The following is a 72,089-nucleotide window of genomic DNA, read 5'->3' as shown; positions in this document are numbered from 1 at the left end:
TGTGTTGATTGTCAAGGCTATTGTCATACATTAGGACCCAATCACCCTCTTCAATAGGCTTTGGTCGGAGCCTATGTCTTTCGTCAACTTTCCCTTCATAGCTAATTCCATCGCAGATGGCCAAACATCTTGACCATTCTCACTCACTTCTTCAATATATTTTGATCCTTTGTACATTACTTGATCAGCCTTTAAGCCAAATGCTGCTACTTTAACCATTGAGATAGCATGATTGTTTGTTATGTCCTCAACTAGCTTTTTCATCCCTCCTTTGCCAAAGTTGGTTGCCAAGGGCTTCCATGTTTCACTAAGATGTATCTTTCCCTCTTTGAAGAAGAAAAGATCTTTATCCAAGGCATCTTTGAAGCTTTCTCAAGCCCTTCTTTGATGGTGTGGGTTGTCACACCATATGCACCTATTTACAAACCCCTCTCTGTTTTGAGGTCTTTGACTTTACGAATGTCCATATGTTTGTCCCTTTTCTTCAAGCCTTGCTAGCTTTAATTTCAGCTTGCATATGCCCTTCACAAGTTCTTCAAGCATAGATCCATCATCCTTAGAAGCTACAATAGCAGGTTTTGGCTGCTTCTTAGTGATAGCAAAAATTGGAGGACCGTTGTTCACCACCATCTTGTCTCTTCTACGTTGTCTTTTTGTTAATAGGGAGACTGCATCTTGTACATCATTCCACCTTGTCTTCAAACCTTGCTCTTTATCTTTGTCTTCCAAGATAAGCTCTAACTTTTCTTTGATTTCTTTGCTCGCTGCTTGTAGGAAAAGCTATACATTCTCCCTATCCAAGGAAGTTTGTTCAGTTTGTGATAGTTGAGCATAGCGTCGCTCAAACTCTCTGGGAAGCTCTATAGCAAGATCCCCTTCTTTAGACTTTGAAACTCAATCTAAGAAAGTTGTTTTTGTCACCCTCTCAAAGTCCTCCATAAAGTAGTCTTCTTTTAGAGCAAGCTTGAATTCCTCCCAATTTCTTCCATGAGCATGTTGGATTTTCCTAATACTGTCTCTGATCTCTAGGACACAAACTAACACAAAACTTCTGACCATGTCTTGATCCCACACTTGATTGAACTCCATTTCCTTCATATAATCTCTTAAATACTTTGTGATATCTTTGCCATCAAACTGATCAATTCTCTTCACAAGAGATTGTATTGCTTTGGTGGTTGAAATCTGGCTTATTTCCACTGTGTGTTGTTGCTGCATATACATGGCAAATTCTTGAAACATCTACATGACTACAGGATCAAAGTGAATCCCATGTGTCTTTGTATTTTCATCCATGGCTAACAAAGTGTGTAGATCAATCTACAAACTCCCAACCCAATAGTTTTGCGTCGGGTTCACCAGAAATGTCAGAACATGTGCGATCTAGCTCAAAAGGTGCAGGACCTCTGGCTATGAGAGTTCGTGATGAGAGTCACAAACACTTCAACAAAAAGTGTTTATGTAAAATTACCAACCCTCTTTCTAAGGGTGACTAAAAATCTAAGAGCGTTCGTAACAGCAAAGCCACAAACCTTCTTTCTTTCCTATCGTGCTTGGAATTTACTTGTTTACGTAATTGAGGTTATGATGAGAGGATCACCAAATCACATTCAATTTCACTCAAAAAGACCATTTAAAAACACTAAAGTCTCATCCATGAAACCTCAATTCTCATATAAGCACAAATCTCAATCAAAACCCAAACCTCTTTCATGGTATCATGTAGTCTCGCTCCCAATTACATAGTTTGTAACATCAAACAATTGAAAGAAATGCTCGAGCTTCCACCCTCACGGCGATGATTTTATGATTTTTCAAAGATTTAAGGGCTTCTAAGTTGAAGACCACACACAATTTGATAAGAGGAAACCCTAATTCACTTCCTCACAAGCTCTGATACTAGATTGCGAAGGGGCGGGACTACAACACACAGATTTGGGCAACCATGGAAGCTATGCATAGTAGAAGAAAATTGCAGGTTTTCTCAGTAAAAAGAAGCCCTCCCTCTCTTCCTCACGGAAATATGAGCTGATGTGTCAATTTTTGGGCCATTTTGCCACTTTGGACCAAAATTAGGTCATTTTCAGCTCATATTTGGCCCAAAAAATATCATTTTTGATGCGAAAAATCCCAAACAGAATCAAAAAATTCCCAATTTTTTGAGATCACTTGCATAAGAATAAAAAGCATAGATATGCATTATTTTTCATCAATCTACCATTTTGGGTCACTTTCCATGCAATCCTGCAATGGCGCCTGTTAGCTGCTATTTTTGGTAGTTTTTTTCGCATTAGACTTTATAGGCGAGATGTGTGTGCCACCATGAAACACTTGGAATATGTACATTGTCAAACCAAATTAAGCATTTTATCAAGTAGGAAAGCATGCAAAGCTGCCACATCTAAGGCCACGATTACCCGCATAGGTACATACGATAGCGACCGCAGTAGTCGCTTTAGCATATATCACAATATGTACATTATTGCTTTTCTTTTCATGCATCGAGAAGTGTCAAAAGTGAGATGAATGTTTTTATTTCACACTATGTATGTGCCACAACACAACATCCACCCCCTCTAAACCTGGAGCACCGTTGTTCACCACCATCTTGTCTCTTCTACGCTGTCTTTTTGCCAATAGGGAGACTGCATCTTGTACATCATTCCACCTTGTCTTCAAACCTTGCTCTTTATCTTTGTCTTCCAAAATAAGCTCTAACTTTATTTCAATTTATTTGCCCGCTGCTTGTAGGAAAAGCTCTACATTCTCCCTATCCAAGGAAGCTTGTTCAATTTGTGATAGTCAAGATAGCACCGCTCAAACTCTCTGAGAAGCTTTGTAGCAGAAATCCCTTCATTAATCTTTGAAACCCAATCTAAGAAAGTTATTTTGGTCACCCTCTCAAAGTCCTCCATAAAGTAGTCTTCTTTTAGAGTAAGCTTGAATTCCTCCCAATTTCTTCCATGAGCATTTAGGATTGTCCAAATATGGTCTCTGATCTTTGGGACTCAAACTAATTCAAAACTTCGGACCATGTCTTCCTCGCACACTATTTTCAACTCCATTTCCTTCATGTCCTTTCTTGTGGCAATGATAACATTTAACATTGCGCAAGGAACCTCTAGATTTGCTTCAAGAATATCCATGATCCTTACTTTTGACGCAGTTATGAGTGCGACCTCTGGCCTTTGTCACTAGCAATATAAGCATCACCTTGCTTTGCAGGCTTCATAGACTTCTTGCATATCTCTTCACTGAGTAGACTTGAAACAAAAATATCACCTTGCTTTGCAAGCTCCATAGACTTCTTGCGTATCACTTCACTGAGTAGACTGGAAACTACAATATCATAGGCCATTTTCCCCTCAGGCACGGAGTTGCTAATCGATGTGCAAAATATGTCCCATGAAAAGGATAAAGAGCACAATAAGAGCCACAGTCTTAGGAAGGGTTCTTCCAATCTAAGTCTCAAAAACAGTCGAAAAACTACCAAAGAATGCCAAAAAATGGCTCCACATGATATACAATAGGCAAAGTCCGCAACTCAACATACATGAGTGAAAACGCACATAAACAAGCACCTAAAGTAATGCAAGTAGTGTGTCAAATACCAATGGGGATATCACTCTCAAAAGTACTCGACGACACCCTAGGTGCTAAAAAGAACATATTTATCAATTTATTTAACCTCCCACAGCAAAACCAAATTTTGATTCAAAACCATATCCACCAACAGTCTGTAATTCCTACCTCTATAGAAGCTAGCAATGCACAAACAATATCCATGCCAACGAGTGTTAAAATCTAGTTGTGATGTCAAGGAAAAAAAAATACGCTTTAATCAGAATAAAATCTTTGGGCGTAACTCCAACGAACCCACCTATGATGCTGATGCTGATGCTGATACTTAGGTTTTGACCAAACCCATGTTTTGACTATGTGCCAATGAGTTCATTTACTAAGTGCCAAACCATTTGAATCTCATATCATCCAAATACACCCAAATTCCGTTTTGAGAACCTCTGTAGAGCCAGCTCAACTCTGATTCAAATCTCAAACCAGGCACACCTCTAAGTAGTGTGTTCAAGAAATTGGTCTTTTGAGAGACCCTGAGGAGATTAAAAAAGTACGCTCTCTGACACTAAGAGGACTACCACATGCAAATTACCACTCAATCATGATCTATATAGGCCCTTGGCCTTGCTATTTCTAGGAACCCCTTTACTGCATGTCCGTCCTGGCCCTTGGCCTGCCCGGTCTTACCTTAGACTTGATAGTACTTCCCCCTTGGAGAATGATATCTTCATAAGAACTAATGTTGTCCGCAGTGGCATCCTTCATGAATCTAGTTGCCCATTTGATCGGAACGCGGTTCAATAGGAGGTTCAATGAAATCAAGAAGAACGTCTTGATTTTCCACATTATTGTCCCTTTGCAATTGTCTTACGAAACCGGTCCATATCCAACATAGCATATAGACTCTATTTAAAACTCACAAGAGTACTTTGAATGAGTTTCCATAGCTAAGGGGAGTCTTTAAAAAAAATACCTCTTCCCACTTTTCATGAAAGTAAAAAGCTGATATAACTCATCAGCCAAGATCAATTCCTTGACTTGTTATCATTTCTTATTATAAACAACCCTACCATATTGGTTTTTGAGGTTGAGAACCTGACCTCAACATGTCGCAACATGCTTTGCCTCATTGGTAAGAAAACTCCAAATAGAGAGATAACCTTCTCAATCGGATTGCTCGATTCTAACGTACACGCTTAGCATATCCTTTAGCATAATATTAACACTTGTAATCTGTATCCTCTCTAGAGGAGTGGCATTACTGAGGTTTGTTTCCCCATTGTTTATAGATAGTCTTCCAAAATGACTAGTAAACAAGGATCACAATTCCTTGCAGCATTGTTGATTAATCAACAATGTTAGGAACAACCATCTTGGTTAACTTTAGTGCACTGATCTACAAGCACCCAAACCAAGTCATGAACTCTATTGGTGATTGGTAGATCCACAACTAGTCTCATAGAAATATTGCACATATATTGCAAAATGCTAAATTAGATGTTACTAATGTCATGAATGTGCGTTCCGCTCCAAATCTGCCTTTGTTAAACACTAGGGCCCATAAGACCTAGTATGTATGCAATTAGCAAAAACAAATACAAATCTACATATCCATAACCATATTTGCCAATGCTTATGGCTAAATTATGCTCACAGCTCATGGGGAAAGGACTAGATACTTTCTATATGAAAGCCGTGCTAACATATTTGAACCATAATAAAATGTGAAAATTGATCACACCTAGGTACCAAATGAAACGTGATCATTAATAGAACATAGCTCTGCTACATGTGTAAACAACCATCCGTTAAAGTGGTTTAAGAATACTGGAACCTTAACAAATCTGACTAGGTATTCGACAATTTCTGGCCAGTAAAATTGTTCCTGATACGATGTGCTCAAAATGGTCTTAAAAAAATGGATCAACCAGCACCTAGGGACTTTGCCACGATACATAATTGAAAGAACGGGCGCCAGTATTAGTCTCAGAGACTCATATTCTCCACATGTGGAATATGTCTCATATAAGGATGTCCAAAAGATGAAATTTTTCAAGTACAAGATGTACTTTTTTTAGTCACATGAGTGAGAGGGACCCTCATAAACCTTGCTCCACACTTGCTAAACTGGACTCCATGAATTCCTAAACCATGTTGCTCCTCTTGTGACATGTGTCAAACTAAACCCTACCATGTAGGTCCATAATTGCATAAGGAAGAAATGTATCTAGGACACTATGGCCCCAAAATTATTTGCTCGTACATGACCTTGTCATGTTGCTGAAGAGAAAATTGGATGAAAGCATTCAAGCTTATACATCCTACTTAGAAAAGTCAATCAACTCTTATTAAAAAATGAAATAAAACCAAGTCATATGCATACCTAAAGGTTGAACATAGTGTTCATTTACTCGTAGTCACATGCACATGACCAAATCTCCTACCTAAAAAGGCCTAGTAGCACTAATTGAAAGATTAGTGAAAATTAAGTAGTATTGCACTGGTAACCCTGCGTGTTGCCTTTGCAATCAAAACCCCTTGGTTAAAATCTGTAATGTCAAACTTCTTGGTTAGACTCTGTATTGAAACTACTCAAGCTAGCAGTCAACAATGACTAACACAATCTAGTGTGTCTAATAGTGATTGGAAGCAACTTGGGAAGTTGAACTTGTCCAGTACCCCTTGGCAGATTGCAAACTTCTTTCCTTGAAAGGACAACTATGATGAGATTAAACCGTGATCCTCAACACCTATGGCGTGATTGTGTATTAGCTGGGTCGTGCCCGTGAAAATACCACTCCTAGAGACACAATCAGTGTTGCAACTAAGCAACTAATCATCTCAAGTTGGATACTTATTCAAAACTAGATCTTGAAATAATCATCTCTCTTTATGGACTTCTAGAGAAAGATGTCTAACACCCCCAAAGAAGGTAGTCCTACTAAATTTTCTTTGGTGTTCAAACAAGAGATCCCCTACTTGGAGGCTTTCTTAATCTATTCATGTCGCCCCATGAATTAATTGTGTGATAGCCAGTCCATGCCTACTTGCTACCCACAAAAAACATCATTTGTATTGGTTGGACCTTGTGCATAGAGCCAATGATGTAAAGTGAAGAGTGCATGATGCAGTGCAAAATGTGTGCGGTGCGGTGTGTGCGGGAAGGGGAAGAAGGAGGAAGAGTGCAAGGTGTGTGGGTGGAGCAAGACTCAAGATGAGTTGCCCATTATTCTTTGTATATATACAAAGTAATAAGGTGGTGAGTGGGCAGGCATCCATAGCCTGGGCAGTCGGGCAAGGCACAGAGGCCTTTACCCCAACAATCTCCCACTTAAAGGTAAATGTGATGATAAGTGGGCCTACTAGCTAAACTACTAGTATGTACAAGAAAATAGGTGAGAGACTCTCTCAACCTATGCCCACTGGCTTGCTCACTTGATCTACATGCAGCCGTATCGGCTCTAGGTATGGGTGAGTATTTGTACCCATGCTAGAGCCTGCATGTAAATCCTGCATACTACTTTAAACTCCACTATGCATCATGCTAGTATCAGTCACCGTACGATTGACAATACCTGTTGCAAAGGCTCCCACTATAGCTGCTAGGTTGGGCCTTGATCCTAGTAAATCATACAAGAGATACCCGAATGCTAATGAAATTTGCACAAACCTGGATGTACCCATCTCCCCTGCTTTTTTTTTATATACTGCATCATCAAGACTACCCATCGCATATGGATGTGTCAATGCCAACACTACGATGGCTACGTCCCTCTCACCCATAGGTAGAATAGTGTGTCCTAGCATCAACTCATCAGTCTCTAGCATGAACATATCAAAGAACTCCATGTCTATCATCTTTGCCTCTGTCTGTAGGGAGCAAACCCACTCTACTTCTACCTGCACAAACTCTAACAACACCTATTGTGTCTCACTAGAACTCTATGTCTATCATCTTTTCCTCTGTCTGCAGGGAGTAGACCCACTCTACTTCTACCTGCACAAACTCTAACAACACCTGTTGTGTCTCACTAGAGCACTGCCACTATATACTCTGTCTCTACAGAGTATATGAGCTATTTTCATATACGGCATCATCAGGACTACCCATCGCATATGGATGTGTCAATGCCGACACTGGGATGGCTACGTCCCTCTCACCCATAGGTAGAACGGTGTGTCCTAGCATCAACTCATTAGTCTCTAGCATGAAGCTATCAAAGAACTTCATGTCTATCATCTTTGCCTTTGTCTATAGGGAGCAAACCCACTCTACTTCTACTTGCACAAACTCTAACAACACCTGTTGTGTCTCACTAGAGCACTACCACTCTATCTCTATCTCTACAGAGTCTACTGGCACGTCCTACACAACAAAATGCTCTGTCTCGTGAGCATGGTGGAGTTCACCCGCGAAGGACACGTCTCAACTCTCGCTCAAAGCATGCCAACAACAAAAGTGAGACCATGTCGTTTTGAACCTCAGACACATGCATAGGATATACCAAGACACTGAGGGTTCTCTGGCAATCACTAATGAGCCAGAATGCATTTGAAAAGACTGCTCTCTAAGCAATGTCTGACACCCATAATTTACTAGTTGTCTCACTAAAAAGCTCTATCTCAGCTGAGGAACATAGTGCACATGTCAGCATATATGATGCACCACTGGGAAATGACAAGCAAACATCTTCTGCACCTACAGTGTCAAACGCCAAACCCTTGGCTAAGTGCACACAACCAAAGCTCCCACTAGAGAAGGTGCTAAATTAGTCACGATGTGGTGTGACGTGGAAGACTGCACCCTCATCTAGCAACCAACGTGGAGAAGCATCACCTCTTAGAGACATGTAAGCAGAAGGAATGCTAAAAGAAAATGTGGCATCACCATCATTGGCATATGAAGCACCATTCTAGCATGTTTCAAAACATCATTTGCACCATGCATAGATCTTTGTTGTTGCCTCATACATATGAAACAGCGACGCCTAATGTGCCCTATGTGACCACAATGCCAACATTGCATATATTGGCAACTACGAGACCATCGTCTCTCACGAGTCATCATTGTAGACTCTAAACTGTCACACATGTCTGCAACCATAACTTAATGTCAAGAAACCAAACTATGGCAAGAAAACCTGGGAGAAATCTGGTAGAGTCTCCCCTATAAACTGAGCAAAAAAACTCAAGTACAATCTCTACCATGCCAAATAGGCAAGAAAGTGGGAGATAACTCGACCACTACACAATCATGGAAACCATGATCAAATGCATCAAAACCGATGCTCAGACATGCATAAAATCAGCTCTACAATCTGCTATATTTGAAAGCTTACAATCTTGGACAAACAGCTCAGCTGAGCATAAAGCGCATAACCAAATATGCAAGTAGTAAGCAAACTAGATCAACGCATCCCACAAGAGAAACTGCCTCCAAAACTCTGCAAAAAAAATGTCAAAACCTGTGATTGGCAAAGTCTACATCCACACGAGCATATGCAACTCTCACTCTTATGAGAGTGTATACAAGGCTGACAAAACCTGACAAAGTGGGAGTAAGACTCGACCACTAAACCATTAGAGAGTATAATTGTAGATATGCATGAAACATGGCAAGAATCTGGTAAAAATTTGGTAGAGTTTTCCCTGAAAACTGCGTGAAAACTCAAAAAATCTCACCAATACGGCATAAAGCATAGACAAACACTCAGTGTTTCAATAAACAGATCCACAAATGGTATACAAAACCCTTGCAAACTGGCTCACTTCTAAATGAGTGGCTCTATAAACCTGTATTTGTCCAAAAACAATGCAAACCTATGAACCTGCTACCTATGAGCTATACCTAGCTCAAGCTGTATCCGAAAATGCATACATAGCATGAGACTGCACAAAAACGTGCTAAAAATTTCTATGTGGAATGCCCCACACAATCATACATACTCGGCACTACAAAAAAGCGCAAACTGTGAGCAAAATGGCTTGGAAATTGGCATACACTATCGCATCGATCGGAAACAAACATCAACCAAAAACCAAATTCATAAGGTATAACCAACCATCTATAGTTGTAGATGCCATTCGAGAGCCTCACTCGCAGGAATTCTCTCCGGAATGGTCCGTTCGAGCCGCTATGCGCCAATATGTGCCGTCAAAGCTGGAAAATTGGGGAACCGTCGAAGTCAAAGTGTTGTGGGGTGGGGGGGATTTCCTAGGAGACACTGCGGAGCCGAGCCGCTTTGGATGAGGGCTAGAGAAGAGCTGATTCCACTCTCGCTCGTCTATCTCCTGTTGTGTCAAGGTCGAAAAGCCAAGGGTGTCGAGGGATGTCCATCAAAGCAAACCCGCACTGGAATGGTTGAGGGAAGAAAGCCATTGGCGGGCTACGTTGGAGGAGAGCCAAAAACGCTCTCGCTACTTCGGAGTCGAGAAAACCTGGTCAATGCCGCCTTCCTCCGTCGGACAAAAGCAATCATTGAAATCATAGCTGCCATAATTTACCGAGAAGAACGCCAAAACACCGAAAAGAATGCCATCTGGAGGATCTTCTCAATGCCAGGGAAAACCTGGGCTTAGTCGCATGTATCGCCACACGCATATGTGTGTGCATGCATGCATCAAGTGACGTGCTCTCTTAGAGTTCCAAAAAATCTCTCTCTCTCTCTCTCTCTCTCTCTCTCTCTCTCTCTCTCTCTCTCTCTCTCTCTCTCTCGTGTGCGTGGGAACACACTCTAAGAGTGATTCAGAAAAGTTTAGTTTTTTCTTATTACTTCTTGTCGATTTTTTTTGCAACCTCACCGTGTGTAGTTGGATTTCTTCAAGCTCTCTCTGCCCAGCGCGCACGTGCGCGCGTGCAACACAACTACACATAACACCTCCAAGCTTTTCTAAGCCTAACCTTGCAAAAAATCCACAGCACTACCTAAATTGCAGCTTCATGGGCTTGGCTTTGATTTTCCAATGTGCATTCCTTTGCTTGAGCTTTGATTCTCCAAGCTTGCTGTATTTCCCAAGTTCTACGGCTCGACTTTTGGTTGAGTTCTGCCCAATTTTTATCGATCTTGCAAGCATTTGATATCCCCCCCCTTTGCAATGCTCAACCATGTTGAAATTCCCTGCTTCAAGATTCAGGTTGCCTTTAACTTTCTACTACTTGCTTTGCTCGATTGTGTGTGTGTGTGTGTGTGTGTGTGTGTGTGTGTGTGTGTGTGTGTGTGTCGTGCACGTGCACGTGTGCGTGTGTGTGCGCGCTCACACATAACCACAACACACAAAAAAAATAGACACTACTCTTGCAAGATGCCTGCTGCAGATCTGCCCAAATGCCTCGTTAGAGCAACTTTGCAACCTATGCAAGCTGCCCCAATTTCAACAAATGCATTTTAGTGACCTGCTTTACCCTCAAAAGGGCTTTCAATTTCCTTGATGCTCTCCCAAACTCTCCAAAGCTCAGTGCCCCTTGCCAAGGCTTGGTAAAATTGCAGCTATTCCCTCAAGCACTGTAGGTTAGGCTCGCTTTCCTTCGAAGATTCTCTGGATTGGCCGATTCTCCATCAAGCCACTCCAAGCTTGTTTTGTTACATTCCCCTTGCTCACAAGCCTTTGATTCTCTGCTTTGATTCTCTTCAAGCTTTCAAGCTATGATTTCTGTAGATCCCCAATTCTTTCAAGATTTCCTCTCATCCAAGGGGGCTGCACACGACGCGGCAAGCCGAGCACCGCCGATCTCGGGTTGATCCTTGCTAGATCTCCTCCGAAAACACTCTGATTGAATGTCGTTGAGATGGATCTACCACCACCAAGCTCGAGTTTGAGCTTCAAGCTCCGACATAGCCGACAAGCTCACCGCTTCTATGCCGATCATCGAGAAACCGTTGTACGTGTGCCGATCGCCATCGTGGCTCTGATACCAATTGAAGACTACGTAGTGTAGTGCGGTATGCGTGCGGTGCGGTGCGTGCGGGAAGGGAAGAAGGAGAAAGAGTGCAAGGTGTGTGGGTGGAGCAAGACTCAAGATGAGTTGCCCCTTATTCTTTGTACACGTACAAAGTAATAAGGTGGTGAGTGGATGTGCGCCCATAGCCTAGGAGGTCAGGCAAGGTATAGAGGCTTTTACCCCAACATAAAGTGCCCGGTGTTGTAGACATATACAATGATCACAAGCAAATATGCCAGCCTCAACTCTTTCCTGAACAAAGTAGCTGATGTTATAACAAAATCATAAACAATGATGGGGTGGACTTAATGGCACCGTACTGGCACGACATGCCTGCATATCAAAAAAATAAAGTGATAAGCCCTTGGATTCAATGATGATCTCAACACTATGAGGTGATGCCACATATGTGCCTTGCACAGGTTGTACTGGCATGGATACATCATAGTTTGATGTTGCTAAACGTAAAATGTGAGCTTATATCCGTATTACCAATGCGCCAAACCTGTGCACGGAATAGCAAAGTTTTCACCAAGTTCGTATGCTAATAGCATATTCCAAACTTTGGAAGCTTCTACGCAATATGTCCTAAAGTAAAGCATTGTTTCTCATAAGTTCATCAAAAAGATGATACATAACGAAACCTGAGTGCTCATAGCTAACAGGTGCTCCTGTTGACACATAAATGTCTAAGCAAAAGTGAATCAACATTATCGATCTTTCATAGAGAATCTGACTTGCAGAATCATGGAGTTTATTGAGAATTGTGAGATTGCCCAGTATTAAAAGAGATAGTTCCTGAAGTTTAGCTATCAAAAGTCATCTAACTGTCAAACTCAGCTTGACCGAAGCAACCTTTGCTTGTCAAGTTGGCATTGTAGAAAATCTTGCAAGATGGAAATAAGTTCAAAAGTGAAATGTAAATTTAAGGTACTTACCGATTTTCTATAACCACTACCCTTGGCATCGAAAGTCGGAGTAACTGTGGCATGATTGTCGACATTGGAATCAGCTCATACTTGTAGATGCCAATGTGCTTTCAATGTTATTGTTTACTTATTTTTCCTACACTCTGGCAAGTTGTAAATGCTTTGGAGTGACCATGCACCCAATGCATATACATATATATGGAGTCGTGCTCCTGGAAGCCTTGCTTTTCCCCCTCCACTTGATAGCACAAAGAGGACATATCAAAAGAGATATTGACCAATGAAATCTATGGCCCAATCGACTTACAACCTTGCTATAACTCAATGCAAGCCATGCTTGCCTTAAATGGTTTGCAAATTGGAACATAACAATACATCATGGTGTTACCATAGACAGACATGTGGTAATGATGTGAGTGAACACACTAGGACCGCCGGGGCATTTTTTCCCTCTTTAGGAGGTTTTTTCCCCCGAGCATTGTATATACGCCCATCACTCTAGGGCTATCTATCTTTCCATTGCATACTAAGTAACACACTCTCTATTGTGTGCCTTGAGCTTCCTTCGTCTTCTCCAAGCTGTGTGCGTTTCTCTGCAACCCTAACTCCAACAATCGGTATCACAGCAGGTTGCGTCCTCCCAGGCTTAGTCGCTCCAGCACATGCCTGCTCACTTTCTCCAATTTCAGTGAGCTTTGGCAAGCGTTCGCAGGTCGACAAATTTTTTTGATTCGAGCTCATGTCGGCCTCCGTTTCCATTACAGGCAGTATTGCACAGAAAATTTCGTCATTTTGTGTAAAATTTCTATCAGTGCCATTTTCTGTATAACAGATGCCTCATAGTCTTCTGCGGTTTGTGCTATATAGCACGTGTTGTTCCCGCTCCGTTTCTCCTATTTTCGGGCATTTTTCACATCAGGTGCAGCATTTACCATGGCTGACAACAACACAGATGTGTTCAAGATGTTTGTTGCTGCTGAGGACAGGTTGGATGGGGGCAACTACCCTATGTGGGCTTATATGATGCAACATGTTCTTGTGTCAAAGGGCATCTGGAACATTGTGTAGGGCATTGATGTACGTCCTGATTTTGAGGATGTCGGCGATGTTGAGGATGTTGCAGGTCTTGCTACAAGGATTGCTGCTATTAGAGTTGTTTTGCCTATGGCAGAACAAGCTTGTTGGGATGTAAAGGATGTGCGGGTGAAGTCATTTCAGATAGTTCCCTTGTGCAGATTGTTCTTGATGCCTTACCAGATTCCTATCAGACTTTTGCTAGTACTTGGAGACTGATGACCCAAGGAAATCCTGAAGTTGTCAAGTTTGATGCATTATGCACATTGTTGTTACAAGAGTCACTTTCCAGAAAAAACAGAACTAGGCAGCGTGCAGTTGAACATGCTTTTATTGCTTCTCAAAGAAAGGGTGGTAACAGCAATGCGGCCACTTCTTATGGTTCTGCTGCGAGTGGCAAAACTTCTGTTCCTAATGCTTCTGTTGGCAGCAATTCGTCTGGAAATTCTTGCGATAAGGGCAAAAAGAAGATGCGTTGCCATTATTGTAAAGCTAATGATCACTTGATCAAGTCGTGTCCTAAGTTGAAGGCCAAAGAGGCTAAGAAGAAAGATGGTGGTTCCACTGCAAATGCTGGTTCCACTACAAATGCAGCCATTGTTGAGTCTTCTATGAAAGGAGACTATGTTGCTGATGTTGATGCAGAATGGGCTTTTAACGCAGAGTGCACTTACAATCTTGTTGTCCATGATGCATGCTTGTCAGTTGCTGCAGATTCACATGTGTGGTATTTTGATAGTGGTGCTACAAAGCACATTACCTCACATCGTGAATTGTTTACCTCTCTCGAGTCTGTCCCTCATGGGAATTTAGCCACTTGTGCCAGCAATGCCTCTTATCCGGTTCAGGGAGTTGGAAAGATTGTGCTTACTGCTGCAAATGGCAGTTCCTTCACACTTGTTGATGCACTTTATGTACCTGGGATCAAGAATAATCTCTTGTCCGTATCCGCACTTGCTAGACTTGGACTTGTAGTCAAATTTGTGGATGATCTCAGTTTTGGTGATGAAATTGTTGCATCTGGCCTTTTGTGCAGTGGGTTGTATAAGCTCACTTCGTATGACAAGTGTGGACAAAATTTTGCAAATGATGTTGCAGATTCAAGGGCTATATCAGATGCAAAACTTTGGCATGCACGTTTTGGTCATCTGAATTTTGCCAGTTTTCTACGTTTGCAAAAATCTAATATGGTTGCTTCGTTTCCGCCTCTTGAAGCACCTGTCACACATGTTTGTGAAGGCTGTATTTTGGGTAAGATGTAGCGTTCTAAGTTTCCAAAGGATGGTTCAGTTCGGGCCACATGCAGGTTGTAGCTTGTGCATAGTGATGTTTGTGGGCCCATGCAAACTCCGTCCTTGGGCAATTACCTTTACTTCGTGAGTTTCATTTATGATTACTCCAGGCATGCATGGGTAATTCCGCTTAAAGCGAAGTCCAACGTTTTTATGTGCTTCAAACAATTTCTGGCTATGGCTGAAAATGTCTCAAAATGTACTATGGGCACCCTCCGTTGCGATCGAGGGGAGGAGTATATGTCTCATGAATTTAATGCATTTCTGGCTAGTCATGGGATAAAACACCAATGTACAGTGCCTTATACACCTCAACAAAATTTTGTTCCTGAGAGGAAAAACAGGTCACTGACGGAAATGGCACGATGTATGGTCAAAAGTCAAGCTTTGCCGCATTCTTTTTGCCTTGAGGTCATCATGTGTGCCACTTATGTACTTAACATGTGTCCTATGAAAGCTTTGCAGTCTATTACTCCATATGAAGCATGGCATGATAGAAAGCCTTCTATTGAGCACATGAGTGTTTTTGGTTGTTTGGCATATGCTTTGGTGCCACAAACACAACGCAGAAAATTGGATGATAAGGCTGTCAAATGTATTTTTGTTGGTTATAGTGCTGAAAGCAAAGGTTATAGGTTATATCATCTGCAAACAAAGCATATTTTGGTTTCACGGGATGTAGTGTTTGTGGAAGATTCTGTTTAGCCCTTGCTGTCATGTACTAGAGACAATAATGTAAGCTCACAAGACATTTATGACACTTTGTTGCCTCTTTTCAGTGGTGCAAATATGAATGTAATTTCCAATGAGGCAAATGTACAGCCTATGGGGGTTTCTGAAAATGTTACAGATCTGTCTATTACTAATGCAAATGTACGTGATGTACTTGATGAGGAAAGGGCTGAAAATGAGCAGGCTAGAGGTATGCCAAAATGGATGGTGCACACTTTGCGTGACAGTAAATTGGATGCACCTTTGTCTAGTCGTACTCGTTCAGGATCTCACCATGCATCTTATGCATCGGATTGTTATGATTTGGCTGTGTCTAGATTACATGATGTTGAGGAGCCTCTGTCTTTTGATGAAGCACATAATTCAAAAAATTTGATGGCTGCCATGCAATCAGAATATGATGCACTTATAGAAAATGACACATGGACTTGATGTGATTTGCCTCCTAGCAAAAAGGCCATTGGTATGAAGTGGGTTTACAAGTTGAAATGCAAGCCGGATGGTGAGATCGATCGCCATAAGGCTCGACTTGTTGCAAAGGGTTATGCACAACAAAAAGGCATAGATTATGAAGAGACTTTTTCTCCCACTTGTCGTATGACTACTGTGCGTTTTCTATGTGCATTGGCAACTCATTTTGGTTGGGATGTACATCAATCAGACATTGTTACTGCTTTCTTGAATGGTGACATATTTGAGGAAGTTTATGTAACGCAGCCTAGCGGTTTTGTCATAAAAGGACAAGAGGACAAAGTGTGCAGATGTAAGAAGGCTTTGTATGGGTTGAAGCAACCTTCTCGTGCTTGGTATGAGAAAGCTGACACTCATTTGGTCAAACGAGGCTTTCGTAACAGTCCAACAGAAATCACATTGTATGTAAAGAGTGAGGGTGATGTTCTTCTCATTGTGGTTCTTTATGTCGATGATTTGCTGATCAGTGGACCAAATGAGAGACATATTGCTGAATTTAAGGCTGATTTGAATGCTACTTTCAAGATGAAAGATTTGGGGCTGTTGCATCATTACTTGGGTATACAGTTTAAGCAGTGTGATGGTGGTATTGCCTTGTGTCAGAAAAGTTACATAGAGACGCTGCTATGTAAGTTTGGACTTGAGGATTGCAAACATATTGCCACTCCCATGGAAACAGGTTTGAAGTTGAGTCTACATGATGCTGGCAATCCTGCTAATGTCACTCTTTATCAAACTACTATTGGCTGCCTCATTTATGTATGCAACACGAGGCCGGATATTCAATTTGCAGTCTTAGAGGTCAGCAGATTTATGCATAGCCCAGGGTCTAAGCATTGGCAGGCTGTCAAGAGGATTTTTTGCTACATTAGTGACACTTTACATCTTTGCTTGTTTTATCCCAAGGGGGGATCATTGCCGCCAGACTTACATGCTTTTTTGGACTCAGATTGGGTTGGTTGTTTTGACACGCGAGTGTACACAAGTGGTTTTTGTTTCATGCTTAGCAGTTCATGTATATCATGGTTGAGCAAGAAGCAACCTACTGTGGCCACTTCGAGTTGTGAGGCTGAGTACACGGCAATCTTCACAGCTACGGTTGAGTGTGTATGGATCAGACGCCTTATGGCTGATTTGGGTGTTGGACAGGACACTGCCAACACTATCTACACTGACAGTCAGAGCGCATTGGCAGTTGCGAGGAACCCAGTTTTTCATGCTCCCACAAAGCACATTGAGGTGCATTACCACTATGTCAGGGAGAGGCTCTCAACAGGAGAGATAAGCTTGGCTTATGTGCCAACACAGGACAACCTTCCAGATCTTTTCAAAAAGGCATTGTCTCGTGAGAAGCTTGAAGCTTTCCACAAAGCTTTGGGCTTACTTCCCTTTGTGGACTGATCATGTCCTCAGGGCATGGCACTTCCCTTTACTCATGTGCCAACTCTCGTTCACCGCATCACTCCAGGGGGGATTTGTTACCATATACATGTGGTAGTGATGTGTGTGAACACACTAGGACCGCCAGGGCATTTTTTCCCTCTTTAGGAGGTTTTTTCCCCTGAGCATTGTATATACAACCATCACTGTAGGGCTATCTATCTTTCCATAGTAACACACTCTCTATTGTGTGCCTTGAGCTTCCTTCGTCTTCTCCAAGCTGTGTGCGTTTCTCTGCAACCCTAATTCCAACACATGGCATGTAGAAAACCAAGTTTGCAAACTTCAAGCATAATGTTGATGCATAATTCATATGCATGTGCAATCATAAAAGTAGTGATCATTCCTACTCGCAAATCCATGTAGCTATATGGAAATTGCTAAATCTATGCATAGCCTTGCTGTAACGAGAAGCAAACCATGATTTAGAAGCTTATGTATACCTTTGGAATGGTAATGATTGTAGAACCAATTCAAAGTTGAAATTGAAACTAGAAAATGAGTATCTACAAGCTTGTCAAATGCAACAATACCTTGTATGTAGGGGAAAAGAATCCCACCCAATTGTGTCATACCCAATCTATGAAAATAAATTGATTATATCCCCCAAATCCTTGCTCAATCTAGACCATGAGTATATCCCTTCGATGAAGTGAAAACTTCAATGATCCTTACTCTTGTGGAGAACTTCAAGGATCCTTGGATCAACAAGGCTCCCAAGGAGCAGCTCGATAACCTACGATTCATTTGTCAAGTCCAACATCGACATACCTCATATCAAATTTCAAGCCCAGATTGACTATGGTGTACTCAAAATCGTGCCCCTCTAATCATGGGCTAAAGCTAGGAGTATCAAAGCTTGTTGAGCCTTGGGTTGCCAAACCTTGGCATGCCAAGATTTGAGCTGCCAAAGCTTATTGCACCATGGCTTGCCTTTCCAAACCATGGGTTGTAGCCCTTACCTCGGTAGGGTGCCCAATTGAGGGTGCCCCTTTTGCTAAAAATACGAACAAACAAAAAAAAAACTTTGCACTAAGCAGAGATGGTGGCCTTTGTAGCGCAAAACAAACAAATCTGAGAAGAGCATGTTGTTGGTGTTGCTTGACATAGACCACTGCAAAAACGAACTTTGATGAGAAACTCCACGCGCTGCCAACGAGCTCTAACACGTGTCATATGATGCAGGTCAGCCACACAAGCTGTGTGAGCAAGGGGTGTCACGCACGACTTCCTCCAATAATATCTTCTTTGACCTTACCTCCTTCCTCGAGAGGTCATTTCCATAGCTCTTGTCGGACTTGCATTGAGATGAGAGTCTCCTCAAAAGGGCCCCTGCTCACACCATCATGGTAGTTCATCTTGAACCCTAGAGAGAGAGAGAGAAGAAGAAGAAGACGGAGAGAATTTTTAAGTCGTAGGAAACATGTCCTACATCCTTCCCCTCCTCCATAACTACCCTTCTACCTTGAGCTCTAATATCAATCTGAGATAGAGGGGACTAGCACATGAGAATAACCACCCCACCATGACATATATAGGCCCTTGGCCCTGCTACTTATAGGACCCCAATTTCGCATGTCCATCTTGGACCTTGGCCTACTTGGTCTTACCTTGGGCCTGACACACTCACGTTGCAAAAATTGCTCACTATGAGTGTAAATGATTCGTAGATGTGTGTTGATGGTAGGCCAAGAAAGGCCTCCGATGCTGAGGATGCCATCGAATCAATGTGATGCCAAAGATGATGTGAGTTGATACCGTCTACAGTCACTGGATGAGAGCGTCGAGCCTCGATGCAGATGTCGGGCTCTTAAATGCTCAAAGTTGTTGAGATGCGGAGCCGGATTCACCAATGCTTGATGAAGTAAACCTGCAATCTGAAAACAAAACTGAGTGCTGAAACTCGTAGAATTCACTCTCAAACTCCTGAGTTCAATTCTCCAAGGGAGAGTACGATGATGGTTATCAATGTATGGGATCTTGTGAACTCTTTTGTGTGTATCTATTACACAATCTATGTGATGTATGTATGTGTGTGTGTGTGTGTGTGTGTATGTGTGTGTGTTACACACTCCCTTGCTAAAAATAGCCGACAATGAAAATTTTTTGATGCGAGGCCGCCAATGCGAAAGCTCACACACAAGCTCCCTAATTTAATGTGTGTGTGTGTGTAACTCTTTTACCATAAATAATAAGACATAATTGAACTTTTTACATTCAAAAGACACCTGGCTCGAGAGAGAAGGAATGATAAGTACAAAAATAACTCAGTCTTAGAATCATCTTTGTACAATGTTTATATGAATAAAGCTTCAATCCAGTATACAGATATCAGAATTACTTCCCTTGCCATAGGTGTATGTGTAATCATGTAAGGACAATTGCTTAAAGCAAAAAAAAAAACCTCCAAAGATAAGATAGAGTCCTTACATGTATCCATCCAAACAAGACAACACATATGTTAGCCTTGAATGTGTTTTACAGGTATCAAATGGACTATACTAATGGACTATACTATTTGTTATCCATGTCCATCTTTAACAAGTTTTTTCTAAACTTTCAAGCCTTAGTCCAAAATATTTATTTTATCACCCAAAGTGTAAGGTTTTTTTAGAAGGCCATGCCACCTTTAGAACTAGCTCCATTGATGAAGCTTCATACTCACTTTGCCATAAAGAAAAAGCAGTATAAATGACATTTCCTTTAACAAGTTTTTTTATATTACAGATAAAGTTTAACCCTAATTAGGGTTTATGCCCTTTCCCTTCCTTAAATGTTACTTACCTTTATTCTCTGATCAGTAAGCCAATTAGCAGAGATCTTTAGATATAAACATGATATCTAGCTAGACCAAGTGTATTAGAAAAGTAAGTGTGTGTTTTCTATGCATTCTTTTTTTTAACCCTATTTATAGGAATGCTAAAACAATATAGCAGTACCAAAAAAACCAATAAACCACAAAGTCTAGCGGTAGTACACATCCGGTGAGGATCTCACCCAGAACAATCCCCCGAATCCACTTTTATCAGAAAGTCAGTTACGTAATTGGGAAACACCTCCCCGTTTTTTACAGTAATTCATGCGCTAAGTGAAAGAGAACAACTGGTATCTTTACCAAGTCCAAAAATGACGAGTAAACAATAAGGTACAGTTAGTATGCCACAAGCCAATCGGCTAACCCCCAACCAATGTACAATGTAGAACCACCGTAAGCAGTAGCAGTATCATTACCTTATGCTTGCTTAGCCCATTCAGTCCTTACCATATAAACTTAGCCAACCCATATGATGGGTTTTACCCGGTTAAGCATTAAGGAACATCAATCCTCAAAAGTGCCGTAATTTGTCAAGGACAACCACACAGTGGTTTATTTCATCAGTTTAAGCGACCGATTATGCCGCTAAAAAATTTCCAGATTTTTGCTTAAGTACCATCATCAACAGTAAAATGAAAAACAGTGAATACAGGGTAAGGAAAAACCCTTTTTTCAAAAAAATGAACATCATGTACCTACAGTTGAATAATGAACAGCAGTGAAAAATCTAGTAACAGTACCATGGTAATGCCCCAAAAAAACCACCTTTACCATATGATGCCAGTCATAGCTGACCACTGTAGTGGTCCTTACCAAGCTGAAGAACGAGGAACAACCCCTTAATAATGCTTGTTATTGTCAAACTGAGCCAACCAAACTGAGGTCCAACCATTTATACCATGCACTGCTAAGTATAGCCATCTCGACCATTTAAGTACATCATTGCTAAGTATAGGCTTTTTATGCAACATCGCTTACCATTTAATAAAAAAAATGACAGAAACGAGATCATTGATGCTAAGCTTAGTGACCAACCTGAGTTGGTTGAGTTGTAAGCTCCATGCTTGGTGCAACAGAGATAAAAAAACACAAAGTCCTCAATCTTAACACAAGTAAAACACACACACAGCTAAGTGAGGGGGTAGAATGCACCCTCACCTCTTTAAATAGAAGAAGGAAGGCCGCCATCACTCACGGCTAATTGCTTGCAGAGTATATTGAGTAGATCGATTTCCCCCTGGGGATATCTAGAAGAGTAGCCACCTGCGATGCCGTCTGGCACAATAGACTAACCAAAGCGCCTCACGGCATGGTAAATGAAAGTAGTAAGTAGTTATTTTAACCACGCCTTGTAACCATCATACCCTTATTAGGGTCCTATCCCATGTCTAGCAACAAAACTTTTATAGAACCAAGAGTGTCGACAACCTATGGCATGATACACCTCAATTTGATGTTTAAAAAGGCTACCAACAAGTGGTGAAATGTGTGTGTGTGTGTACTAGCAAGTGTGAACTAAACTTGGAAAGTTCAATTTGATGCTTAAAAAGACTACCACTAAGTGGTGAAATGTGTGTGTGTGTGTGTGTGTGCACGCGCACTCTTCCACAAAAGAATCTTCAAAGCTATGATTTCTGTTTATGCAAAGATCCAAGAAGCTTCACCTTTTTGCTTTTGAATTTTTTTAAGGTCGAAGACTTCAAATTTTTGCGAGCCCAAAGTCTCCAAGACTTTTGCTTTGCTGAAGTTGATTTCCCCCAAAAGATTCAAGAACATTGATTTTCTACAAGAACTGAGAAGTTTCAAGCTTCACATTTCTTATCAAAGCTTCACTTTGCTTATTTTCCAAAGCAATGTAACTTAGCTTCTCTAAGTTTCAAGATTGCCCCTTTTCCAAAAGCTTCAAAGAGACATTTTTGTTTCTCTTGTATGTCTAAGAAAAGCCTTGCCAAAACCAAAAATGCTTCTCCAAGCCTTTATAAGGAGATTCACATGCAAGGGGAGGGGAAGGGTGTTCGAAAGCCCCCACCTTGCTCTTATACCAGTTGAAGGACAACGACATGTGCCCGTGTTGCATGCGGGAAAAGGGAAAGAAGAAAGAGATTCAATTAGGGGAAACAATACAAAGTGAGAAGTCACTATGTGTTTCCTTTATTGTATATACACTTGAAGAATAAATCAAGTCAGTGAGTTAGTGTGTGAAGGGTGTTAATCACGGGCGGGTGGCCACGGGTCTTTACCCCAACACTTGCTACCTTTGGATACCACTTGATAGCTTTTCTCTCTTTTATTTAAGAATATGATACGCTTGAGTTTGAGTGGAAGGAAGGCCATACCCATATTGATTTTTAAAACCAAGTGATTCGTTGATGTGAAGAGAGAAAAGAGGTTGTCTTTGTTGCCAAGTCCTCATGTGGTGGATGATGAGAAGGCCCTCTTGGTATTTGGGTATTGTGTTTCTTGTGGGGAGGCTTTTGGTATCAACATTAGTTGTTCCCCTAGCTCTCTTTGTCTTGCCGCCTGTGAGCTTAAAGTGAGCTCAAAGGGATTTTAAAAATTTATTCTTTAAAAATGGCATCGATATTAGATATATGCCAATGTTAATACTAGTGCTGATTCAGATGCAAATCAGAGTTGCCCGTTTGTAGCTAAAGCATTCAATATCTAGCTATAGTAACATGATCAAGTGAACAAACTCTTGTCCATTGTTTATCCAAATAAGTATGTTAATTAAGTGGTCGGCTTACTACTATACAAAACAAATCAAACACCATGAAAACAATCCACCTTGCATGGATACACCTTGAATATAAGAGAAAAGAAAGTACAACCCTTCAACCCTAGCGATGGGGAAGGAAAAGAAGGGAGAGTCAGGTAAAGGTGGTGGGCTTCACTGTGCTTTGCCCGTGTTCGCCGGCTAGTATCCGACCGCCCACATTTATCTCCTTATTCTTTATATATACAAAGAATAAGGAGCTCTCACTAATTCTCACACTGTGCTCATACAGTGAGATTGGAAGCTCCACCCCACATCCCTGTGTCGTGCTCTCTCTCTCTCTCTCTCTCTCTCTCCATCTTTGCTGTACACACGCACGCCTACGATCCATTCCTTCACAAATGGTATCAGAGCTTTGGCTTTGCGACGTATGGAGTTTTACATAGAAGTGAGCTTGTTTTCGGAGGAAGCTTGAGATTAGTCAGCAACCACCAGATCTGTGCTCATGGAAGCTTGAGGGACATTCCCAGCCTTGAGAGGAGGGTGTATTGCAACTATGTATTTTTTTTTGTAGCCATACTTGAAGGAAGAATGCAAATTTTCATTTTCGCAGGTCATTTTTCATGCTTCAAAATTGTGTTTTTTGCATAACTTTTGCATACAGAATGCGATTTATGGAAGGTTCGGGTGTAACCTGGGGTTTTGGCATGCTCTGGACGCAATGGTGATGTCCATTTGAACTAATTTTGACCTCTACAATTTTTGCAACAGCAATTGTTTATTGTGTGTCGAGGATTCCACACATGGTTTGCCTCGGATGTGAGAGTGATATTGGATGTAAGTTTGCTCACTGGTGGGAGGATATGATATATGATGTGTGTGGTCAAATGCTAAGAGATTTGGTAGCACTTGTTTGATATCCACTTGTGGCCACATACAGAAGATGCGCTAGATATCTCGCGGTTGCTGATTTGTCTTGCCGTTATGCGAGACATTTGCAGGTGTTTGCAATGATGTATGTAAAGTGTGGAGATTGGTGCATGCATTTGGAGTGCGGATTGATCGACTTTGGTTGCTCATGGTTTTGAGAGTGCAGTCACTTTGGTTATTGGTTTTGTAGCCATTTTATACGCATCGTTGGTGTGTTCGAGATTGCGATTGCTTGTAGCACTCACAATTTGCATGCAGTGTTTTCCCTTTTGGGTGGTGCATCGCGGGCGTGTTTCGCTCTACATTTTTTGTCTTGATCCGTGAGTGCTCAGCCATTTGGAGCTTCCAGTTTTGACTCCCAACTAAAGGTTGAGTCTAGTACTCCCACAGGTGTTGTCATTTGTAGTTGAGGACATCTTCTGCAGTGTTTTGGCTTGCATACCGATTTCGACACAACAGGTGTCTTGAGCTTTTGCTTTGTGTATGATTTTGTGGGATAGTGGCTGGAGTTTACTAACTATAGTTTGTGATCAAGCCTAGCGCTCACATTGACAGGTTTACAAGCAGGTTTGAGGGTCATTTGTGAGCCGAGTTTTTCAGCCATCGTTCCCTCTTTGCAGGTGCCTATGTATGGCTCAATTGTAAGCTAATTTGCAGCACAATTGTGACCTGTTTCTTCAGCTATTTGAGAGTTGAATTTGGGGATGTTTTGGGACTGATTTGCAGCCATATTTTTCAACCATACATAAGCTTGTGTTACTCTACAAGTACAGTTCTTGTTACTCTTTATAGTGGTTGAGTTTTGACTCCCACTTTTACACAGGTTGTGTATGCTACAATTTTCTGGCGCATTGCTCATTCATTGACACATTTTGGCAGCAATTTTCACTCATATATGTATGTCATTTGTGGCACCGTTGAGTGATACTCCAGTTAGAGCGGTTTGACTCAGTATATGACTTTGTGAGGTGATTCCGGATGAGTACATTCCCGAGATTGTCCATTTGGGCATTTGTTGTTGTTTCCATTGCGATTTACTGTTGAGTTTTTTGCTCCAGTTACAAAGGAGACTCTGCCAAAATTTTGCCAGATATGTATGCCTATTGCAGAGGCTAGTGAGCTTGACCCTTTTCTCACCTTCTTTGCTTGAGACAATGGTTTGCTCTTGGGTGGGAGAGTCTTGTGATCTTGAGTATTATTTGCCATTGTTTTGGCATGGATATGGAGACACTTCAGGTTAGAGGTGGTTCTCGCTCACGATCGCGACTGACACATTGGCATTGCGGCCACGATGGGCATATTAGGCACCGTTGCTTCAGGCGTATGAGACAACGAAAGAGGCAGATGCATGGTGCTACTATGAGGACAGATGCTAAAGAGTATGCATGTGATGGGCATGTCACTTTTGAGTCTAGCTTGTCTTCAGGCTACTTTGTGTTTTGGGATAGCACATTGTCTATGCGTTTTCTACTAGACGAGCATGTAGTTTTTCAAGTGACGCCACATCGTGATTTGTTTTTCTCTTTCTCTAGTGGGAGACTTGGTTGTGTGAAGTTTGCTGATGGTTCAACATATAATAGAGGGTGCTGGAGGTGTATGCATGTCTTTACCTAGCGGTGCATTGCTTACGCTACGAGATGTACGTTATGTACTAGGACTCAGTCAGAGTCTCATTTTAGTGTGTCAATTACAGAGTAGTGGGCATTGTGTACTGCTTGGAGAGTTGTCATTCCAGATGCATTGGGGATCACTTGTGATAGCCAGAGGTGCTAGGAGTGGTTTGGTATACCCTTTGCATATTTCTGACACACGAGGTGGTGTAGTCTCTGTGTATTTGCAACCATGTTTGGAGCGAGAGATCAGGCGTGTCTCTTTTGCGGATGTGTTGTATGGAGAGCAGGTTGTGCATTTGCCTTGTGGTGACGTTCATGCAGGCAATGGTATCTCTGGGGATGCACAACTTGGTCAGTCATCAGTTAAGGTGACATCAGTTGAGCCAGAGATCGATGCATTGTTCTATGATGCGTCTGATACGTTTGAGAGAGATAGTGTCCTTCAGACAGCTGTATGTGATTGTATTGGTGCTGATTTTTTGGTTTTGCAGTCATTCTCAGCAGATATGCCTTTGCCAGACGATGCTGACATGGTGATGCATAGTCAGGTGAAACCTGATGAAGATGCATATGGCACTGAGGTTGCTGACATGGATAGGTTGGCACACATAGTGCATGTTTCGTCGGCTTTCGGGTCTCTCATGTCTGACATTTTGGTCTCGAGACCTGATCTTGCTTATGCGGTTGGTGCATTTGCAATAGGAATTGTCAATTGTGCGATGACTGACACTGGCATTGTGCATTATGGAGCCATGCAGGTCGTCACTTGATACCTGCATCAAGAGTGTCATCGTGGCTCTAGCCCTAGTGGTATGCACGTTGCATTTCCACTAGAATGGTTACAGATGCATTCACGTGTTTGGAGTGAGCCAGTGGGCATAGGTTGAGAGTTGTCTTCTCTCACCTCTTGTATATACTAGTTGTAGGCTAGTCTTCTTGCCACTTATCGGCACACATCCTTTAGTGGGAAAATGTTAGGTGTGCCTCACCGTGCTTTGTTTGTGTCGACCAGCCAATGTCCGACCGTCCACATTTATCTCCTTATTCTTTATACATACAAAGAATAAGGAGCTCTCACTAATTCTCACACTGTGCTCATACAATGAGATCTGGGAGCTCCACCCCACATCCCCGTGTCGTGCTCTCTCTCTCTCTCTCTCTCTCTCTCTCTCTCTCCCCCCGCTGCACACACGCATGCCTATGATCCATTCCTCCATAGGAACATGACACAACTACACATCCCCAAGGGAAAAAAAGGGTGACACCTAAGAGCGTCGATTAAATGTGAATCATTAACATCGACATGCCTAACAATATCCCCACACACACACACACACACATATGCATATACATATATATTTGTGTGTGTGTGAGAGAGAGAGAGAGAGAGAGAGAGAAGTAGTTGGTCTTTCAACAAGATCCTTTGACCTGGCTTACAAGCGGGGCTAAGTTTTCACAACCCAAATCTCCCCTACTTAGCAGCACCATTTCCCACCTTTTATCCCCTTTGTGGCTTCCTCTTCTAAGAAGTAGCCTCGGGCAAACTAATCCCAAGCGAGTATTTTAGTCCAAAACCCAAGTCCAATATCCAATTCCAATATGTAACAATGATACCCAAAATTTGACTTTGCAGATCCTTGCTCGATGAAAAAATTAACCGGGATTTGTAGTGTTTGCATGCAAGGATCAAGCGCGTAGTAGCCAGCTCTAGCTGGAGAGAGAGAGAGAGAGAGAGCAGCTCATCTGACAGCGGGGGAGTCGAGATATCCGAGTAAGTGCTTCTTATCGCCTGTGCTAAATCGCGTTCTGTTTCTGAGAGAGAGAGAGAGTTTTCACTTTCGTACCCTGAGCAGAAGTACGTTGCCTTACTTGCTGTTGCGTTGGAACATGAAAACTAGAAGAGACTCCTATTTGACATACTACTCTCCTGTTTTCAATGTTATAGCATTCTACGGTCTTCTAGTTTGGATGGCATCTTACTGCAAACCCTTCCATTGGCACCCTGTTATTTTGACCTTTATACGACAGAAAAAGTGCCTTTAGAGAGGCAGATGGACGTCAAATCCTATCACAAATATTATTCTGATTCATCAGTGTGGCTTTGGAGGAGGAATGCATCTATTTTGGGTTACAAGAGATTTTATGAGATGAATGCAGAGTATGTTTAAGTCGCAGCACAAGGTTCTTCGTTCCATGAACCATATGAGATGTTGCAGGATTGTGCTTTAAGTATGGTATGATACTGTGATGTCAACAGATCATTCGACATAGCCACATAGTGGGTGGACTTCGTGCCACTTCTCATTAATTATATCATTATTTGTGTCCTGGGGTTTCATGGTTACTTTATGGGTACCTGCTCTGTCGAAACCTGCTGTTTGCCTGTTGCAAACCCTAAACCCATGTTCATCGTCGCCTTCAGTCCAGTCCACCTGCACTTCCGCCGGCGCGCTTCGTTGCTTCCTCGTTAATTCTGCCGTTTGCTGCCACATCTGCCTGTGAGCTTCCCTAGCTGCATCTGCCCACCCTCCCCCCACCTGCCTGCCCCCGCCTTGCCTTGCCTCCTCGACTTTGCCCTGCTCATGTTCCTTGCCCCGACGGCTACCTGAACCATCCGTTCACACACTCCTTCACTCACACACACACACACATACACACATGACACACCCACTCTCACACACCCGTGTGCGCGCACGATGTTCCCTGCCCCCGACGGCTAGATGAACCGGTTGTTCACACACTCCTTCACTCACACACACATACAGTCACATGACACACCCACAATCACACACTTGTGCGCGCGCTTCCGCAGCTTGGCCGATCTTGACATACTTTTGGTGAACCCAAAGCGAAATCAATTGGGGTGAGGGTTGAAAGGCTTAATTGAAATCTTTATAAACGTCATTTAAGCTATGGAAGACCAAGGGATGTGCTTCGATGCAAACACAATGCAGATGTTCAAGCCTTTGCTATGTTTATGCAATAGCAATAAGCTGCTGAAAGGATGGAACTCTCTTCAACCAAAGCCCTTTAATTGGTGAAGAAAATGGATCAATATAATGGTAAAACTGTATCTAAATACTTGAGGAATCATGTTAAAGAAATGGAGTTAAGCAAGTTTGGAGCTTCGAGCACATGTAAGGGATATAAGAGGTGTGCATGGTGAAGATTGGGAAGCTTTTAAGAAAGCTCTTAAGGAGGAATATTTCATGGAGGATTCCGAACAAGTAACAAAGAGGGCTTTCTTACAATGGGTTGCCCTTAGAAACGAAGGACTATCTCGTATGGAGTTGTTAAGGGAGTTCGAGCGACGATATGCACAATTGTCTACAATAGAGCAAGATACCTTGTATATTGAGAACGTTGAATTGTTTATATAAGCTACAGGTACAGAAATCCAAGAGAAATTAGCGGAATGGAAAGATGTTGAGGACGCTGTTTCACTTTTCGCTAAAAGGCAATGTAGACGAGATAAAATGGTGATAAACAATGTCACTCCTACTCCTACTAGTCCAGAAAATGTAGCCAAGCTATCTATTGTGAATCAAAAGACTAATGAGGCTTTCATGCTAGATGAGCTTGTCGAAGGTATGCGTGAGATGAAACTCAAACTTGCAAGATTGGAGAATTAAGGATAACCATCGAGATAAAAGTTTCAAAGTAAAGAAGGTTTTGTGCATAGGTGTATATGGTGTGATAACACTGATCATGGTAGAAGGGACTTTAATAGCTTTAATGATGTTGGACCTTGTTTTTTTTGAAGACGGTAAAATTCACTTGACGGAAATAGGTTTGCCGTTGGGAACAAATTTTGGAAAAGGAGGTATGCGCAAGCTAATGGAGGATATGGCAACTAGTCATGCCATCTTTGTAGTAGAAGCTGCTACCTATGGGACAAAGATTGAGTATATCATAGAGAAAGGGTTAAGAAAGGGTTAAGACATGTTGAAGATGTCTGCGAAGAGTATGATTGTCTTTGGTGCAATTTCATTGGCTAATAAAGGGAAAGTGACTAAAGAAGGGCTTCATCAAACATGCAACGGTATTTGTCAAGCAACATGATGAGATGATTGAGTGGACTCATTATTAGTGCATGCTTATGTTGCCAAAAGTCAAAATAATGAAGCAATTGCAGAAGAAAAGTGTAGGTGTGATAATGGGGATGAAGTACCTTCAAAGTGGACTATAAGAAGTGGAGGAAGAAAGGATTCGATACCTTCTCAAGAGGCTTCACCATCACAAGTGCCTCCTCTGTCGGAAGTTTCTATGGAGTAAGCATCAACAAAAAGGGAGCTGGCAAATCTTAAGCAAATGGCCCTGCTTACAAATTACAATCCGACATAGAAGCTGCTACAAACTCGAAGGAGGTATTGGAAGAAAGGATTTTGAATAGCAAGGTTGAGTTTACATTGGTTGAAGTCTTCGGCATAGCTAAGCATGAGTTCTATGAGGAGATCATTGACATCATAAAGAGAAAAAGAAAAACTCTAGTGGAATCGAGTTCTTCACAATTACAGGGTGAAGACGAGACATTAAACACACAAGGGATACATGTTCAAGCCAAGCCATGTGAAGATGATAATGTGGTTGGGTGCTTCTAGAAAAGCAAAGCATGTTCAATTTGTGGATGATGATGATGAAGATGAAGTCACTCATCGAAGCCACTACTGGCAAGAGCTACAATGGAAACCTTGGTGAAGGTGGGTGTCACAAATTATTGACATGTCAAAGCCCTGAAGAAGGGAGCCAACTTGTAGATGCCGTACGAGGGGCCTAAACCCTAATAAGAACATGTCACGTGACACATCCAACCCTATGTGTCCGTGGACAAGCTACAACACGACAAGGGTTCAGTCAGTCCAGTCAGTCTAGATTTAGAAGTGATTTGGCACTTTTGTGAGTCTGTTCGCAGACCGTGCATGTCCAGACACTGAGAGTAGATGCATATCCTCTAGTTGCACACAACATGATCATAAGCATTCCCATCAGAATCCATTAGGGGAATTTCCCAGTGCATTTAGCCTATTTTCCCTATTTTTGACATTTTTCACTTATTTATTTTTAAGTGACTTTTGTTGGAAAGTAGGTAGGGCAAATTGAGTAAGTTTGTATATAAGCAAACCTAGACTAGCACTAATTGGCAGAAGAGGCAGCAGGAGCACAAGCTCAACAGGCGACTTCTCAGCAGAACCCAAGAGGTCTAGCGTTTTTGCATCACTGCAGTAAGCTAGCGTTTTTTGAACAAGAACCCAGCTCAGCCAGCGTTTTTGCATCTGCCTCAACCCGGCGACAGCAAGGAACAGATCAGCCCTAGCGTTAGCAGTTTCCCACCGCAGAACCCCAACGTTTTTGCATCAACACAAAGATCAGCCCTAGCGTTTTTGGATCTGCCAGACAAGCCAGCAGATCTTCGTGACGGAATCCACAGTACCATCAGCGTTTTCAGTTTTCAGCCTTAGCACTCGCAAAAGAACCCCCGAACCTCGCAGATCCCACCTTCCCGCAACAGTTCCTCGCCGCACGGTTAGTTTTCGCAAGGTTTACAGTTTCAGCCTGGAAAATGCAGATTTCAGCATCTGCGTTTTCAGCACGTCGTCATTGCATCGTTGTCATCGCCGTCGTCACCGACACAGAGTCAGAATTCAACAGATAAAGATTTGCAGATTTCAGCCCTTAGCGATTTTAGTTTTCAACCCGTCTCGTCGTCGTCTTCATCGTCGGCAAGTCCAAGCATTGTAGAGATTTGTGCAATCTTAAGTAGACCGCTCTCGCCATAGAGAGTGGGGCCCTTGGAGGAGGGTTTTACAACTCTGGAATCGTATTCTCTTCTCTATCTCTCAATCTCATAACTTTTACGCACAGTGTCCATTCACTTTGTTTGTGTCCATTGCACTCTCTCATTAAGAACGGAAGGCTCTCCCTTCCATAAGAACAAAAGGAACCTTGAGCACAGTTCGGAGCACTCATCTTGAGAAAAGTACAACATTCATTCCGCTGCACCCTACATTGGTATCAGAGCTTTGGCAGTGTTCTGTATCACTCAAGGAAAGAACCACAAGAACCATACATAATTTTTTTTGCTTGTTGAGGTCGCACGAACCTAAGTTCGCTTGGGCATGTCGATTCCTAATCGTGTTTTTGAAGAGTGACAGGTATCCCAGGAAAGAAGGGCTTGTCCAGCCTCCCCTTGTGCCTCTTTTCACTCATTGAGAGTGGACCGTGCACTTAGCGGCCGGCCACTCGACGTGAGGTGGGAAAAAGCATCCTTGGTGTGAGCGCAAGGCCGCCGCCAATGGGTACGCCCGCGGAAAAGAATAGAACTTGGGTGAAGAGAAGATCCTTCTCTAACACATATTGCAAGCGAAAGAAGAACCTCAAGAAGCTCAAGACCCTCAAGAATTCAAGAACCCCAAGAATCAAGATTCCCAAGAACCCAAGTTCCTTGTGAACTTAAGAACCCAAGATCACAAGAACCCACAAGAACCCAAGACTTCAGTGAATGGTCATCACTCGAAGCGGAATGGATACTTCGCTTGGAGGTGATGAGCATGAGAGCGGCGAAGAAGAATTTTCCCCACCAGGAGGTTTTTCCGACCCTCCCCCTTCCCCATCTACGCCCAAGGATTGCACTAACTCCTATGAAGGAGTTGGAGCAATTGTTTATGGAAAGACAGTTAGAACGCGAAGAAATAAAAGCAGAAAGAGAAGCAGAAAGAAAGGCCTACGAAGAACGAAAGGCATCCATAGATCGTGAATACAAAGAAGGAATGGCAGCCATAGTGCATGAGAGCGAGCAAGCACGCTTGGAAGCCAAAGAAAGACAAGCAAAATTTGATCGCGAGAACAACAAAAGACAAGCAGAATATGACCGCGAGAACAAAGCAAGACAAGAGAAGAGCGATCAACACATGAAAGAGTTGTGGCGACTTTTTTCTCAAGTGCAGGCGCATTTTGCACAAAATCAGGAGAAGGAGACTCAGTCTCTTCTTCTCCAAAGCATGACACACCGAATTTGCATGATGATTTGAATGATAATGATGAGCATGATGATTTGGATGACACTGACAAGCATGATGATTTGCATGATCAAGATGTGATTTCTCACAAGCACGATGATTTGCATGAAGAAGAAGTGATTGTTCACAAGGATGATGTGTTAGTTGATATGTCACAAGACGGGCACACCGTGCCAATAGAAAAGAACAGAGTGAACAGACTTAAGCACTTCAATAACATTTGAACTGAAAGAGAGAGACGACACGCGACACGGAGTGGTGGAACTCCACCCCAGAGAGTATTGGCCCCAAACCTTGGCGCCCCTTTCGGTATTTCTTTATATTGCATCAACACAGTATAAGCCGGTACTCCAGACTTTGCACCTTCGCTAGGAAGCATGCCAGAGAATGAGCCCTAGCCTCATATTTAATGGCCCTTGGGCTGAAAAGCAGTTACAGTAAAAAGCCTTTAAAACTCAAAAGTTCTTTGTGACACTTCTTCTGTTACTTGTTCTTCTTAGGATTTAGGCCCCTCGGCCGGCATCTGTAAGTTGGCTCCATTCTTTAGGCTTTGACATGTCAGCAGTTTGTTACATCTCCCCTTCTTGAAAGAGAGTAATCGTCTGCGATTACAGCATATCTGCAAAACAACTCAAGTTAGCTCCGAGGGTCATTCCGAGGGACAATCAATTTGCTCTTTTTATTAAGGAGTTAGCTTCTCCTTTCGGCTGTTTTGATCAAGGAGTTAGCTTCTCCTTTCTGCTCTTTTGATCAAGGAGTTAGCTTCTCCTTTCGGCTGTTTTGATCAAGGAGTTAGCTTCTCCGTTCGTCCAGATCGGAACTTTTGATATTCCATCGCAGTAAAATTAGCCATCACACCTAGACCGTACTGATCTGCCACGGGTGTCTTGATGCACTAAAATTACATACCCAGGCAATCTCATCCAATTAGGAATATTCAGTGGTTGGCACATCACAATGCAACACAAATGCTCACACATGCATGTTACAAGACAGAAACATAAAGCCGCCGATGAACACTCCTCCCGCATAACCTAACAAGGTCCGGGCCGGGAGATATTCAACGACTCCCTCATCACTCCTCCCACATAACCTAAAAAGGTCCGGGCCGGGAGATATAGAGGCCTTTTACAACCAAACGCCCCCCAGATCGCAGCCTGCGTCGTTTGGAGGTGCTGAGAGTAGCCACTGCTTAGACTTCTTAATACTCCTCCTGCATCACCATCCAGGTCTGGGCCGGGAGTCACAACAACAATAATACTCCCCCCGTAAATAACCACAAGGGTCCGAGCCATGAGTAAAAGAAACAGCACTTTTCAATCATTCAATACTCCCCCTGCAAATAATCACAAGGGTCCGGGCCATGAGTATGAACAAGCATTCTCAAACATCATTTCTCACTTCTCCACTCGGGAGTAAAATCACCAATTAGTGAAACTAGTATCAAACCAGAGTCAAACAATTCAAATCGGCACCAAAGCGCTCTGTCTTACAAGGCATAAGCCATAAGAAACCCAAGACTTGGAATTCATGGATTCAACAGAATATTTGCAGTTTCTGCTCAATGAACTTCACCACATTCTTTCGCGGCATCCTCAACAGAATCTTTCGATGTTGCAAAGTTTTCAACAATTTTTAACTACATGCTAGCCCCTCTGATGCCCCAGGTGGTACCTCCTCCTCCAGCAACAGAAAGTACGAGAGCTTCCAACTGGCAAACTTCTCAGCCGTCTTTTCCGATTGGGGGAGTCTTCAGGAATATGGTGCAGCCATCTGACCCTGATCCAATGCAACCGCCTTTGCCACCGCCATTGCCCCCAGCTCAACCACCACCACCGCCAGCGGGCTACAATGGTTGGAGCCCATGTGGATACCGTTATTATCCATACGCGGGATATGCACCTAACCAACCCAAAGATTTCAAAGATGGCAGCACGACAATCAAATTTCCACTTTTTCCGGGGTGAAAGATCGCAAGAAAGCATTGCAGTTCCTACAGCAATTCGACAACATCTATGCTTTAGGGGACTATATAGAAGAATCCAAAATTTCTCGAGCAGCGGGATTTCTTAAAGATAATGCTATGCAATGGTGGAGTTCAATCGTGACACAACCGCACGCTGCAAGGACCTGGCAAGCTTTCAAGACAATTTTTGCTCGTAGTTACATGACTTCTATGTTTGAAGTCCGGATTTTGGCAGAGTGGGGCAACTTGAAAATGCTTGCCACCGAAACCATGGACGAATATAACCAAAGGTTTCTCGATGTGTACCTTCCTCCAAGCAAGTCTCCACCATGCAAGAACTTATGGACCATGCCGGGGTCGGCTAGGAACTGATGAAGGGAAAGCTAGAGTTTACCACAGAAGAATCTCCGGCCACTAACCACAACTCTCGGCAACAACGAACAAATTCTCGAGAGTCGTGAAAATCAACCGCAAAGGTCTCGTTTGACGCCTCAACAACGAGACACCCTACTACAAGAAGGCCGATGCTTTGGATGCTTTCAAACAAGGCATAATCATTCTAATTGTCCCAAACGCACTGATAGACCAAACGAGTTGACGCCTGCACCAACGGTCGATAGAACCCCAGTGCCACCTCTTGCTAAGAGAGCTAGACCCGCTATTGGACTAGTTCCTGATATTTATGGCATACGCCTTGAGAGCACAAATGAATTGTGTCAAGCATATGGCAAAGTCAATGGCTTCAAAAGCCTTATTTTCTTTGACCCCGGAGCTATAGAGAACTTCATCCATCCAGAATTCTTAAAGCAGATGCATTTTGATTATGATGTAGAGGGTGGAGAAATTGAAGCTGAGCTAGCCACGGGGCAAACTCAGAAAGTGGTACCGCTCATTGGTGCTCTTCCAGTGACTATTCAAGATTATCATGGAAAAGCTGATTTCCACATCATGAAGTTGGGCAATTGCGACGTTCTCTTGGGCATGCCTTGGCACGACAAGACTGATGTGACTCTCCAGGTTTGGAACCGAACCATCACCGTGATGCAGAAGGACAAGCTAGTCATCCTCAAAGTTGGGTTGTCCGAACAAACCCGCGAATGAACTCTCTCTACTTGTTTTTCTTTATAGTTAGACAGTATTGTTTGAAAATTTGTTTGAAATGGATGGTATCTGTTTTGAACTTGTTTTGGTGCCAATTTGAAATGTTTGACTCTAGTTTTAATACTGGTTTCAATGATTGGTGATTTTACTCCCAGGTGGAGTAGTGAGAAATGATGATTGAAAAGTGTTGCTGTGACTCCAGGCCCGGACCTGGATGGTTATGCGGAAGGAGTATTAAGAAGTCTGAGCAGTGGTTACTCTCAGCACCTCCAAACGACGTAGGTTGCGGTCTGGGGGGTGTTTGGTTGTAAAAGGCCTCTATATCTCCAGGCTCGGACCTTTTTAGGTTATGCGGGAGGAGTGATGAGGGAGTCATTGAATATCTCCCGGCCCGGACCTTGTTAGGTTATGCGGGAGGAGTATTCATCGGCGGCTTTATGTTTCTATGTCTTGTAACATGCATATGTGAGCATTTGTGTTGCATTGTGATGTGCCAATCATTGAATATTCCTAATTGGACGAGATTGCCCGGGTATGTAATTTTAGTACATCAAGACACCCTTGGAAGATCAATACGGTCTGGGTGTGATGGCTAATTTTACTACGCCGGAATATCAAGAGTTCCAATTTGGACGAAAGGAGAAGCTAACTCCTTGATCAAAAGAGCCGAAAGGAGAAGCTAACTCTTTAACAAAAAAAAGCAAACTGATTGACCCGCGGAAATTTTTGAGCTAACTTGAGTTGTTTCGCAGATATGCTGTAATCACGGACGATTGCTCTCTCTCAAGAAGGAGAGATGTTACAAATTATTGATGTGTCAAAGCCTTGAAGAAGGGAGCCAACTTGCAGATGCCGGCCGAGGGGCCTAAACCCTAATAAGAACAAGTAACAGAAGAAGTCCTACCAACTTATGGGGACCCTGTCCAATGGGGCCCCAAGTGACATAAAGGATTAAAATAAAGCAGGACCCACACACACACACAAAGAAAGACTTGCGCCAATATTGATGATGTGGCAGTTGTACGGTCAAATTCCGGAAATTGCACTGACATGATGACGTGGCAGGCTGTACGGATTTCTGCGTTTTGCGCTGACTGCTGTATGGAATTTTGTGATTTATGTTGGCAGCTTTTTGGCATTGCTTTTGGACCAGAAGCTTTTGAGTTTGAAGGCTTTTCATGTAAAACTGCTTTTGGGGCCTAGGGCCTTTAAATATGAGGCTAGGGCTCATTCTTTAGCATGCTTCCTGGAGAAGGTGCAGAGTTTGGAGTACCGGCTTGTATTGTGTTGATGCAATATAAAGAAATACTGAAAGGGACGCCAAGGTTTGGGGCCAATACTCTTTGGGGTGGAATTCCGCCACTCCGTGTCGCGTGTCGTCTCTCTCAGCTCAATTGTTATTGAAGTTCTAAAAGTCTCTTCAATCTGTTGTTTTCTATTGGCATGTGGTACCTGTATTGTGACAGTGGGTGACCTTGAGGAGCCAAATGCTGCATTGATAGATCATGACTATGAAATCAATCTAATGTCCAAAAGCCCCAATAGATACAGACCATGGTTGGATGCTTACAACAACAAATAACTTACCTGCAGATGTCTATGGAGCTTGTTTAAATGTGAAGGTGACAATAGGGAATGTAAAAGATGAGCAAAACTTCTTTGTGCAGGAGATGTAAACTTATCCTCTTATTCTTGGAGAGCCATATATCATGGCTATTCGAATGGAGACAAAAGGTCATGGATGATGGCTCAACTTATGCAAGGATAAGGAGTAGAGATGGAAAGCGGGCTGTTCAACTTCTCAATGTCTGTGTGGATCATGAGAGGAATCTTGATAGTCTTAGGGATCAACCACTACCAAAGATAAGTAAAGAATTCAAGGATTACAAGGAGATGAGGGGTTTTGGGGAGGTACCATTGTGAAGCGAGATTGCGATGATACGGCAAGAGAAAGGTTCTTGCTTGATACAATAGGACAAGAAGCTCTCTCTATAAGTTTTTTAGGGTTATCAAAGCATGGGTCAATGTGTTTTACAAAGATTGAGGACATCAAATGAAGTGAATAGCAACATGTACATAATGTATAAAAAAGCTTGAAGGAGAATGGTTTTCTAAAAGATAATGAGTGTATTTCAGATATCTTTGAACATGTTTCTTTTGTAGATACCATGAATGAGCTTAGGAGTATAACGGATTCCAGTGAGTCATGTCAAAACCAGACTGTTGAAGTATGTTCTCTAGAGATGTTCAAGGAGATTGAAGCTTTTGAAGAAGAAAAAGGATTCTATAGCAATCAAACGCCAGAAGTGCGGGTACAAGTTAGTGGCAAAGAAGGTAAAACCAATGGCCTTACCTCTATCACCAAGAGAGCAGATGGAACAAGCTTCTTTGCAGCCAAATCTCAGGGATCGAGGAAAGATTGGGCACAAGTTTACAGAGGAATCCTTAAAAGAAATGAAGGTTGGTTGCGAGGATTTTTAGACCAAAGAAGAAGTGAAGTGCTTCGTAGTTATGCTTTCAAGGCATGGTAAAGCTTTTGCTTTTCATCCACATGAAATAGGTTATGTCAATCCTAGTGTTGTCACTCCTATGGTGATTTTTACTATTCCTCATGTACCTTGGAATCTACGACCAATACCAATTCCAAAAGCTCATTTGCCAAAGCTGATAGAGCTATTGAATGCAACGATTAGCATGGGAATATTGCCTTCGATCCTTGAGCTTAGCCTAGAAGTCAGCCTAACTGTAAGACGATAGGACGTTATCCTCGTCACGTGCAAGGTGCTTGGCCAATTGTGCCTCTTGCTAGGCTTGATACCAATTAATGGCATCATCCAACAAATACATGGATGTTGTCAAAACTAGATTGTTATTGTTTTTCTTGTTAGTAGCAAAGTAAGCGTTAAGTTGATGCAACCAAGAATAAATTACAGATGCATCCATCTGACCATCATACTTACTGAAAGTCAACTTTTCAGTGAGTGGATTGTTGTAGTTGTCGTCTCCACCTTGTCTATGTGATGACTCGCCGGCCTCCTTATTTGGATTACTCTTTGAGGAGAGTATGTGAAGGACCAAGTCTTGTAGGCATCGGTGTCGTGGTGCCCTCATGCTCTAGCTCCATAGCTACCTGCTTTTCTTCAATTGCTATGCGTTGAGCTTCGTGTTCCCTCTCTAGAGCCATGCATCCCTTTCGACTGCGGCCCTTTGAGCCTCCTTTTCCCCTTTCGACTTCAGCCCGTTGAGCCTCTTGCTGTAGCATCATCTCCATCATGGCCTATACCAAGGCCTTCATAGAATTTGGCACAATCCGTGGTGTAGATGGGGACGGAGGAGGAGTCAGAAGAAGACTAACACCAGATGGGGTCCCAAACCCCCCCCCCGGTATTGCTAGAGAGGTATTTGCTTTAGATTGCACAAATGCTAATAGAATGGTCTTAGATGCTGAGATGCTGATGGGATCTTGTTGTAGGTGCTTGGATCTAAGAGGCTAGGTAGTAAGGGCTGAAAACTGAAAACGTTAGGATTTTGGGCTTGGATTTGCAAACTGATGAGGCTATGCACTTATCTGCGGTTGCCGATGTCGAGGGTGCTAATGGCGATGACGATGATAGGCTGAAATCTGAAAACGCTGGCCGAGCTGCTATCTTGGGCTGAAAACTTAAAATGTTGGTACTGATGGGCTGATCGGGTACTGTAGGCTGAAAAAGCTAGGGTGCATTGTTGAAGATGAAAAGGCTGACCGTGGGAAAAACGCCAGGGTTAGTTGAGGGTACTTAGGGCGCTTGCTACCCATAGAAGTATTGAACTGAGCTCCTGGGAGTTTGGGTCGAGCAGTAGCAGGGAGCACTGTGCTCAAGGGTTCCTTTTACTTACGGAAGGGAGAGCCTTCCGTTCCTTTAGTGAGAGAGTGCAATGGACACAAACAAAGTGGAGAACACTGTGAATGAAGGTGCTGAGGCTGAGAGATAGAGAGAGAAAAATACGACACCAGAATGTTGTCAAAACCCTCCTTCGAAGGCCCCACTCTCTATGGCGAGAGCAGTCTACTATTGATTGCACAAATCTCTACAATGCTTTGGACTTCCTGACGATGTCGACGACGATAAGGACGACGACGAGACGAGCTGAAATTTGAAAATGCTAATGGCTGAAATCTGCAAATCTTGTAACTGATAAATTCTGACTCTATGTCGGTGACGATGTCGATGGCGACGATGCGCTGAGAACGTAGATGCTGAAATCTGCGTTTTCCGGGCTGAAACTGCAAACTTCGCGGGATCTGACCGTGCGGCGAGGGTCTGCTCTGCGGGAAAATGAGATTTGCGAGGTTCAGGGTTCTACTGCGATGTCTGACTGCTGAAAACTGAAAACGCTGGTCTCTCCTGAGGTCTTGTCGCGATGAATCTGCAAATTGCTGAGGTTGCTGCCCAGAGTAGAATCCGTACGTACGTACGGTACCTTTCCGTACGGTACAGTACGGCATAAAAAAAAATTTGGGCGTTTTTTGCTCGGACAAATTCCGCTAGGGAGCGCTTCCAGTTAGGCTTATTAGTGTGAAGGGGGGAAGCCTTAGGCTTTTTTAATCGACCACTGTAGCAAAAGAGTCTCTGTTCTGTTACAGAGAAGTCTGCAGAGCAGTGCACAGAGTCTTGCAGAGCCGAGCTACGCGCGTGAAAAGGTACTGCTTCTGCCACCATGCACTTCGTACTCTTCTCTCGCACTCCGTACTTCTCATGTGCGTGCACTCTTTTGCATTTGCAATGTGCAGGATTCATTATGCCGCGTAAAACCAACCCCAACTGGTCGCTCCACACCAATGTTTTGAGGATCATCACGACCACTTCTCAGCAAGGTTTTGGTACACGCTTATGGCAATGCAAGTATTGTGGGGACCAATACACCAGCACTATTACGCGAGTCAAAAAGCACTTGACAGGCATCGGGTGCACTGATCAGATTGGTGCATGTGAGAAAATACCACCACCTTTGAGGGAGCAGCTTATTCAAGAGTATTTTCCTGTTGGTGCTCCTGCTTTGAGAGGTGCTCCCAGCACACAGGATGCTTTACATGATGCTTTTGTTGGAGAGCTGGAGTCTTTAGGTGCGGAGACAGTGGTTGGAGGAGGTTCGGCCTCCATGCAACCCCCTACTTCCAGGAAGAGAGCACGTGTTGGTGGTGAAGGTGAGGATTCCTTGCCACGTGAAAAAGGTACATCTGAAACATCAACGCAGACCACTTTGCCTAGTCGCATCTCTTCTCAGGCTTGGGTGAAAGAGCGTCAGAGGGTGGCAGAGATGGAGATATGTCGCACTCTTATTGAGTGCAACATATCTTTCAATGTTTTGCGCGCAGATCAGTGGAAAAGAATGGTAAAAGCCATTGCACAGGTGGGGCCTACTGAGACATGGACAGGTCTTGATTACACAAAGATGCACACCACTATGTTAGATGAACAAAAGGCCTTAATTGACAAGGCGCTTACGCCTGTGAAAGCTGGATGGAAGGAGTTTGGATGCACCATTATCTCAGATGGTTGGGCAGACATACGCAGACGACACATAATCAATATTCTTGTGTCTTCTGCTTTGGGCACCTATTTCTTGCGTGCTGTGGATGCAGGAAAACTAGGGGAAAAGATCACGGCTGAGTTTATTTTTGGTCACATCAAAACAACCATAGAGGAGGTTGGCAAGGAGAATGTTGTGCAGGTGGTGACAGATAATGCAGCTAATTGCAAGGCAATGGGATTTATGGTGGAGCAACATTTTCCTGGCATAGTGTGGACTCCATGTGCTGCACATTGTTTGGATTTGCTCATGGAGGATATTGGCAAACATTCATGGGTGCAGCCCATAGTTGCAGATGTAGTCAAGGTCACCACATTCTTTCGCAAGAAACATCAGGCTCTTGCTATCTTCCGTAGCCATAGCACTTTGGATATGGTTCGACCTTCAAAAACCAGGTTTGCCTACATTTACTTGGTTTTACAAAGGCTCTACAAACTTAGAGATCCACTACTACAGACAATGGTGGATCCAAAATGGCGAGGCATGTCAAGATCGCAGGATGAATCTACAAAATACTTGCAGAGGCGGATCCTTGATGAGAGCTTTTGGCAGGAAGTGCACGCTCTTTCAGTGGCACTCAAGCCAGTCTACGTCCTCCTTCGATTGACGGATATGGAGGGATCGACCTTGGGACTAGTCTATCATCTGTTTATGCAGATGAAAGACCACGTTTCCAAATGCGATCTGTTGACTATTGATCGGTAAGGGTTCCTCATGTTCTAATGGTTGTAACTTGTCTATTTTAACCATCAAGTCTAAGTTATAACAGTTAACTTGTATTGACAAGTTGTTTTGATATTTCAGCCGATCAGATTTATTGGGATGTGTTGAGAGCCGCTGGACTTTCATGAGCCGTCCCATACATGCGATGGCTGCCATGCTTCATCCTCTCTACAGGTCGCCAGAGCTATGGAGTGATACCTTGCTTAGCACAAAACAATCAGAGTATGTTGGGCTCATGTTTTCAGAGGATGATCAGCTTGGGATAGACAAGGAATTCACCAACTACATGAATGGCATTGACGCTTCTTTCACGAGAGCAGTTTCTTTGAGGAAGGAAGCCACAAAGTATCCTTTGACGTGGTGGCACTCGTATGGGAGAGTTGGTCTTCCCAACCTCTCACGCATTGCTCTTCGTATCCTTTCCCAGGTTAGGAAACTGCCATGCATGATTACCTTGTATATATCATTTTAAACTTCTAACTTCATCTTTATATTACTTGACACTTGTCACTCTCTTGCTGATGATTGCGCTCTTGCTTGATCACTGAGCAGGATTGCTCGGCTGGAGCATGTGAGCGCAATTGGAGTGCTTACTCTCTCATACACACGAAGATTCGAAATCGCCTTAGCACTTCTCAGTTGGAGAAGTTGGTGTATTGCAGAGCCAACATGAGGCTCGTGCGGAGTTACCATTCTTTGGGGCAACCCAAACAGGTAATTACCTTGATGTTGGCCACTGTAAACTCAACCTGCAAGCATATGCCATAAATAAGTCAGTTTAACTTTATTTTACTCTTCAACAGGTTGATGCGACAGAGCTGAAAATGGTAGATGATCCTAGACCAGAGGAGGTGGACCGACAGATTAGAGACGAGCAGGAGCAGATTCTCAGAGAGCTGCATAGAGAGCTCGAGAGCGTGGATCGTCGTGTGACTAGATCACGTGCACAAGCTCTTAGCCTTCCTCTACGCACAGTGGGAGGAGATCCAGACACTGTGAGACGAGAGAGTATTCGCAGGGGGAAGCTTCCTATTCGCTCCATTCGCAGGCGAGCGAATGAAGCTGTCCGGCTCATCCATGCAGAGATTGCTGATATGCCTGAGGAGGCTTGTGGTGCAGAGGTGCTTGTACCAGAGTTGACATATGCTGAGCCTGACCCTGAGTTTGATGAGGAGGGCAATGTCCTTGATGATGGGGGCTTGCTCTCTACCGACGATTCATCTTCCGCATCTGACACAGACTTTTGAGGCCGCACGTCTTAGTGCACACTGGTGACTTCATGCTTTGGAGGACAGGCTGCAGCAGACTTTTATTGTTATTATGGCATTGTAGTATTTCACAGTACTTTGTTTTGGATCTTGATTTAGTTTGTATGGTATATGTCCACTTCTGGCTAATGCCATGGACATGATGTTTGAACTTTGTAGTTGTTATTTGGTCTTATGATTTATGGTCATTGGTTTTCTCATTGAGTATTGAATCTTGAGTCATTAAGTTTTTTGATCAATATGTTCATTTTAAGCATTGCATTGTTAATGAGGCTGAATTTTGAAAGGTCTGTGAACTTAAGTTTAGTGTAATTGTCTTTTTTTACAAATGGTACGTACCTATCACGTACCTAAAGGTTGGTTCAGTACGGAAGTACGTTCCGTACGTACCTAAACCGTACCGTACACTACGTACCTTTCCACCTTGTTGCTGCCTGACCCAAAAAACGCTAGGGCTGAATCTGTCTTCTTCATGCAAAAACGCTAGGGGTTCTTGCTGTCTTGTTGCTGCCGGGGCTGATCTGCAATCCAAATCGCCAGGGTTGATCTGGGTGAAAAACTGTAATAGACTTGGACACTCCAAGTCAAGAATCTATCGTGACAGCACCAAATAACCACTTCAAAATAGTTCACAGCTCACAATTGATTCACACTGGCCCGACGGAGTTCCGTGTCTAGAGGTATTGGCCCCAAAGACTGGCGCCCCTTTCGGTATTTCTTTCTGTATTAATCTGTTGCCCAAGTACAAAAGAGTGGTTGGGTCTCACTCTCAGACTCTGCTTCTAGATGCTCTAAGAAGTGAGAGACCAACTTCACTTATAAAGAGTTACAAGGGATGCCAAAAGCAGAGCCCCAAAAGCTTAAAATCAAAAGCTCAAAAGCTGTGCTTTTCTTTTCTCTCTTTCTTGCCCTAAAATTTAAAGCAAAAGATCTTTCTCTTCTCTCTCTTTCAATTTGCGTGGAAAAAGCACTGTCCAAAAGCTACCGTACAGCCATCGCAAAATCCGCCCGTCCATACTACTGCCACGTGTCATGCCAGGGTTAGGGTTTTTTGGCAGAATTAGGGTTTCTGTAGATTAGGGTTTTTGGTAGAAATTAGGGTTTCTATGGCAGCCACGTCATCACTTTGTGACATACCCCCCTCTTGAAAGCATTGTAATTGCCCTCGATTACGCTTGCAAAACAGACAGAAGCCATAAATTGTCTTAGTAGACACTGACTGTTAGTACCTACGTACTAGGAACACACATCTAGCACATGTACCAATCGACAATCACATCACAGGACATCACTAGACATCGCAGGACATCACATGACATTCAACATTCATTCGGATCTTAGACCATGATTTATCGGCATAGCTAGCAATCGTATCTAGATCTAGTCGGGACCTCATCGATGCCCGATTGAGTAACCCCTATTGCAACCATGTCTATTCGAGATCAATAAGATCAAAATGCTGCAGTCATTTCGTCTATCGGTTCTTGCACTTAAAAACAAGTCAAGAACAAATCAGTTTCATATTCATGAATTCCATTTCATAAAGTCATACAGCAGAATACTGTCAGCTCTCAGTATCCCTGAATGTCACAAACAGGAGCGCATAACAATATAAAATATACTCCGATAAATAGAATTTATCACTTAATACTGAAGCCAAAGGATATAGAGAGAAATAGATAGAGAGAGATAGAGAGTGAGAAGATCGACACAGTACTGGGGACTAGAAGATGGGCTGGTCCCCCCCCCCGTAATAGTATCTTTATTACTGAGGAGAAGTCTATACAAGCACTTGAACCGAACGTATTACCACGTTCGTTCTAGAATACGACTTGATGGTTCCCGGAAGCCTCGACTTTCGATTCCTAGGGCAAAACCCTATTCCAAGGAATTTCCGTTCCTTATTCCAAATCCTTGAGAACCAAGGTTCTCGCCTCTGGATCTCACCTTCCAGACTCAGGGCATGACATCCTGTAACAGACTTGGACACAAGTCAAGAATCAACCGCGACAGCACCAAATAACCACTTCAAAACAATTCACAGATCACAATAGATTTGCAGTGGCCCGGCGGAGTTCCGTGCCTAGAGATATTGGCCCCAAAGACTGGCGTCCCTTTCGGTATTTCTTTTTATATTAATCAGTTCAAATACAAGAGAGTGGGTCGGGATAGACCCTAAGACTCTACTTCCAGATGCTCTAAGAAGTGAGGCCCTCACCACTAATTTAAAGATTACAAGGGATGCCCAAAAGCAGAGCCCCAAAAGCTTGAAAGCAAAAGCAGATTCTCTCTCTCTCTCTCAATGAGAGTCAGTAAAAAGCAAGTTCTCTTTTTCTCTTTCTTTCTCCCAAATCATAATAAAAAAGCTGAGATTTGCGTCGCTCATTTTTTTAAAAAAATTTAGCCTCCGCGATTTTCGGAAATTAAGGTTTTTGGCAGAAATTAGGGTTTCTGCTGTCCGCCACGTCATCACTTTGTGACATACCCCCCTCTTGAAAGCATTGTAATCGACCGCGATTACGCCTGCAAAACCGACAAAAGCCATAAACCGTCTTAGCAGACACTGACTGTTAGTACCTACGTACTAGGAACACACATCTAGCACATGTACAAAATCGACAGTCACATCACACGACATCACCAGACATCACATGACATTCAACATTCACTCGGATCTTAGAGCATGATTTATCAGCAATGTAGCTAGCAATCACATCTAGGTTCAATCGGGACCTCATTGATGTCCGATTGACTAACCCCTATTGCAACCATGTCTATTCGAGATCAATCAAACCAAAATGCTGCAATCATTTCGGCTATCAGTTCCTGCACTCAAAAGAAGTCAAGAACAAATCAGTATCATTATCAGGAATTCCATTTCATAAAGTCATCCAGCAGAATACTGTCAGCTATCAGTATCCCTGAAGCTCAAAGAGACATCAGTGACTTTAGTATCAAAATCGAGGCATCTGTTGACAAGGGAGCGAAGTGACTCCCTTCTTGTGCATCCCACTGCACCAGATCTCCGGCCAAGCTGAATTCTGGGTTCCGTTTGGAGTAGACTATGCTAAACCAAAACATCGAGCCGAGGAGTATCTGCTAGGTCCTCCTCCTCCATCCACTTCGCATCAAATGCAGGAAAGTTCTTGAACTTAACCAAGAACCGCCTTCGGACTTTACCTTTCTTCGTATCGTTATGTGCCAAAATCTGTTCAGGTACAAGGATCTCCTTGTTTTCTTCCACTTCGGGTTGCTCATCAGGCTCCCCATCATCAGGCACATCACCCTTAATAGGTTTCAAGAGATTCACATGCAATGCATTGCGAATCCTCCAAGTATCTGGCAGTTTCAATCGGAAGGAGACATTATTTATCTTGTCAGTGATCTGGAAAGGTCCGTAGTATTGCATACTAAGCTTTGGAAAAAGCCTCTCCTTTCCCTTTTTCTTTCGTAGGCGTGCCTTCTCAAAACGTAAGAGCACCCAATCATCCTCCTTCAATTTCAAGTCGCGACGATGGCGATCCGCTGCCTTTTTCTGTCGTTCTTGAGACTCCTGTAAAGTCTCGCGAACCTTGGCAAAAGCCGTATCCAAATCTCGCGAATATTCATCCGCTTCCAATATCTAATCTTTCGTGCTCAGGAAGGATGGAACCTTCGCAGCAGTTTCAACAATCTCACATGGCGTCTTCCCCGTCGAAGAGTGTATCGTGTTATTGTAGGCAAATTCCACCAAAGGTAAGTTCTTTTCCCATTGAATCTTCTGATCCGAGATACAAGACTTCAATAAATCTAAAACACTGAATTGGCAATCTCAGATTGCCTGTCAGTTTGCAAGTGGAACGATGACAAGAACTACAACCGCGTGCCAATGTTCTCCCAAATTGCCTTCCAAAACAAACTCATAAATCTGGGGTCTCTATCGGAGACAATCGTCTCAGACGTGCCATGTAATCGGAAAATCATCATGATCATTGTGTGTAATCGGGAGATCAAAAATGAAATCCATTTCAATACTTTCCTCCGGGCGGGTGGGTATGGGTAAAGGGTGTAACAATCCGTGTGCCTTATGCCTGTCAAACTTGACCTTCTGGCATACTGTGCACAACTCTTCCACGTCCTTTTTGAGTTATGGCCAAAAGAAGTATCTCTCTACCCCTTTCATGGTGGTAGCAATGCCGCGGTGACCCGTAAAGGGTGGACGGTGGCATTCAGTCATAACCTTTTCCCTCAACGGCTGTGTAACGCACAACATAAGTCTTTTTCATCAAGTAGCCTTCCTGAAGGGAGTATCCAGCTATTGTCTCCCCATCCCGTATCCGTGTGAAAATATCTGCAAAATCTGTATCTGTGGCATACTGATCGACCATATCCTCGAAGCTCCTATGATGTAACGCGGAAATAGCCAGAACCAATGGTTTCCGAGACAAAGCATGTGCCACCACATTCTTCTGTCCCTGCACATGGACAATCTGGAAGTGGAATTGTGACAAGATGTTCGCCCACCGCATCTGCTTTTCCGAAAGCTGCTTCTGTGACAAGAAGTAGCGCAAACTCTGATGGTCTGTAAAGACAGTAAAATCCGCTCCGAGTAGGTAATGCCGCCACTGAGTAAGAGCATGGATAACCGCCAAAAGCTTTTTCTCATAAATCTGTGCTGTCATCTCTGGCCTACAGAACAAACGGCTCTTGTAAGCTATGACATGGCCTCCTTGCATCAAGACCGTACCCAGACTACGACCACAAGCATCACAATATACTTCAAATGACTTCTGCAAGTCCGGCAAAGTCAAAATAGGTCCCGTAGTCAATTTCTCTTTCAATGTCCGAAAGGCAGTCACCTCTGTGGGTCCCCACGAAAAAGGTACTCCTTTCTGTGTCAAGGTATGCAAAGGGGAAGCAACCTCTGCAAACTTTCGTATGAACCGCCTGTAGTACGAACACAGTCCCAAGAAGCTTCTAACTTCATGGACATTCCTCAAATCGGGCCAATCACGGATAGTCTCTATCTTGGCCGGGTCCATTTGCACTCCTGCTGCTGACACAATGTGTCCCAAAAAGTGTATCTCTGGTAGGAAAAATTCACTTTTCTTTGCATTAATCACTAACGTGTGATCTCGTAATGCCTGAAAGACTTGAAGTAGATGATCTCTGTGTTTTGCCTCATTCTTGGAGAAAACAATGATGTCGTCAAAGAAAGTGCCAACAAATAGCGTGTACTCTCGAAAAACCTGTCCATCATCCGGTTAAATGTCGCAGGAGCATTGGTTAAGCCAAAAGGCATCACCAAAAACTCAAATAACCCAAAAGTCGTCCGAAAAGCTGTCTTATAGACATCTCTTGGCGCTATCCTGATTTGATGATATTCACTTTTCAAGTCAATCCTGCTAAAGCACGAGGATCCCTGTAACTTGTCGAGTATATCATCGATCCTAGGAATCGGAAATCTGTTCTTGATGGTGATTTCGTTAAGAGTGCTATAATCGATGCACATTCTCCAAGATCCGCCTTTCTTCAAAACCAACAACACTGGAGAGCAATACGGTGAAGTACTAGGCTGGACAAGACCCTTTTCCAAGAGGTCTTTCACTGGGTTCATAATCTTTTCATTCTGTACTCGGCTCACACGGTAAGGTGGCCGATTCGGTGGCGTGCTTCCAGGTATCAGATCAATGGTTTGATCTTCAGGCCCTCTGTAAAGCAATCGGCATGAGTGTGGAGAAAAATCTTGGCGTTCTTTTGATCAGGTCAAAACATATTCAACCTTTATCCATCGTTCAGTTCTCTCCCAAAAGAATGAGTAAGAAACTGAAGTTCATCAAGTAAAGTCGCTTTCTCATTCCGGTAGTCAACCACGGCGTAGTTCTTGTGGTACCAAGGGATCCTGAGTAGAACGTCACTCGCGTGCCCTGAACACCCCTGTCATTGCAAACAAAGTTTGCTAATGCTTGGTGTAATGGCAACATCCCATCCGGGTGCCAGTCGAACTACCTCCGCCTGTGGCGTCAGTCTGTCGGGCGTAATTCCAAATCGAGCTGCCAATTCCAAGTGAAAAGAAGTTGGCCTTGGCTCCTTCAAAAGAGCTTCATGATCCTTCACTTTGCCCCAAAAGCGGCAAAGTTTGTACTTTCATTCATTAGATTCGGTGCAGGTCCCACGCCATGTGGTACCAGTTCTGCTTTTCTATCTGCCTTTTCTGCCACATTCCTCAGCTGCTCTCGAACTCTCAGGCCTGTCGTCGTCTTTATCATTCTGTTATTTCTGTGCCTTTTTAGGGCACTTCGCGGAGATATGTCCATGTTCCCCGCATCCAAAGCACTTCCCCTCTCTGATGAAGCGAGCTCTTTCCTCAGGAGTAAGCTTGGGTCGTGCATCCTTTTTCTGTGGGTTGCTCTTTTTCTTTCTACTTTCATTCCCAGAAGTCTGTTCGGCTCGTTGTGTCATGGCCTTATTTGTGGGGTAGGTCAAACTGCCAGAGTGAATGGCAAAGCCCCGCTTCGCATGACTCATCAACTCCTGAATAGAAGCTGACTTCTGTTCCAAGCAGTGATCTCGGATCTCTGTAGGTAGACCCAAGGTAAACCGCTCAATCTGTTCTTTGAACGAGATCTTCTTGAATGAAGAGGCGGGTAGAAAAGAGCTCCAGAATCTTTCACAGTAAGTATTTACTGTATCTTTCGAAAGTTATGAATAGGTTCTCGTAGCCGGTTTTACTGCAGGAAAGGTTGCCATCCCCAAAGCGTGACCAATGCGTGTAGCAGTCAGTGGGTGCCCTCTTACTTTGGGAAAAAACTTGAGAACTTCATGCACCATATCCATGGGAATATCAGAAGGCAGATCGGCCTCTGCTAATGTTGACAGACCTAGTGTATGTAGCTGATCTTTTAATAAAACTTCTCGAAGAGACGGATCAGGCTGCTGCAGATGAAGTTCAAAGTGAATTTGGTTTGAGTTTCGGAAGGAGGCCGAGGAATTTGATGGCTCAACACCTACGTGATTGCCTTCTTCTTTTTCTTATTCCCATCATCTTCCCGTTCATCATCTTCCTGTTGGCTAGAAGACTCTGAGTTCGAGTCAGAGGTAGAGCCGGAGTCAGCAGCTCTGTAACTCTCATCACTGTGATCAGTGGAAGATAGATCAGTGAGCCATTGCTGGAAGTTTCTATATCTTCTTCTTCTGTAGAACTTCGAGGTGTTTCAATAGGTTTCTGTCGAGACAAAGCTTTCTTCCGAGGCCTCTTGCTTGTACCAGCCATCTTGAATTGAATTGATCTGTTTTCTTTGCTTTTCTTTTTGTGCTGAAATAGGATCTGACTGATTGAAAAGCGTAAGGGTGAAAATCTGCCGAAAAGCCTGAGATGAAAAGCTGAAACACGTCTGTCTACGAAGGTTGAGATCTGTCCGTGAATAGAATCACCTGTAGGTGAAGAGAGGCACGATAGACTGAGGGAGGGGCGAAGGGGGTTTGGTTAGGGTAGGGGCAATAGCAGAGAGGGGATGAGGGAAGGAGCGGTGGGCTTAGGATAGGGGCGAGGGTTATTAGAGAAGGGCCGAGAGGCAAAAATTGGGAAGGGTTAGGGGGGAAATAGTTGAGTAGTGGCGAGGGAAATAGGTTGTGTAGGTGCGAGGGAGAATAGTTGGGTAGTTGGGTAGGGGCGAGGGCGGGTGGTGAGGGGCGAGGGGGAATAGTTGAGTAGGGGCGAGGGTCGGTGGTGAGGGGGAGGTAGTTGGGTAGGGGCGAGGGGAGAGGAAATAGTTGGGTAGGGGCGAGGGATTGGGTATGGGCGAGAGTGTTTTAGTGGGCAGGGGCGAGAGGGTTTTCGTGGGCAGGGGCGAGAGGGGTTTAGAGGGTAGGGTCGAGGTGGGGTGTAGAGGGTAGGGGCGAGGGCATAGAGGGTAGGGGCGAGGGGGTTTTTAGTGGATAGGGACGAGAGGAGTTTTTAGTGGATAGGGGCGAGAGCAGTAGAGGGTAGGGACGAGAGGGGTTTTTAGTGGGTAGGGGCGAGGAAGTTTAGGGTAGGGGCGAGGAGGGGTCTAGAGGGTAGGGGTGAGGGGGGGTCTAGAGGGTAGGGGTGAGGGAGTTTTAGGGTAGGGGCTAGGGGGGGTCTTTTAGAGGGTAGGGCGAGGGGATTAGTTGGGTATGGGCGAGGGGGGAATTAGAGGATGGGCGAGGTAGATTGAAGGGCTAGAGTAGAGGGAACGATGGAAGGGGGATAAGGCGAGGGAGTTGAGGGTAGGGGCGAGGGGATTTGGCTAGAGAGGGGTGGTGAGGAGCAAAAGGCATAGTGCACCAGTGAGAAAGGAAGTTGTGATGTGCTGCAGCATAGTGCACCAGAGAGAAAGGAGCGAAAGGAAGTTGTAATGTGCTGCCCATAAAAAATTGCCTGCTTCTTTTAACTAGGATCTGGTCGCTCAGAAAGGTAAGAGCAAGCATTCCCACCTTCGAGCAAACTTGCATGTAAGATTGAGAGAGAGGGAAAGAGCAATGAAAAGAGTATGGCTGAGGAGTGAATATTGAACGAGTGTTAGGAAAGAGATCTCACCAGAAAGGCAAGGAACTAGATGTGTGTGTGTGAGAGCTCACCATAAGAGATAGAGGGGAAGGGAGATACAACAGAGCAGTTTGAATGTGTTAGGAACACTACCAAAAATCAAAGATCCATCCAACGAGAGCTGAACCTCGGACATTCAACGAATCCATGAGGAGAGAGAGGCAATAGAAACAAATAGAGCAGTAACATTGGATCCTAGTAGGACTCTAAAAGCCCAATTCTATCAATGATAAGACAACAAATTGATGCACGCAGTCAAACGAGGAGAATTTTAAAGATCACCGATTACAACTAAGATGCGAATTGATAGAGGAAGACTTGAGAAGAGGGAAAAGGTAAAGCCGGAGAAAGCTGAGGGGGACAATCATACGGTGATGGATGGATAACATCATCAAATCTCTATATAATTAGGGAGAGTGATAGCACTTGATTCTTGATCCATTTACCAGTGACAAGGGAACACCCTCCAGAGTGACTAACTGGATAGCCCCCTGTGGCGAAATCTCTTGTACCATGAATGGCCCTTGCCATGCTGGGACGAGCTTTTTAGCTTTCTTCAGATACTTCGCTTGATAGAGTAGCACCAGGGAACCCTGCATTATTTTCGGCTTTCTGAGATGGCGATCATGCCACGCTTTGCGACGAAGTTTTTGCGCTTGGAGAGCATGTGAAGCTAACATCCTGCTTTCTTCTAACATTGAGAGACGAGAGAGGTTTGCGGAAGCAATCCTCGCTGTGACGCGAACACTTCCCACCCTTGCTGAACCTGAGTTGAACTCATATGGTGCAATTGCGTCTAGACCGAAAGCTAGCTGGAAGGGGGTGTAGTTAGTGGTTGCCTTGAATGAGGTGCGATAAGCCCAAACTGTGCCGAGGATAGCTTGAGCCCAAGACGTTGGATGCAGGTGACAAGCTTTCCTGAGAAGCACGATTAGCACTTTGTTAGTGCTTTCAGCTTGCCCATTTGCTCTAGGATAGTAAGAGCAAGATTTGCGATGAAAAATCTTATAGTTCGTAAGGAGTGTGGAGATCAGGTCGTTGACGAAATGACTACCTCGATCACTGGTGATTTCCAGAGGGCACCCAAACCTGCAACAAATATTTTGTTAGGTGCAGCGGAATGAATGTTTGCGCTTTGCTCAAGATGAGTGCTCCGAATTGTGCTCAAGGTTCCTTTTGTTCTTATGGAAGGGAGAGCCTTCCGTTCTTCATGAGAGAATGCTATGATCACAACAAAGTGAATGGACACTGTGCGTGCAAGTGTATGAGATTGAGAGACAGAGAGAGAAGAGAGATACGACACGAGAGACTTTGTAAAACCCTCCTCCGAAGGCCCCACTCTCGTCAGCGAGAGTGGTCTACTTATGATTGCACAAACTGGTGGGAATGCATGTGACTGATGCAAGTCTAGGCTATGTCAACGATGACGACGGTGATGACGAAGTCGACCTAAGGGCTGAAATCTGCAATCTTTCTACTGTTGTCCAAAAACGCTATGGGCTGAAATCTGCGACTAGTCCAAAAGCGCTGATTTGGGGGCTGTTTTATGTGGGTCTTTGACGCTGAAAATCGCAGGTTTAGGGCTGAAAACTGAGGTTTCTTACCGGGCTGAATCTGCTACTTCTTTTAGGGCTGAATCTGCAAGTACTTCATTGCTGAAAAACGCTGCAGGCTGAGGTCATAATTGCTGCAAATCTGCAATCGCTGGGACATGCAAAAACGCTAGACTGATGTGTTTCCAAAACGCTAGGGAAGGTCTTCAAAAACGCTATCTGCTAGGGGTTCTGGCGATGATGCTGAGTGGAGATGCTGCTTGCTTCTGCTGGCGATCCTTGCTGATGCAAAACGCTAGGGGAGGTTCTTGCTTGGAGGGAGAAACCGCCAAGGTTTTGTTGAGAAGTTGCCTGCTGAGCTTGGCTCTTGCTGCCTCTTCTGCCAAATAGTGCTAGTCTAGGTTTGCTTATATACAAACTTAGCAAAATTGCCCTACCTACTTTCCAACAAAAGTCACTTAAAAATAATAAGTGAAAAATGTCAAAAATAGGTAAAATAGGCTAAATGCACTGGAAAATTCCCTTGAAGGATTCTGATGGATCCTGATGGGAATGCTTATGATCATGCTGTGTGCAACCAGAGGATATGCATCTACACTAAGTGTCTGGGCATGCACGGTCTACGAATAGACTCACAAAAGTGCCAGATCACTTCTAATCTAGACTGACTAGACGGACTGAACCCTGATCGTGCTGTAGCTTGTCCACAGACACATTAGGGTTGGATGTGTCATGTGACATCCCCTCCTTTTCAAAGTGAGGTACTGGAACCGAATTGTATGGCGTCGAGGGAGTCGCCAATAGCATCCGGAATCCTGGAAGGGACTCTTCGCTGGCCCACTTTGATGTGTGGGTCGTGCGGTACTTGAACTTCATAAAGGTCTGCAAAGTCTTCTTCTTTGGGCCGCGCCGAAAGCGACACAAAGTCTCCTGTGGCTCCTTCGATGCATCAACTTCGTTTAGAGGCCTGCTTCTTTCGTCTTCAAGAATCTCCATGGCTGAAAATTTCTGAAACCATTTCCAACACAAAACCATGAACATACCTATTCCATGTAAAGTGAGTGGAAAAAGTATTGTCTTCCTCAAAGACTGTACATGCAATGCAGATGAACAAAGAGACGGAGTGCCAAACCGTTCACCACACACACGCAAACAACGAGATCGAATCTTGTCTTGCTGATCTAAATCAATCAACTGTGGCAAAACACAATGGAAATGCCCATGCTTGGTGCTCATACTTTCATGTGCTCTTTCTGATACAATGTGATGCCAAGGAAGAGACATGGATGTGACTTCCGTGAATGCATACTTTTCAGCTTTTCATGAACAATCCGCATACATTCGTGCTCATTCATGAGTGAAACGTGCTCAACGTACAATATGTCATGCCTAGGAAAAGGGATCACATAAAGACGCTGACTAAAATACAGGAAACGATCACGAATGAAACACTCGAACAATGCGTGCGTATCAATCATGCGAACACATAATACTTCCTGTGAGGGTTCTTTGGACGGAGGCTCGAGAGCCAAGATCGGTTCTTCGTGAATGATCGAATCGTCCTGTGGGGGTTCTTTGGATCTCGACTCGAGAGCCAAGATCGATTCTTCGTGATTGATCGAATCTACAACGAGGTTAGCTTCGCTAGAAAAAGCATCCACTAACACATCATCCTTGTGATCATCTTCATGCAAATCATCATGCTTGTCATTGGCATCCAAATCATCATGCTTAGCAATATCATTCAAATCATCATGCTTATCTTTGTCATCCAAATCATTATGCAAATCATTATCATTCAATTCATCATGCTTCTCATAATCATGCAAATCCTGTGTGTCATGCTTGGGAGAAGAAGAGACTAAGAGACTCTCCTTTTCCCGAATCTCTTGCATCTGTGCCTGCATTTGAGAAAAGAGTCGCAACATCTCTTGCATTCTTGCTTTGGTCTCGCGATCAAATCTTGCTAGTCTTTCTTTTTCTTCCAAGTTGTACTGACGCTCTATGGCTGCCGTTTCTTCTTTGTAGTCACGATCTATGGCTGCCATTTCTTCTTCGTATGCCTTTCTGTCTGCTTCTCTTTCTTGGTCCAACTCCTCCATAGTAGTTAGCGCAATCCTTGACGTAGATGGGGAAGGGGGAGGGTTGGAAAAACCTCCTGGTGGGGAAAATTCTTCTTCGCCTCTCTCATGCTCATCACCTCCAAGCGAAGTAGCCATTTCGCTTCGAGTGATGACCATTCTGAAGTTGTGGTTCTTGTGGGTTCTTGTGGTCTTGGGTTCTGAAGTTCACGAGGAACTTGGGTTCTTGCGGGGTCTTGGGTTCTTAAGTTCACGAGGAACTTGGGTTCTTGAGGTTCTTGAGGTTCTTGAGGTTTTCTTTCGCTTGCAAACCGTGTTTGAGAAGGATCTTCTCTTCACCCGAGTTCTGCTCTTTTCTGCGGACGCACCCCTTGGCGGCCTTGCACTCACACCAAGGTTGCTTTTTCCCACCTCACGTCGATTGACCGGCCGCTAAGTGCACGGTCCGCTCTCAATGAGTGAAAAGAGACACAAGGGGAGGCTGGACAAGCCCTTCTTTCCTGGGATTCTTGTCACTCTTCAAAAACACGATTAGGAATCGACACGCCCAAGCGAACTTGGGTTCGTGCGACCGCAACAAGCAAAAAAAATTCTTGTGATTCTTGTGGTTCTTTCCTTGAGTGATACATAACACTGCCAAAGCTCTGATACCAATGTTAGGTGCAGCGGAATGAATGTTTGCGCTTTGCTCAAGATGAGTGCTCCGAACTGTGCTCAAGGTTCCTTTTGTTCTTATGGAAGGGAGAGCCTTCCGTTCTTAATGAGAGAATGCTATGATCACAACCAAGTGAATGGACACTGTGCGTGCAAGTGTATGAGACTGAGAGATAGAGAGAGAAGAGAGATACGACACCAGAGACGTTGTAAAACCCTCCTCCGAAGGCCCCACTCTTGTCGGCGAGAGTGGTCTACTTATGATTGCACAAACTGGTACATTGGGAATGCATGTGGCTGATGCAAGTCTAGGCTATGTCGACGGTGATGACGAAGTCGACGTAAGGGCTGAAATCTGCAATCTTTCTACTGCTGTCCAAAAACGCTATGGGCTGAAATCTGCGACTAGTCAAAAAATGCTGATTTGGGGACTGTTTTCTGTGGGTCTTTGACGCTGAAAATCTGTATGTTTAGGGCTGAAAACTGAGGTTTCTTACCGGGCTGAATCTGCTACTTCTTTTAGGGCTGAATCTGCAAGTACTTCATTGTTGAAAAACGCTGCAGGCTGAGGTCATAATTGCTGCAAATCTGCAATCGTTGGGACATGCAAAAACGCTAGACTGATGTGTTTCCAAAACGCTAGGGAAGGTCTTCAAAAACGCTATTTGCTGGGGGTTTTGGCGATGATGTTGAGTGAAAACCCTAGGGGATGCTGCTTGCTTCTGTTGGCGATCCTTGCTGATGCAAAACGCTAGGGGAGGTTCTTACTTGGAGGGAGAAACCGCCAAGGTCTTGTTGAGAAGTTGCCTGCTGAGCTTGGCTCTTGTTGCCTCTTCTGCCAAATAGTGCTAGTCTAGGTTTGCTTATATACAAACTTAGCAAAATTGCCCTACCTACTTTCCAACAAAAGTCACTTAAAAATAATAAGTGAAAAATGTCCAAAATAGGTAAAATAGGCTAAATGCACTGGAAAATTCTCCTGAAGGATTCTGATGGATCCTGGTGGGAATGCTTATGATCATGCTGCGTGCAACCAGAGGATATGCATCTACACTAAGTGTCTGGGCATGCACGGTCTACGAATAGACTCACAAAAGTGCCAGATCACCTCTAATCTAGACTGACTGAACCCTGATCATGTTGTAGCTTGTCCACGGACATACAGGGTTGGATGTGTCATGTACATATTTTCATACAAAAATTTTGCGACAGTCGCAACTGTACAGTCGATGGTAGCCATCACTTCGGCCCACTTGGTTGCATAATCCGTTGCTACTAGGAGATACTTACGATTGCCGGGTTGAGCAGGTGGATTAATTGGACCAACAAAGTCTTGGTCCCATCGCTCAAAGGGCAACCACGCCATAGATACTTGCAGGGGGCGATCGGATTGCTTACTCAGCTTGGGCGCACATCGCTGACAGACATCTTTTACATGAGCAATAGCATCTTTGAATAGATAGGGCCACCATAAGCCTGTTTGTAAGATTTTTTGCGCCGTGATGTGACCAGGGTAATGGCCACCTATAGGACCACTGTGTGCATCTTCCAGAATGTGGTCTACTTCATGAGGGGAGACGCACCTGTGCAGCACACCATCTGGCCCAGATTTGTAGAGCTGTCCGCCAATCAAAGAGAAAGGTTGAGACTTCAACAAGAGTCTTCTTTTTTGCAAGGGAGAAGCATTCTCAGGATATAGGCCAGTAGAGAGCCAGATGTAACACATCTCCATACCATTCTGGGGTCGTGTCGACCTTAAAGAGATGACTATCCCGAAAGTCATCATCAATCCCAGTATCAGGCTCACCTGTATGTATGCGAGAGAGATGGTTGGCCATGACATGCCGCTTGCTTGGACTAAGAACTACTTCGAAATCGAATTCCTGGAATATCAGTAGCCACCTCCAGACTCTTCCTGCAACTTGGGGTTTATTCAAAAGATAGCGTAGCGCATGATGATCTGTGATGATAGTGAAGTGAACTCCTAACAAGTAATGACGAAACTTCTGTAAAGAATACACCATAGCTAAACCTTCCCTTTTTGTGGTGCTGTACTTGCGCTTTGCTTTGGTGAGCAGGCGACTTGCATAGTGAACAGGGCGATCAAGGTTGTACTCCTTACTAGGCTAAGTCAGCACAGCCCCCACAGCTAGTTGACTGGTATCAGTGTTCACATGAAAAGGGAGAGACCAATCTGGAGCCACTAATATAGGTGCTTCAGTTAGGCGCTTTTTGAGGTATTAAAATGCTTCAGCCTCAAGGTTTGACCATTTAAAGGGTACAGTAGCACTAGTGAGTCGGGTCAATGGTTGAGCCACCTGTGCATACATTCGTATAAACCTACGATGATAGCCTGTATGGCCTACAAAGCTCTGAACACCTTTCGGGTTGATGGGAGGTGTAACTTCAAGATGGCCACGATCTTCTCTGGGTCAGGTGCTAAACCTTTGGCAGACACCACATGGCCTAGAAGTGTGCCCTTAGTGACCAAAAAATGACATTTGTTAGGATTGAGCTTTAGGCATGCCTCTCTGCACCTAAGGAAAACAGCAGCGAGCTGAGCGAAGTGCTCCTCTAGATGTTCCACTGGGGTTGAACATTGAGCACCTGAGAAGGTCGAGAAATCGTCCATGAAGATGCGAAGATGATCCGTAAGTAAAGGACAAAATATGCGATATACTGCTCGATTGAAGAAAGGTGGAGCGTTTTTTAGTCCAAACGACATTCTAGTATAGATAAAAATACCCCTGGGAGTCACGAAGGCCGTTTTAAGCTGATCACCTGGATGGATGCCCAACTGATTGTATCCACTGAACCCATCCATGAAACTGTACAATACATGCCCTGCTACATCTTCTAGCACACGCTCAGTGAAAGGTGTGGGGAAACCATCTGGGATAGTTACCTTGTTCAGAGCGCGGTAATCTACGCACACACGGATTTTATTGGACTGCTTCTTAGGCGCTATCACCATGGGTGATAACCACTCAGAGTGCTCCACAGGTACAATGATCCCTGCGTCTTGCATTTTTTCGAGCTCTGACTTGACAGCCTCTGCATACTTTGGGTTGAGCTTGTAAGCTCGGCCTCTGACAGGCTTAGCCCCTTCAACCAAAGGGATAGTGTGGACACCCAATTCTGGTGGGATCCCTTCCAAATCCTTGTAGGACCAAGCAAAAACATCTTTAAAAGAGTGTATAAAAGAAACTACCTGATCAAGTAATGCAGGATGCTCCCATAACCAGGCAGCTATAGGACGTGCTGAGGGTTGTCAGGGTCGCCCAGGTTGACTTCTTTGACCGGGTCAGGAGGTGTAATTGGGGAGGGTGCTTCGGAAGATGAAAAGTGGGCTGCCTCTTGGAGCTTCAAGACATCATAGGCTGGTGTTTGATCGATTGGAAACTCTGCATATTCCTCTTGTAGCCATCCTGGTGGAAGCTCCTCGAAGGGTAAGTCTTCAGACACAGACATAGTAGAGTGCTTTTGAGTGGACAAGGCGTCAGACCCGGGAGATGTTAGAGGAAGAGGTGGAACATTTGCTAGCTCATGCAGAGGAGATTTCTTCCCCCTTCGGTGATGTGTTATAGGTTCACCAAGGCCGACAGCTTCCATCCGAGGAACACTTGAATCCTAGCCATCAGGGACAAACACACTTGATTCTTTGACTGGCACACTGTCTGCTGTAGGACTTGGGACACTGGTGTCAGCTTGAGGAGCTGGAAGAGAGACTGGGAGAGAGAGTGTTACAGGCACAGGTGACGCTTGAATAGAGACCACATAGCACGACATCGATGTGGTAGCTTCCAACCACTGCAGCAGGTCTTCGTCAGACCCGTCAGGTGGGATGTGCTGCTCGGGATCGGGGTTGGATTGTACTGACAATGAGCTGTGATGAACCACTGATCCATACCTCCTTCAAGCCGAATTGGTTGCATGGGGGAGCCAGGAGTATGTATCCACATGGCGTCGTTTCCCCAATCATGAAGTGCCTTAGTATGCCACAACCACGGTCTACCAATAAGCAAAGGAAATCCTCCCTTCACCTGAGGAAGACTGACCACCACAAAATCCAAGCTAAATGTGAAGTCTTGTACCATCAGAGGCACCTTCTCTACTATGCCCACAAGGTAGACTGTCCTCTGGTCCGCCAATGTAAAAGTGAATGGAGCAGGGTGGGTAGGCTGCAGACCTAAGGCCAACATAGTAAATTTTGGCATCAGATTGATCCCAGATCCACCATCCACTATGACGCGTGAGAATTGATGCCCAAGAATAGACACAGTGAGACGAGGACTTTTGTAGTCGATGAGGGGAGCAGTTGGATAAGAAATCATGTAGGACTCCAAGGGCTGCACAGGTAGGTGCTCGCCACTAGGCCCTGCACCAGGATACAGAGACTAGATGATGGAAAGGGTGTCACTTCTAAAATTTGCATCAAGTCGAAGCATGTCGTGCAATGACACTTGTTGAAAGGTGTTTTTCAAGATAGACTTTGTTGTAGGCTTCTCTCTTTTGATTAGATCTTGCTCTGGTATCGTAAGCTTCTGCAAGTCCTCTACTGCTTCCATGAAAACACCATCAATATCTGATAGAAGAGAGGTAGTTTGGCTCTTGGCACTACCTGCTGGTTTGTCAGCTACTAAGGGAGTTTGACTCATTTGTGTGACTGGAGATGAAAAAATTGGATCGCCAGGGAGGCTGAGGCCAAGAGCAGCTCTGTGTGTCTGTGTGAGCACACCAGCCGGCTCTTCCACCTGCTTCAATCTATCGCGAGAGGCGACTACAAGAGTGGAAGGCGGGACCTGTGGAATGGTGCTTACTGTGATGAGGTTAATCTTTGGGAATGTAAACTCCTGCTAGTTCTGGCTTGTGCTTGCAGATGTGGATGCACGTTGTTTTGGGAAGTCCCTTACTATAGTGATCCTTAGCTTCAGGGCAGTGTCGGCAAGGAGGGGACCCTTCGGGCAAGACATTTGCTCTGATAATGTCCATACTCCCCGCACCTGTAGCACTAAATTGGCCTATTAGAGGGGCGAGGTGGTCTCGGCACTTGCTGCATGGGGCCGGATGCTGAAGTGTAGAAGCTTTGGGGGACTGAAGGAGTACTAGCATGATAAAAGCTGGGGGATGCAAAGTTGTTGTGCATACCTTGCATAGCTTGCATAGGTGGTGTTGTCAGCAGAGGTGGCATCGGGTTTTGATGGCCATAGGGTGAAACCATGTTGGATGCAGGTGCTATCCCTTGTTGGAGAGAAGGACCTAGACTTTGTTGTATTTGCCGCAATCCCTTGATATAGTAGCAATCCTTGTCTTCATGCCCCGACTTTTCGCAGAAGTGGCAATAAGCCCGAAGGGGACAGTCTTGTGGAGGATGTCTTGGAGAGCGACACGAGCTGCACCATACCATAGCCTTAGTCTCCTGCTGAGACCGAAGCTCTTCTAGCTCTCTCTTGATTTGATCCAAAGCCTCAAGATGTGGTGGTTTCTCTTGTCGAAGAGAGATTGATTTCTCCTCTTGAAGAGCGCGTTGTAGTTTTAGGGCTTCAAGTTCTCTACGTAAAGAAGGCAATGGATCAGCAGGACTTTCCGAAAACACAGAGGGGGTCTCTATGTGAGGGGAGTTGTTGAACAGCTTCCTAGCCCCCTCTATCCTAGTAGCAGCTGCGATGAACTCCTCCAGAGTGGCGTCGAGTCGGAGACTCTCTTGGAGTTTTTGCTGAGAAGTTTTGGGAAGCGCCTTCTCCACCCACTTCTTAACCATAAATTCACCGGGTTGCTGGGGAAGCTTGGCAACCAAAGACTTGGTTTTAGTCATAAGTTCTGCAAAAGTCTCCTCTGGCTGGAGCACCATGTTGGCCAACTCATCCAAAACCTTCTCTTGGTAGTCACCTGGCCTGAATGTTGCACATAACTGTTGTCTTAAGGCTGCCCAAGTTGCAAAATGGTTCACTGCAAACTGGCTGTACCATTTGTCTGCTAAGCCATCCAAGGTAGATGGAAAGAGTACCAAATAAGCATCTTCTCTATTAAGACCACGACCCCTACAGAGAGATACAAACCTCCTTGCATGGTCATCATCTTCTGAAGAGTAGGGAACTTGATGTTTACCTTGGCCAAAAACTAGCCAATGCCTCCATGGCTCCTTGCTAAGGAGCCCGTTGCTCAATAGACTGTTGTAACAGAATAGGAGAGAGCTTTACTGGGGGAAGGTGATCTGGAAGATGTGGAACCGGATGGAGGAATGGGTGATGTTGTATGTGGAGGTATGGGTGATGAGGTTGATGGACTTCTACTAGGTACCAAGGGTCGTCTTTTGTTGTAGTACTTCAGAGGACTTAGTAGTGGGCTTTGACGCTCGACTGACCGCCTTGTATGTGTCATGCAACGACCACCAATCCAACCAAGCTTTGGGCAAGAAAACCTTTAACTGGCTGAAGACAGGTCTAGACTCTACTAGACCAGGCAAGTGACTAGACCCAGGTTAGACCAGGGACGAGGAGGACTAGACCAGGGTCGAGGAAGGACTAGTCCAGGGACGAGGGCTGGCTGGACCAAGGCGAGAGAGGACTAGGGCGAGAGGAGACCAGGCTAGCAGACCACATAGTGCAAGGCAAGGTAGGCGAAGCTAGGTAAAAACCACTAGCTTCACTGTTTGTATTCTCCACAAAGAGTGAGACTTCAGTTGAGGTCCCACCGTGATCGCCAAAATGAGAGCACCTGTAGCGTAGACAACGTGTCGTGCTCTCTACAGTGGGTGCTCCTCAGTGCAATGTGCGTGACAATCTCACTCAAAACAAACTGAAAACAAGAAACAATAGACAACAACTGAGCTCACAGAGGCGCAACAGCAGCAGACCACAACAAATGACTCGACTATCTCAAAGAACTGATACAGACTTTGGCGTGGCAGCACACTCAGCTCCAGCCCAGGACTCTCAGGTACAATGGGGTGTCGAGCTCAGATGTGCAGGGATGGTGAAGACGTGCTGTGTGTATAGACTCGCTACTCCTAACGACGATGCTGGACCATAGAGCTAGAAGATGATCCGATGACCCAACAGCTACTACTCATATGTACAACCATAAAGAGCCACCAACGGCTCATAAACGTCAGCAATCTAAATCTATCCCCAAACCACCTGGCCACGATGTCCACTAGACCACCGCCTGCTGCCACGTCACTGCCCAGCCAAGAGAGTCCGTCTAGCGTGAACCAGCCTAGACCAATTGTACTAACTGTGTCCCCTGTGAAAGTGACACTGTAGCCTGCTACAACTTTAGATTAGCTTCTTTTGAGACACATGTGAGGTAGAGCTTCCTTCATAGTTTAGGTTGCTAGATATGTTTAGGCGGATGGGAGCTATTTTCTGCAAAGCTCTCATTTTCTTAGTGCGGGCCGAGACATATGTGCTATCTATTAAGGTGGCTGTCATCCCTTAAGTTTCCAGATGCTAATACTTTCGAGTGGAAAGGGGTGCTACAGTTGCAGAGGGTCACGGCATATTACCCGGAACGGGGAACGGGGAATGGCAACATGCATGAAATGCCATTCCCCATTTCGGATACCCACGTCTGAAACACGGAACGGGGATCCGGAACGGGAAATTAGGATGGGAATGGGGAACGGGGACCTGAAAATGACCATTCCCTGTAACTATGGGTCACGGTCATTGGCAAACCAAACTCGTGTCTTCGATGTCATGCACTAGGCCATTTGGTGAGAGATTGCCCAGGGGGGCGATAGGAGGGACAGACCGGTTGCAGGAGACCCTGATCTTCTTAGCCACCTAGGAGAGCTCTTCTCAACGGCAGGATTCTGTGCCACAACATGATAGGGGTCAGAGGGTCATAGTCAAGGTTGTGTGTGACAACGTGATCAGTAAGGACAGAGATGGGCAAGCAGATAGGGTCAGGGGCAGCCGGTCCTTGTTTCCAACTACACCCTAGAGGGATGGGCAATTATGTGTCGAAATTTTGATCTTTCAACTTCATGACGAGGGGCGACATTTTTAGGCCTAGGGAGAGCACCTATGATCAGATACAGGTTGTAGACCTCGAATGAGCACCCCTAGGCAAAAATTATTGTTTATGATACTTTATAGGAGCAGACACTGGTGGAGGCCAACAATTTCAGACTTTAGTCAGTTCTCGAGTACCAGATTAGCGATGCCGTGGGAAAGCTGGTATGGTCAGAGAGATCTTCATTTGGTACCTTTCCTTGGCCTTTGTAGTGGACAACTGGATTCCTCCCACTATTACAGTATGGCTCTGTAGAAGATCTGCAACCTACCTTGGTATATCACATCCTATCCTTGATGGAGTGGTGCAGATGATTTTGGAGGCACAGCTTAGGGGCTGTCCAGTCCCACTTTGTAGTCATATTGAAGGAAAATTATTGGATTTGAAATAGTCATCTACTGTGTTATTGGGGATTGCTGCGGAATCTGGCTCAAGAATAAATTCGTGTAAGTTGTAATAAGAAATGTTCAAATTTAGCAGCAAAGATCACAAGCTACCTTTTTAACATTGGACTTTTTAAAATTATAGTTAAAGTTTTTCCCCATCATCTGGATCTTCTCTCAACGATTTATTTCAAATGTGAAAAGTTCTCCTATGTCATCCTATTGTTACAAGTTTTTTTATGTTTTGCTGTCAGTGGCATCTGTCGATGAGGTTACCACTGAGATAACACTGAAGAAACGAGGCAGGCCCCGAAAATACAAACCACCTACAGAAGATGTCAAACTTGAGTTACGAGGCAGACCCCGGAAATACAAGCCACCTACAGATGATGTCAAACTCGAGTCGCAATGCAAAGTTGGCAATCCGAATTGTGGGTTAATTCTAGGTGAAAGTTTAGCTCTAGGAGCAATAGGTGTGATGCCTTGTGATGTTTGCTGTGCTGAGTCAGATTTCTGCCGTGAATGCTTGTGTATACTCTGTGGGAAGACAATGAGATGCGGTCTAAGTGCATACACCTCAGTGCGATGCTTTGCAAGGTTGTCAGGAGCCGAATTTTGTGGTCATGCTGCACACTTAATGTGTGCCTTGGAATGCCAGCTTGCTGGTGTGGTAAAACCACTTGGTTTGGATATGGAGTACATCTGCAGACGATGTGACCAAAAGACGGATCTACGAGGACATGTTGTGCGGTTACTCGACTCTTTGCGATTTACAAATTGTAGGTTTTCAATCGAGAAAAACCTTGTCACAGCTCTGCAGATCATTCAGGGAACAAAAGATACTGGAGCAAAGCGTCTTGTATATCTACTGCAGACTGCAATCCAGATGGTAAAAATGTTTCGAATTATATTTTTCTGGATGGTGTTAAACTGATTTTCTGGTCTAATAAGTTGCACATGCTAGAGGTTACACTTGCTCATCTGACCACATTTCAGAGCTGAGAGGCAAGGGCTTGATGATTATGAAGGGGAGGGGCTTCAGTGTAGGACTTGGATAAGATCAAGGCTGGTTTGCGTCATCGCCGTCGTGCGATGAGCTTAACTTTTGCTTCAAACATGAAATTTGTACATTTGATTTTCTCTGGATTTGTTTTCTGGATTGGAACCGTTAAGTCATATGACTTTTTCAACATTTTAGGACTTTTGACTGCTTTAATATGACCAAGTCATTTACCTTGACTAAGTCATTTTAGGACTTTTGACTGCTTTAATATGACTAAGTCATTTACCTTGGTGAATCATCTTTCTCTGCATCCTAGAGAGTTTGATAAGCATCTGCCTTTGAAAGGAAAAGATTATCGCATTACTTCTGGCCCATGAAAGTTCTACTTTCTTTGTTGCAGATGAGTAAAGGTGCAGATATCCGAGATGTGTTTGATCTTTTAAATGGGACAGAGGCGGAAGTTCTATTAGGTAAGTTGAAATTGCTTACATGCAGCTGATGTGAGATGATTTTCTGAATGCTTCTTTTTGGTTTTGGTCAGCAGATTAAGCTCTAAAGAGGCAAGATCGCTTGACAAAATTAAGGATAAGCTTGGTGTATCCTGTGGCTTTCTCCATAATTGAAAGCTAGATGGAACAAAAGATATTTCCTGTAAGAACAAATCGATCCTGGCACCGCTTTTTGTAAAGCCTGCTTTAGTGCTTGGTGTATCCTGTGGCTTTCTCTATAATCGAAAGCTAGATGGAACAAACATATTTCCTGTAAGAACAAACCGATCCTGGCACCGTTTTTTGTAAAGCCTGCTATAGTGCTTTCTTGTGACTGTGTCATTTATGATTGTAAGTGTATTTATCAAGCGTTTTTTTGCTGTCATTCTGCCAAGTATATTTATGATCGTGAAGTTAAATGGAATTTCACAAGCAAATGATGTCATCTCTATTGGAGCCTGTATGATGTTTATGATTACCATGAGTTTAGAAATTGCTAGGTGAACTTGACTTCACTCTAGTAGAGCGGGCTTTTCGTTTGTGGGGACTCGGTCGACATGTCCGAGTGTCTAATGGCGGTACAGTGCGATGTTAGTATGGTGCAAAATGGACTAAGCCAAAGCTAGTACGACACGTACAATAAAGAAAGAGAGAGAGTCTAGAAAAGAGTTTAGGATACCAAAGTTGATGGCCCAAATGGCATCTTTGTAGCACATGAGGCTTGAACTTTGTCCCCACCCCCTTGGGCCTTGGGCCTGGCCTATGCGTTGTGTGATAGTAATGGCCTAAAGGACCAAAATTTGCCCAAAACATTTGATGGTCAGTCAACGGTCAAACTCACTGTACACCCAGCGTACTAGTTCGGCTTCCGAATGGTGCAACAAGTCTGGATTGCAGTCAGCTATTGAAAGTACTCCATCTGAATAAAGCCTTTGCATATGATGCGAGCTCCAAGCATCATGGCAAGACTAGTGGAAGGAGGATTTGAAATCAAATTTGTTAATTTTGATTGGCCGGTTCGGTCTCATCCATGGTCTATCCTTCATCAATACACAGGAGAGATAAATGGATGACGTGGATGAAGGAAGGATAGAGTGTAGATGAGACCGAACCGGCCCGATCAAAATGGACCAGGGAAGGCTTTATCTCAAGAGCATGGCACTACAAGGGTGTAAGAGGATGGTTTCTGAAGAAGTCGTTGTCCTGGCTAGCTATGGCTCCGTGCTTTATAATGGCTATGAATTGGAATAGATATATGATTGATTGACAAAAATATGATAGTTGGTAACAATGTGATGATAGTCGTGTCATTCGATGAAGCTTGCTATAGGGCTAGATTTGTGGAAAAAGATTATGCTCAAGAGGACATTGGTTTTGATGAGACTTTTGCTCCCACTTGTTTTATGACTACCATTTGTAGAATTTTTACATACAAGATATGTTGTTGCCTCCATTTAATGATGGGAGTACAAATTTAAGCCTCAACATATGTAGGTTTCAAATGATTTTGTGAATTAGAGCATTGATAATGTAGACATACAAGATGTACTTGATGACGATAGGTGTAAAAAAGAATAGCCTAGAAGTATGCGAAAATGGTTGATGCAGACTTTATGTGATAGCCAAAACAATTGATGCAAACTTTGTGTGATAGTAAATTGGATGCATCTTTGTTTAATCATACTTATTCAAGTTCTTGACATGCCTCTTATGCATTAGATTGTTATAGTTTGGTTGTGTCTAGTACGTGCAATGATGAGAAATCCTTGTCATTCGATGAAGCTTGCTATAGAGCTAAATTTGTGGAAAAAGATTATGCTCAAGAGGACATTGGTTTTGATGAGAATTTTTACATTGGAAGCTCATAATGGTTAGAGTGTACATTAGATGGATGTTAAGACTGTATACAATGCTATCAAAGTCTTGGTTGTTATGGGTGTTGCTTTATGCATTGTTATCACAATCAATATATACCAATTGTGACAACGATGCATAGAGATACATGCTTGACAATGCTAATATCAATGCTCTGCAGATAATAATAGCAACGGGCAAAGGCCATGCATAATTTTTTTTTGGGGGTGGAAAAGCCTCCATCAACCACCAAATAGATGAGGCCATGTCTCATTGAGTTTGCCAACCATACCAATTATTTTGAGATAGACTTTGTCATACCACAATTTGACAATAAAAAGACAAGAGGATTGCAAAATTGATTTCAACCACTAGGTGTATTTCACTATGTTTAAAAGTGTACATAAGTGTTAATGTGCTACAACCAAAATGAATGCATAGAGCAACTCGTTCTTCACAAAATCATATGTTGGCAAAGAAGGGTAATATATGGAAATAATGTCATATATAAATACAAAATATAAACATTGTGAAAGTGCTACTGGGTCAATGATAGCCCATCTCTCATCAGCTTAGGTCGCAATGGAGACTGCTCATCAACAAGTGATAACCAACAATAGTCTAGAAGTAACAATGACAAAGGAAAATAAACAAAATAAACTATGCAATAAGACCAAATAACTCATAGATCCACCCTATGAGGTTAGTTTTATAAGAGGGAACACATATCCTTCTTTGCATCATATGCTTGCTCAAGTTTTGATAGCTTTACTAATGACGTACTATTGCAAGCATTAAATCATACCAAAGGATTACAAAGAACACTTAATAAAATTTTAAGATATGGAGTACCACTTACAACATCCTTCTTGCAACCACACCCAAGGTCATGTGTCTCCACTCACCTCCCACTCATGCCCTGGCATTCTCTCTTTGCTAGCTTCGTCTATCAGGGGAGTCCCATGATTGTCCTCAAATCATCCTTTTGAACCTAGTTTGGCTTGTCCAATTCCTCTTAGCAGGCTCAACAAGTATATGAACGCTTGTGTTTTATGTGCTTGTTCATCCAACATATCATCACTCCAGTGGAGAAGCAACCTATAGAGAAAGGCATGGTGAACTCAAATTGGAGGATAGCAATAATCTAATGCTTTTTCTTGATTCTTACAAGGCTCAAGAATGGAGCGCATGAGAATTTGGTGGCACAACTTATTCATACAAGAAATCAAGCATTGATTGTCCTCATCCATGTATACATCATTTGTGATGTAATTTATATTGTAAGAATACCCATCTTAATGACTTCGACTATAGGGGCAAGAGGTTTGTACGGGGGTCTCTACTATAGGGATCTCCTGTGGTGTCTATCCAAAGTGGTCTCCACATGAGTGATGATCTAAAAGATATTGTATGATGGCTACACAAACCCAAGAGTGGCAAGTGAAGTTGTGCCAATAGGTGTGGCACCAACAAGGAAGGGTGATGGTATACACCCTTTATGATTGTGTAGTGGGGATGTGGCATAAGTGGGACATTGATTCCACATCTTCACCATGCATCCCCCTCCACCATCGATAGAACATCAAAACACATTGTGGAAGAACTTTTTTCATTGGATGAAGCACAAAATTCATGAAACTAGTTGGTTGCAATGCCATCAATGTATGATGCTATTCTGAAAAATGACTCAATTTTTGTGAGGCTTAGCTCCTATGAGGAGACTTTTGCTCTCACTTGTTGTATGATGACCATTCATACATTTTTGCATTGGCAATTCATAATGATTGAAATGTACACCAATTGAACATAAAGACTATAGTTTTGAATGGTGTTTTGTATGAGGAAGCGTATATGTAGTGATTTTTTTCAAAAACGGAAGGATAATAAGGTGTAGAAGCTTAAGAAATATTTGCATGGTTTGAAGTAAGCTCCGCATGCTTGGTATGAAAACAATTGCATATGGTTTTTAGAATAGTCCAACTGCGACCATGTATGTCGTATGTAGATGATGCATTTTTTAGAACATATTGGTGATTTTAGGCTGATTGAATGTATGTTTGAAACTGTCAAATTTGGGGCTTTTGCATCAATATTTGGGCATAGAGTTTAAGAAAAATGATGGATGGATTTCTTTGTGTCACATAAAGTACATCAAGTGACCTCACTGTAGTAGATCGGGCTTTTCGTTTGTGGGAACTCGGTTGACATGTCTGAGTGTCTAATAGCGTACAGTCTGATGTTGGTATGGTGCAAAATGGACTAAGCCAAAGCTAGTACGACACGTACAATAAAGAAAGAGAGAGTCTAGAAAAGAGTTTAGGATACCAAAGTTGATGGCCCAAATGGCATCTTTGTAGCACATGAGGCTTGAACTTTGTCGCCACCCCCTTGGGCCTTAGGCCTTGGCCTATGTGCTGTGTGATAGTAATGGCCTAAAGGACCAAAATTTGCCCAAAACATTTGATGGTGAGTCACCCCCCCCCCCCCCCCCCCCCCCCCCCCCCCCCCCCCCCCCAAAGCGTACTTGTTCAGACTTCCAAATGGTGCAATAAGTCTGGATTGCAGTCAGCTATTGAAATTTCTCTATCTGAATAAAGCCTTTGCACATGATGCGGTCTCCAAGCATCATGGCAAGACCAGTGGAAGGAGGATTTGAAATCAAATTGTTAATTTTGATTGGATGGTTCGGTCTCATCCACGGTCTATCTTTCTTCAATACACAGAAGAGATAAATGGATGACATGGATGAAGGAAGGATAGAGTGTAGATGAGACCAAACCGGCCCAATCAAAATGGACCAGGGAAGGCTTGATCTCAAGAGCATGGCACTACAAGGGTGTAAGAGGATGGTTTCTGAAGAAGTCGTTGTCCTGGCTAGCTATGGCTCCGTGCTTTATAATGGCTATGAACTGGAATAGATATATGATTGATTGGCATAAATATGATAGTTGGTAACAATGTGATGATAGTTGTGTAGAAAAACCATGCTATGGTTCACATTTAAGCAACGCTTGATCCTCTGATTGATCGTCTAGCTACCATGCTATCGATTGGCATATGTCTAAGCTGAAAAGAGGCAAAAATAGTGACAGATAGACCAAGATATATGTTTGAATTGGAGAATAAGGGATTTTGTAGAATAACAATGAGCACACGTCTAGTGAAGGTATTCTTGTTAAAAATGTGGGGTTTTTGGAACGCATTATGTTGCCCCTTGGTGAAAAATGGCATTTGAGTCTAAATTTTGACCTTCATCGTTTTACCATGAGCAAGGGAAAACTAAAGAGTGATCGTGGGTGCATTCTATAACTCACTTTCTCGATTCAATATTACATCACATGATAGTCTATCTATTGCTCTATCTGATGCGGTATCATGACTTGAACTTGGTGCCATCTACATGACATTCATCATGATCTTACAAAAGGATGCCCATCTATTAACACAAGTCAAATGTTCTGTCTAGTATTAGATGAGGTCTTTTTTGGTACTATTGGGATATGTTTTAGCTATTAATTTGGTTATGAAGTATTCCAACTCTTGGCTATTCTTTGTGTATAAAAGTGCTTCCTGACCACCTGCTGCTACCTCACTATAAGAGTTGCTTAGCCTCATGTTTGATTGGCATCAAGCAAATGATTTATGTGTAGTATAGACTTGCCTCAACTACTTTTTGATGGTAGTCTTGATCATCAATCTTGTTTTGGTATAGTTTCTGTTGTTCTTTTAAACTTTGGTTAGGTGAGCAGTGTTTTGGGTGAAGTCGCAAGAAGAGAGCCCGACTTGGACAAATCTTCACTCTTCAATAAGATCCAATCCCTATTAAAAGATTTAAACACATGCTACCTTTTTGCTTTTCCATTTGTTAGCAGCGACTAGGCTATTCTCTCGGCTCATTGTGTTTGTATATTCACCTTTAGTGATGTATTTGCGAGGTTGCATTGGCCTATAAGGAAAGCCGATCTTGGCAAGTGGTGTTGGATTCCATCAATCCATGGCGTGAGCATCACATAATGCATTCATAGAGCTATAATAGTTTATGACCATCTCAAACTATACTAATCACGTAGCTATTATGCTTCACAACACCATGATAAAGCTATAATAGCAAAGTGGCCCATCAATAGCACATATTGTGTGCGATATAGCTAGTCCATAATGTGCTCATCAATGGTACATAGTCCATGCAATGCAAACCATCATGTAATACATCACATAATTGAATGTAGCATGATGCAAATCTTGTTTGCTATTCAGCACATACTATCTTCTAGACAGTGCACATACTATTTGCCCATACTCCATGGAATGGCACATGCAATGTGCTCATCAAT

General features: G+C 43.6%; 1 protein-coding gene and 1 pseudogene across 4 annotated transcripts; both read left to right on the top strand.

Moving 5' to 3' along the window:
• The first annotated feature begins 27,074 nt into the window (after positions 1–27,074).
• Positions 27,075–66,286, top strand: LOC147421038 (protein OBERON 1-like). 3 transcript variants are annotated; one of them, XM_086504315.1, is made up of 4 exons: positions 27,075–27,298; positions 64,665–65,299; positions 65,814–65,883; positions 65,955–66,286. In XM_086504315.1, coding segments are annotated over exons 1-4 (714 nt in total). In that variant the 5' UTR covers positions 27,075–27,297; the 3' UTR covers positions 65,963–66,286. The 3 variants fall into 3 exon arrangements, with proteins under 3 accessions (XP_086360441.1, XP_086360440.1, XP_086360439.1); XM_086504314.1 differs by lacking the exon at positions 27,075–27,298 and having other exon boundaries at positions 64,607–65,299; positions 65,958–66,286; XM_086504313.1 differs by lacking the exon at positions 27,075–27,298 and having other exon boundaries at positions 64,607–65,299.
• Positions 37,348–43,376, top strand: LOC147421039 (uncharacterized; annotated as a pseudogene). Its single transcript, XR_015186907.1, has 6 exons — positions 37,348–37,510; positions 37,774–38,070; positions 40,382–41,882; positions 41,986–42,331; positions 42,457–42,618; positions 42,708–43,376. The product of XR_015186907.1 is annotated as an uncharacterized LOC147421039 (transcript).
• Positions 66,287–72,089: the final 5,803 nt, after the last annotated feature.

The sequence above is a fragment of the Adiantum capillus-veneris genome, chromosome 28 (assembly GCF_014529385.1).
Source record: "Adiantum capillus-veneris isolate H3 chromosome 28, ASM1452938v2, whole genome shotgun sequence".
In the NCBI taxonomy this organism is placed as follows: Eukaryota; Viridiplantae; Streptophyta; class Polypodiopsida; order Polypodiales; family Pteridaceae; genus Adiantum; species Adiantum capillus-veneris.
This window is presented reverse-complemented; position numbering and strand designations above follow the sequence as displayed.

What these genes read in the sequence shown, in the direction of transcription:
- LOC147421038 (XM_086504313.1), top strand. Translation starts at nt 64,622, where the DNA reads ATGTCATCCTATTGTTACAAGTTTTTTTATGTTTTGCTGTCAGTGGCA. An exon ending in TGCAGACTGCAATCCAGATG is followed by an intron (nt 65,300 to 65,813) that starts GTAAAAATGTTT and finishes TCTTTGTTGCAG; the next exon opens with ATGAGTAAAGGTGCAGATAT.